General features: G+C 33.1%; 4 protein-coding genes and 1 long non-coding RNA gene across 14 annotated transcripts; 2 read left to right on the forward strand and 3 right to left on the reverse strand.

Moving 5' to 3' along the window:
• Nucleotides 1–5,298: 5,298 nt before the first annotated feature.
• Nucleotides 5,299–34,538, forward strand: LOC101258186 (protein HUA2-LIKE 2). The gene is made up of 19 exons (XM_026033072.2): nt 5,299–5,790; nt 12,327–12,403; nt 13,392–15,449; nt 15,560–16,016; nt 16,954–17,062; nt 17,167–17,279; nt 17,379–17,566; nt 17,687–18,179; nt 18,307–18,751; nt 18,835–19,008; nt 19,579–19,586; nt 19,645–19,704; nt 19,791–19,874; nt 22,059–22,199; nt 22,304–22,380; nt 23,056–23,117; nt 23,306–23,424; nt 32,738–32,905; nt 34,219–34,538. The coding sequence occupies exons 1-19, from the start codon at nt 5,668–5,670 to the stop codon at nt 34,249–34,251; spliced, it is 4,989 nt and encodes a 1,662-aa protein (XP_025888857.1). The 5' UTR covers nt 5,299–5,667; the 3' UTR covers nt 34,252–34,538.
• Nucleotides 34,539–35,864: 1,326 nt separating this feature from the next.
• On the reverse strand, nt 35,865–37,236 carry LOC138338186 (uncharacterized). The gene is made up of 2 exons (XR_011211609.1): nt 37,120–37,236; nt 35,865–36,132 (listed from the first exon to the last, which is right to left on the reverse strand). It is a non-coding gene; the product is annotated as an uncharacterized lncRNA (long non-coding RNA).
• An 11,326-nt stretch (nt 37,237–48,562) lies between these two features.
• On the forward strand, nt 48,563–49,044 carry LOC109121105 (small polypeptide DEVIL 14). The gene has a single exon (XM_019215608.3). The coding sequence runs from the start codon at nt 48,675–48,677 to the stop codon at nt 48,819–48,821; it is 147 nt and encodes a 48-aa protein (XP_019071153.1). The 5' UTR covers nt 48,563–48,674; the 3' UTR covers nt 48,822–49,044.
• A 989-nt stretch (nt 49,045–50,033) lies between these two features.
• LOC101251219 (putative WEB family protein At1g65010, chloroplastic) lies at nt 50,034–57,381 on the reverse strand. Of its 3 annotated transcripts, XM_004247100.5 has the most exons (10): nt 57,145–57,345; nt 56,617–56,687; nt 55,777–55,930; nt 55,328–55,630; nt 54,750–55,252; nt 53,582–53,755; nt 53,367–53,483; nt 52,403–52,582; nt 52,264–52,310; nt 50,034–50,566 (listed from the first exon to the last, which is right to left on the reverse strand). In XM_004247100.5, exons 2-10 carry the CDS (start codon nt 56,662–56,664, stop codon nt 50,251–50,253), a joined length of 1,842 nt encoding a protein of 613 aa, XP_004247148.1. In that variant the 5' UTR covers nt 56,665–56,687; nt 57,145–57,345; the 3' UTR covers nt 50,034–50,250. The 3 variants fall into 3 exon arrangements, with proteins under 3 accessions (XP_004247148.1, XP_004247147.1, XP_069145017.1); XM_004247099.5 differs by having other exon boundaries at nt 54,750–55,630; nt 57,145–57,381; XM_069288916.1 differs by lacking the exon at nt 52,264–52,310 and having other exon boundaries at nt 50,034–50,586; nt 52,364–52,582.
• A 2,305-nt stretch (nt 57,382–59,686) lies between these two features.
• LOC101251719 (DUF21 domain-containing protein At4g14240) lies at nt 59,687–71,085 on the reverse strand. 8 transcript variants are annotated; one of them, XM_069288917.1, is made up of 14 exons: nt 70,636–71,085; nt 70,176–70,474; nt 69,992–70,068; nt 69,489–69,572; nt 69,289–69,402; nt 68,684–68,767; nt 68,442–68,513; nt 64,528–64,595; nt 62,468–62,555; nt 62,312–62,385; nt 61,863–62,241; nt 61,563–61,609; nt 61,354–61,426; nt 59,687–60,083 (listed from the first exon to the last, which is right to left on the reverse strand). In XM_069288917.1, the coding sequence occupies exons 2-14, from the start codon at nt 70,423–70,425 to the stop codon at nt 60,024–60,026; spliced, it is 1,470 nt and encodes a 489-aa protein (XP_069145018.1). In that variant the 5' UTR covers nt 70,426–70,474; nt 70,636–71,085; the 3' UTR covers nt 59,687–60,023. The 8 variants fall into 8 exon arrangements, with proteins under 8 accessions (XP_069145018.1, XP_069145019.1, XP_069145020.1 ...); XM_069288918.1 differs by having other exon boundaries at nt 70,176–70,427; nt 70,636–70,949; XM_069288919.1 differs by having other exon boundaries at nt 70,641–70,895.
• Nucleotides 71,086–72,089: the final 1,004 nt, after the last annotated feature.

Genomic DNA, 72,089 nt, shown 5'->3' on the forward strand with positions numbered 1-72,089 from the left:
GTACCAAGAGTGAACTTTGAAAATTAGTTTTAGCTGATAAAATTTCAGTGACAAGATTCCCCTTTCGTATACTCTGTATAACTTGCAAAAGGAATACACTGTCCAAATATGCACCACCTTTGCTATACATATCAATTAAACAAATAACAAGGATCATTATAAATGTATGTGTATGGGCAGAAGCTCAATAATCAATAAATATCAAAGTAATCTTTCATGTATGTAAGCATGAAATTAATGCATTACCAACTAAAGACTTTTCAAGCTATCTAAGAAAAAATATGATATGATTATACTCATCTCCCATCAACAAAACATTGAACTAAAGTAAATATAATGTTTCTTTGATTGTAACACGATCAAAAGTTAACTATGTTTCACATCTCCTGCATAATGATGTTGGTACTTATCCCCCTTGTTGTCTATTAACATAATAACGATTTGCAGATCAAAGTAATTGAGAAATTGATCACACCAAACTTAACAGATCATATAAATCAAAATATTGATCACATCAAAAGTCATAAACCGCATCACACATGTTTAACGTTTTTTAAGTTAATATTTACAAAGTTTAAGATTACAACATGATAGAAATTTCTATTTCCCTTCCTATTTCATCACCCAGAATGCTACAAAACACCACCATAACATAGCTATTACAATCCACATTTTATAAAATATTTTCTTAGACTTATCGACAACAACATCTTCTTTATCGACAACAACCTCCTCATTCTTGGGAATAGTAATTTCGTAGACGTTCACAATTTTCTTCAATTTCAAATGTTAAATACTTTTCAAGACCAACCATCCTCGTCTACAAATCTTTCTTTTCACGATGAAGATTATTATTTTCCTTCTTTAAATTGTGGATGAGATTTGCAACTCTAGGAGGGAGCTAATCATCAACTCATTTTCAATAATCATATTTATAATCATGCATAATTATGAACTTGAAATCAATACTCGTCAAAAATATAAAAATTAATGAAATTGTATGATAAATTTACATTAGGTTTAGAACACTTATAAAAGTGTCTTCCAGCATTAGTTGGAGTGAAATCTGTGAAAATCTTCGTTGCCACATTGACATTTTACAGTCGACAAACTTGAAACACTTGAGTCTTAACTCATTTTAAAAAAAACTTGAATGGTGGAAGATGACCGGAGATGACTAGAACACTCTTTTATTCTCATGCGAGCTTCAATGAATGAAATCGATAGGGGTAATAAGGGCTCTCAAAAACCCTAGCTTTGAAAAGAAATCGTGCTATTTTGATGGCAATGAAGAAGGACTATTTTGCGATGGAAATGAAATCATGCTATTTTCAATGAAAATGAAGAAGTTAACAACAAATTAGATTTTTGATAATGGGTTAAAAGAGACGTGTTTTGCGTCGGATAAGATATAGAAGAAGGGATTTGACAACGGGCTGGATAGGTTATTTAAAAGAGAGGTGATTTATAGGTCGAATAGGTGTTTTAAAAGTGGGTCGGATAGTTTAGGGACATATTTGATCCATTCCATTTTCAAATTAAATGCCACGTGGTAATGTAAAATGACATGACAATTCCATTTGACATGAAAAATGAGTTGTATATGTCCACTAAACCGACTAACGCCCATAAAGGCATATCTAGACGAAAAGTTGCACAACGAAAACATGAGTAAGCCAAACTTTAAACGAGTGATATATCTAGACCTTTTTAAATAGTTTAGGGATATATTTGATCATTTCCCTTAAGTAATATAAATTTTCTTAGGGAAAATTATATATAATAACAAACTAATAACTTAAAATAAATGAAGTAGCTAGGGTTTGATTTAATTGTGCTCCATAGCAAACGTTTGCAAAAAATTATCAGGCGCCTCTCTCCCAAATATCTCGCTCGCCACTCTCCTCCAATCTCTCGCCCGCTTCCTCACTTTTTATACAAACATAAGTGTATAAAAATTGTTTCTAATTGTATAAAGCAGAGAAAATTGTATAAATACATATATTTTTGTTCCCCTCTCTCCCCTCTTCCAGATCTCGCTCGCCACCCTCGCTTTTCTCACTTATACAAACAGAAGCGAAATGTATAAATTACGTTTCCGTTTATATAAAGCGTGAGAAAATTGTATATATACATGCAAGTACATATATTTTCGTCCTATACGCTTATAATTATACAATAAAAATACTCTCCTGCCCAATTTCTTTTGCCTTTCTCTCTTTCTCGTTTTATACAATTTTAAAATTGTATCTAATTTCTCTCTTTCTCGTTTTATACAATTCGATTCAATTGTACATTCATTGTCAAGTCTCTTTTGTCTTTCTCTCTTTCTCATTTTATACAAATTAAAATTGTATATAATCGTTCTATACAATTATAATAATACAATTTATTTTATACACTTCATTTTGATACAGTTCCCTGCGCAAGTGTCTTTTTCTTTCTGTTTTATACACTTCATTTTATACAATTTGCTTCAACTGTATATATATATAGCGAATTATACAGTTTCTATGTTTGCTATGGAATGCAATTATGCAAACTTTGCTATAGCATACAAATATGAATTTTTTATTGGGAAAATTTCACATATGGCAAACTTATTTGATTAAATAACATTATATGGGTATAGTTTACCTAATTACATTCTATGGGTATAGTTTAGTTGTTTTAGGTATCTTTAATTTTGTATATAAGGTTTCTTTTGTTTTTTTATTTATATAATTTTATTTTAAAAAGTGGTTTGTAACTGAAGCGTTAAATATGCTAACAATAAATATAGATAATGCCATAATTTAAGTAAACGTCCCTTTTTTAAGGTAAACATTCAAATTCATATTTTTTTACAAAAAAAATAAGAATTATACAGCAATTGAAACAAAAGATAAACTTGTTTTTGCTGTTTATGAAACAACAGTTCATCAAATTTTTTTTAAATTTTTTTTTTGTAATCGAATTCAGGTAAGTGTTCATTGGATGAAAATTCATGTTTATTATTGCAATAATTATACAATGTTCTATTGAATTTACAAATTTTGATTTATGTGCGTTCGTTATTGTGGTGTCGTAAATTTTGTTTTTTTTGAAAACTGGTTTCAAAATATGATTATTTTAAGCAGAAATTTCGTACTATACAATTATATACTTTTTGTTGATGTAGTATTTGTATATTATAAAGAAGATCAGTGTAAGCGAACACAAGTAATCGTTGGTGATACTTGTATATAGCCATAGAGTAAGTGTTTTGCTTTTGATACAATTATATATATTTTTTGATGTAGTATTTGTATATTAAAAAGAATATCAGTGTAAAATCAATTCAGTAATTTGATTATATAATAGTGTTTATTAATTATATATATGATCTCTTTGAATGATTTGAAATATATATTTTTTTATAATTGTACAGATAATGACTTCATTGGCTATTTTGGTTATGCATTCTAGTTAATATGTGTACATGAATATAATAGTTAAACATGACAATATATACAACTGTCTAAATGACTTTATATATACTCCAATAATATATAAACTTAATATATACTAACTTAATAATTTGTATATAACTACTATAATATACAAATTACAATCATATGTGAAATTTTTCCATCTGTATAACTAAATTCAATTACTTTGTGTATATATGTATATAAAAAACAAAAATAATAATGAGCTTTTAATATACAATCCGCTACAACCACTATTAAAACTTAGTATATATGTATACAAAAACAATCATGAACAGATCAATTTTATATGTATATAAACTTAATATATACTAACTTCAATAATTTGTATATAACTAATAAAATATATAAATTATATATATTATTTTTAATTTTTCCATATGTATAACTAAGTCCAATTACTTTTTTTATATATATACAAAAACAAAAATAATAATGAGCCTTTAATATACAATCTGCTACTACCACTATTAAGACTTAGTATATTATTCATTATACATAACTTAAAGTATGTATAAAGTAATCAAATCCACAGACACATATACAAATATATAACTAAAACATGTGTGTACTAAATATGCAATGTATTATATACAATTACGTGATTATAAAATTTACTTAAGCAATAATTTTTTGTATATTGACATCTAAGTAACAAAAAATTGTATCTAAATTTGTGTTTTAAGTCACTACCTCATAATTATGATGTTCTTCAGATCCGTCAACTTCACATGCATTTTCCTCTGAATCAATGTTTACTGCTTTCCTCTTTCTTCCTCCTTGTACAATTTTAATGCCTCTAGCTTTAGCATTGTTAATAACTTCTTGAACTGCCGTAGGGTCATATTTTTTCTTTGATCTCAATTCTTCCATTGTTTGTTCATGTTGAACTTGTTTTGATTTTACCATAGACCCTACATCAACCCCAAAATCTTGAGTTAAACCCATTGAAAACGATGGTAAATTGTCAACAAAATTGACATGCAATGGAATACCTCTGATAATTCTCATAGATGAAGATGATTCATTCATTCTATGACTAATTTGAGATCTAATAAGAACAAACAATCGATTATTTCATCAAAAAAACATGAAAAAACATAAGAAATACAATACATATACAATTGTTGAATAAGAAAAAAAAAAGGAAAACGACTAAAATTTAGGAGTACCTACGAAAATTGAATTCAACTTCGCGAGGGAGTAATTAAATTTTGGGCAATTTGAAATTCAAATCGGATAGAGTATTAATTGTAGGAGAAAAAGGTGGAATATGAATAGGAGACATAATATTATTTTGTGTAAAATTATATACAAAATTAAAAAAAAAGATTTTTATACTATAGGTTATATAATAGGTGATGGACCCCATTAATTATAGCAAAAAAAATAAACTATAATTATAGAAAGTAAATAAATTAAACTATACCCCTATTAGATAATTACTTAGGAATGTATGCCATTTCATATAATTTTTTCTTTTTTAGGTTGCTACATGTGAAAGTTGCCCATTTTCTTAACCACATAATTTTCTCCTTTTCCTCTTTTATCATTGCATATACTCATGAAAAGGTGTTCAATTGTAGCCCATTTATATGGGCCTTAAGCCCATTTATAGGTTTTATTGAGCATCTGCCACATCCAGCCCAGGTGTCAATAACAAGTTTGTTGAGTCACGTGCTTTCACACGTATAAAACAAACCAAAGTCCTTAATATCCGCACTACGTGCACGATAGCCTACATACGTTTCAAAATTCTTACCTATACCCACCTCTTCAGTGCAATTTAGCAACCCACCCACCCCCACCAACACCCCATAGTACTCACCACGTTCATATCTGTTTCTTTTTTACTTTTTTTTTTCCTCTCAATTTGTGAACGGCCTTTCGCCATAAAACTCTCTACCCCTTTCTTTTCTCTGTTAACATTTTAGGGTTAGGGTTTTAAAACACACCGCTATTTTTACTCTTTTTTTCTTCTTTGAATTGGGTTTTGGGTTTTGGGTTTTGTTCAATTTGTGATTTTTGTGGGTTTTTTTTGGGTGTGTTGACCTATCAATGCCTCAGAATCAACATATCAAATTGTGTGGACAAGTGAGAGGTTTTGGTTTCTTTACGTTTAGGAATCCTTTGAAAGTTTGTTCCTTTGTGCTATTTGTAGAGCGTGCATAGCTGCTTTGATTAGTTCTAAGCTTCTATGGCGCCCAGTCGAAGAAAAGGTACAAGTAAAGCGGCGGCGGCTGCTGCAGCTTGTCGTCAGTGGAAAGTCGGTGATCTTGTGCTTGCTAAGGTTAAAGGGTTTCCAGCTTGGCCTGCAACGGTATGTGGGTGCTTTCTATTTCTCTATTTTTTTACTCTTAGTTCTGGTATTTGTGGGTTTTTATTGTTTTTATGTGGTCAGTTCTTTCTTTTGTTACTATTGGAGTTGTGGATCTGATGTTTTTGCGAATAAACCCACTTTTTTAGAGTATGGTAGGGCGTTATAGTTCTTGAAAACGCTAAAAGACTGTAGTTTAGAGTGTAAAAGATGACACCCTTTTGTCCCCAGAGTCTCCAATTTCGGAACAACTGATTTCTTGTTTTTCAATAGTGTGTTAGAGATGAGAAAAACAAGGAAGAGATTGGGGTTTGCATGAGCATTAACGTCTGACCCCTGAATTATTATCTAGGTATTGTTTATAATGCAAGTAACTAGTTTACCTGATTTTGGAATCTGAACTACATAAGACATTAGTGTAGATAATTACTCTTGCTATGTCAACATTTGTTATCTAACAAAAAGGAAGTAGTAGAACTGTCGGGGCACTCCTATGTTGTTGATTTGGAGACTACAATTTGGGTTGACTGCAGAAGTTGAAGGGTGCTACTGAGAATGCTGCTCTGTCGTTGGTCAGATAATAGGGTATATGGAGAGGTTTGGGGTGATTTGTATAAAGTTTCTGTATCTGGCTGTTTAATAATTTTATCAGGTTGATTTTCTTTGAACTAGATGTTGAATATCCCATAATCTTGGTTCTAATTTCTTTTTGAATCTGATTATTCACTTTCCTGACAGAATATTACTTTGGGAAGTGACTATGATATTAATTTGTAAGTCATATTCAGTAGAAGGTATCCGTTAGCAAGATTTTTTTTTGGTATATATATATATATGTTCTTTTTTTTTGTTTTGGGTAAGTTCTGTGGAGAGGTTTTCTTGAAAATTATATGCAAGCGAGATCGTTCCGCATTAAATGTATTTGCAGAATTATCTTATTGTGCTCAGTTCTAGTAGGGCAACAGGGCTAGATATTACATTTTTTATTCCATTTTGTGTCCTAGCTGGACTGGTGGAGACAGTTTAAGAATGTAAAAGAATTCTGTAACCAAAAAATAAAAAGAACGTAAATGAATTTTGAATCTTGTGGTCTTAAACCCCAAAAGTTTGTGTAGTCTTAAATAGGATGCCATTCATTTAAGGGAACGTCACTATGGGTAAAATGGGAGTATTAGAATAAGAACTTACTCAATTCAGAAAGGTGGCATTTTATGAAAGTAAGACACATAAATAGGAACAGAACGAGTTTCTTTTTGTTCCTCTGTTTTTTTTCATTTTTATGAAAGTAAGACCACCGATAAAGAGGAACAGATGAGTTCTTCTTTTGTTCCTCTGTTTACTTCATATTTCTGCAATTTGAATGAAAGATTAATGATCCATGAGCAGAAAAAGGATCAAGAAACAGGTAGCTAGTTTGCCAGGTTTTTATGTTTATACCGACACACTAAAATAAGTTATTGTCTCATCTAATACTAATATCTAAACCTCTAATTAATCTTAACAATTCAAAATATCAAGTCTTTTTAATCAAAGTGAGTTTCCATGGAAAATTAGTTAGATTCACAATCTTTTATGAGATTTAGACAGTTACACCAAATTGAACTTTTAGTCATTATAGAATATCTTGTCCTTCTGATAATCAAGGCCTAGATCGAGTGGCAAAAGGTGGAGTATTTGTCCTTAGGTTGCAGGTTCAAGCCCCACACCATGCAAAGCAAAGCCTGGTATTTAAGTGGAGAAGGGTAGAGGGGCGGGTCCATTATCCACCGAATTTAGAAGGCTGTGATGGGCGGGCCACATACGGATTTCTCGGTTATCAAAAAAAAAATCTTGTCCTTTGATCTCAGGAGTGATTATATTCCTTTGGATATAAAGATATACGTAACTTAAGATCTATCAGTCTTGTCTCTATTCTTCATTGGCTGATGCACACGAGAAACTCTTGCAAAATAACGTCGGGCATGCTGTATTAATATCAATGGAGGATGGAACTTAAACTTGAAGGCTTCCTAAACTTACCATCTGTCACTCCTACGTCTTGTTGTAGTCACGACTGCTTTGACTACGTTCTGGTTCCTTCCAAGTGAGTTTGAATTGGAGTGTTATCTATAGAAAGTTTGCAGCTAATTTACTGGTGTGTCTAATATGCATGTCTTGCCGGTCAGTTTGATGTTTAACAATAACACCAACAACGTATCCCGTTTGATACTTGTGTAGCATAAGTTGGATTTTCTTTCATTTTTTGATCTCAAGTTATGTCTTAACGTGTTTCCAATTGAATGGGTTTTTCTTTAGCCTTCATGAGTAAGAATATGTTTCTGTTGATTGAGTTGTGTTGATTTCTTGTCCGTCTTCCTTTCTCCTTATGCATCTTGTTTGTTTCCCTCTCTCTATACTCTTATATTGTACTATCACTGCTTCACATGCGCCTGTCTTGTAAGTTTTTCCTTACCACTGTCTTCTTAATTGGGCTGCTAAATTCTGCCTATCTGCCTATTTGTACCAATTTAAATTTAAACACACTAGCTGAAGGTCTACTTGAATAAAACCCGTGTCATCTAGATTTAACTTTCTCTGGAGCTTTGACAATTTGTCATTATGATGTGGTGGTGTGCCAAATCTGGTTTAAGGAGGACGGATTCATTGATTACCAAGGAGAGATATCTTAGAAAATGAGATGTAGTACAGGTGGGAGGTTTCAAGTAGCTTTATCACGGTTTAGTGCTGGCACAGAGGCAATGGCATGTGCTCATTGTCTATGAGATCTATATTGGAGATGCTAAACAGTAAGTGTTAGTATGGAATGTATTTCTAATTATCGGGTAAAACAGTCTAATGAACTTGTTCGTTAAATACGTAACAATTGATCTGTTACAACTACTAGTAGGAACTTCAAAACTCATCATATAGAAGTTGGTCATAGAGCTTGATTTCGAAATTGTCATATTTGCACTTGAATTAGAAATTTAAGTTGACAATAGCATACATTTCTTCTAATCCTTTCTTTTCCTATTGATTTGTTGATTTAATTGTCATTTGTTCTCAATAGTTATGTTTTCTTGCACTGCGTTACTTACATATACATTTGTTTTTTCCCTTATTCGCACACTTCTTCACTGAAGCTGTACGTTAGTTATAAGTGTAGCTAGAGAAGTCTGTACTAATTGTTAACTAGGCAGTGTAAATATATCAAGTATCACCAGTAGTGATAGATTATTTGAAATTCAGTACAGGAAAGCTAGTCGCGCAACTTGAGTTTTAAACTCAAAACTGCATAACTGAATTTGAATCAGGACTTCAGATTCACTTTTTAATCAAAATTTTGCTGAATCAGCTGGTTCTTATGAGATTAATGGATTGTAAAATGGATGTCTAGGGGATGTAGCCAAAAAAGATACAAGATAGTTGCTCTCGGTTTCATGCTATTTGACTTAAATAAATATGTCCTTATATTGCATTGGTGCAAATCTAAGGGCCTCTGAAATGGTTTTTATATTCGGTGATGTGGCTAATGAAGAATTCAGTTGGTTGTGCAAACCAAGATTTCTGTTTAGGTTTTAGAGGTTAAGGAGTGGAATTTTGTTTGGTTTTAGTGCAAAAGCGGGCAATCTTTTATGGTGCAATAGTCGTCCAAATCTGTCTCAATGGCCACCCATTATGATTCTGCTCCAATGAACTAGATGTAATGATAAACGTGAAGCAATTATTTTCAGCAATGATTCCTTTGTTCTATGGAATCCAGAACTACCTGCCAGACTCCTCTCCTTGATCACTGAAATTGCCAAGTAGTTGCTCATGAATTGCCCTTACCGATTCCCGATCATTGCAGTTCCTCTTGTATCTTCTTGTCATAAGAAAATCTAATATTTCGTTCTTTTCCTAATGATCCATCATACGGTTGCTGCAGTAAGACGAGATCTGCCCATGTCTCTCTTTTGCCAAGCATTTAGAAGACCCATAGTTGAACTTGAACATGACATACACCATTTTTTTTATTTTTATAAAATTGAGAACCACATTCGAGAGCAAGGATGCAATTTTGCAATGAAGGTAAAGATGGTTAACACCTTCTGCTTCTTCCTTGCAAATAATGTATTTATTGCAAAGTTGAATGCCTCTTCTTTGTAGGTTATCCCAAGTTAGACATCTGCCATCAGCCAGGGTTGAAATGAAACACTTCACCGTTAGAGGAGCTTTACTTTTCCAAATAGTTGTCGTGGGCCAAAGACTAGAAGAGGGAGATCTAGAGAGAAAACATAATGTCATTAGCATATGAAGTGCTCCGATCTTTGTAAGGAAAAGAGGAGTATTGTACAACATCTGAAGCATTGTTAATACCCTTCTATATCCCAATCGTTTAGGTTTGTACGGATGCACCAATCTTGAGCTTGCCTGAGATTTGCAAGGGAAGTTACCTGATGAGTGATGCTACGGAAATCTTCCTTCCATTTCGTACTTGCATGGATATGTGCTCCCAAAAGAAGTCCCATAGACCTATGTTATTCGAAATGCTAATACCAACAGGAGAGGGTGAGGCTTTAGAAATCCAGTGACTTAGCATTCCATTTTCTTCTAACACTGATGCCCTTTCTCCAAAGTGCATTATCTTCTTCATTGAACCTCCATGACCATTTTGCATTTGCATAAAAATAATCTGAATTAGTTTCAAGCCTGGTTGACATAATTTTTGCTTAATATGTGTTCTGCAACTCTTGGTCCACTAAGTTGGTTGAATTTATGTTGTTGAAATAGAGCAGGTATTTCATGGAGGTGCGTGTTGCAAGTTTGTCTGAACGCCACCGTTGTTACAAATAAATGATTGTTGTCCATTTGTTGTTTACCTTTTATGTTGTATTACAAATCATTCTTCATTTATGCCTTCTCCACTAAACAATGCTTTTCAAATTTTAGTTTATAGATCTTGTTTGTATGACAAAATGACTATGTCGCGGAACATGTTAGACTACTTTTAGAGGTTACCCAGATGTACAAGGGTAGTCTTCTAAAATAGTATGTAGGTTGTGTACATAGTCATCTTGAGAAAGGAAGTGCGTCCTGTGACAACAAAAGATATATCACCTTGGAGCTAATTTGTAAACAGTGGAATTTTAATTTGTGTTGGTACATTTTGTTTGTACGACAACATAACTATGCCATAGAACACTGTTCGACTACTTTTAGAGGTTGCTCAGATGTACATGGCTAGCTTTCTAAAGTGGGTTCTATGCAGTCATCTTGAGAAAGAAAGTTCGTTCTGTCACCAAAAAAAAATATATCTCGTGACAACTAGTTTCCCATATTTGTTTGTTCGGTTCTGAAAATGAATCTGAATTTAAGTTTACTTAAGAGTACTGCTATCCATCAACTTTTAGAAGTATCTAATATTATTTACTTTCTTAGGAAAAAGTATTTAGTATTAATAAGAGGTGTGTTGGAAGCACTAGTTTTTGGGCGTGTGTTTTTAACAACTATGCTTGTACGCTGGTACGGACACTTCTACCTAGTGTACATCATCATAATACCAGGAGAAAAGAAAATACTTTGCTGCCACAAGATTCTTATATAGCAGTGGTACCCGGGCAGCTTGCAAACATTTAGATTCCATCTGTACCAACTACCTTTGACCAATACAGGTGTCCGGTAAGTCTCTGCATGAAGGGTTAGGTGGATAGGAAGAAATCACCTACTGTTTTTATTATGTTCTGTTGGGATTGGAACCTATATTTTAAGGTTTGCACTTGCACCCAATTGGTTGACAACCAGGCCACACAATTAGTGTTACCGGCCTTCTTTTTATTTTAAAGAATTGTTCTGAAAATCTTGCAACTTAGACTCTTAGAAACATTTCATAGGCAGATGACTAGATAAGCAAGAGGTTACCTTGGATACAGGCAGCATCTGTTGATACTTACCTTCTACCAATAACTGAGATTTTCTTCTAATTTAAGCAGGAATCAGTATCCTATAGGTACAATGCACTGATTAAGCTCAATTTACGAGTTCTTTTATAATTCCATAAAGCATATGCAACCAATAATTGTGTCTATACTTTTTTTTGACATTGCAAATGGACTAAATCATTTTCTTAAGAAGTTCATGGTTCTGAACCCTGCCATCGAATGTTTAAGTTGAGAGAAGGGTAGAGGATTGGTCCCATTGTATAATGTTTCGGACCTTGTGCCACTGTCCTTTGGGATTTTTTCGGTTTTATAGAAGTTCTATTTAGTAAGTTATTACTCTTATGCCTTGTCGTAAAATATGTTTATATTAGCTTTCATACCAGATTCATTTATTTTTGTGTATTCTCACATGATGGCCAGAAACGTCTAAGCCGCTTTCTTCGTCAATTTCCTTTACTCATTTGACTAAGTTATTACTTATCCTACAAAAATTTTCATTAGATTCAGATTTATGTATTCTCACATGATGGCCAGAATCTCCTAGTCTCTTTCTTTGTCTATTTCCTTCACCTCTCATTTGACCAAGAGATGTAAGCTCTGCAAGGAGAAGGCTGAGCATGACTTTGTTGCTTATGACAGGTGAGCGAGCCAGAGAAGTGGGGTTATTCCAGAGACCGGAAGAAAGTGTTAGTTTACTTTTTTGGGACCCAACAAATGTGAGTACTTTATTTATTAATCACGACTTGTTATATCTTTTCTTCTAAACCTTGGTAACTTCTGTGTGGTTGAACCTCTTTCAATATCTGCTAACTTGATTGAATGAAGTTATCTCCTTGCTTAGATTTCTTAGATGCAATCAATGTACCTTTAGTAAGATTATGATCATCAATAGATGCTTTTCAATTTCAAAGTACACTTTATAATTAATAAGTATCACCTTAAGATTAAGACAACCAATGTTTTGAGGATGTATACCGAATGTCAGGAATTCAAGGTTGTTACAGCGTATCTTGTAGGTCATCTTTAGCAAGTTCATTGACTGGTTTTTTGTATATTGGGAGCTTCATAAGTTGCACCTTTAGTGAGTTCATTGACCGATTTTTTTGTATATTGGGAGCTTCATATGTTAGGAGTTGATAGTTTTAACTGACAAAATAGTCCCAAGTCAATTTTTGGCCGAAGAGGTAAAATAAGGCTGAGGTTTTTTGCCACATCTAATTGCTACCCCATGTTTTAAAAATCGTATGTAAGCGCATCAACAACAATAACATACCCAGTATAATTCCACAAGTGGGGTCTGGAGAGAGTAGTGTGTATGCAGACCTTATCACTACCTAGTCTACTTAGTGGAGTAGAGAGGCTGGTCCTGATATACCCCTGGCTCAAGTAAAAACAGTTTTAAACTATGTTGCTCGGGCTCTTCAAAATGATGCTGCACCAGTGTCGTATTCTTCAAAAATACACTAATTCTGGAGAATCTGACACGCACCCTTCGACATTTTTGAACAGTCCGAGCAACGTAGGTTTTAAAAAGGAAAAGAATGGGAGTTTAATCATATGAAAGTAATTTCTTAATATTCCCTTGCTGTTAGAGTGGTGTAGTCTACTAATTCTGCTGCCTTCTTACTTTGTGTGTATGGTATCTTTTATTTCTGTTCTCCCATTCCATTACTTCGATATTTTACTAATTTTTCCTTAATTCAGAGCCTTCTGCAATCCTGTGGATGTCGAAGCATTTACTGAGGATAAGAAACAGTCTCTTTTTGTTAAGCGTCGTGGAAAAGGTGCTGATTTTATTCGTGCTGTGCATGAAATTATTGATTGCTTTGAGAAGTTGAAAACGGAGCAACCAGTCAATGGTAGTTCTACCGATGAAGTTAGTGTTAGGAGTGACAATGTGGCTGTTGAATTGACTAGAACACATTTGGAGGGTGAAGCTCTCAACACACTTGAATCTTCATCAAAAGTGAACCAGGGAGGTGAAAGTGAACCAGACTTTGAAAATGAGGCTGGTGCAGTTGCTGCAAAAGACGACATGTCCCATGATGGGGAAATGCTGTCAGTTGATCCTACAGGTGTGGAGGTTATGGACGGGCCAGCTACAAAGACTTATTCTACCCGAAGGAAAATTGTAGGTGGAAGGTCAAGAAATGGTGCTGTGGATAGAACGGTTCCATCTGCACGCAGGTTGAGAAGTTCATTGAGAGCCGATCCGGAAGTACTTCAAAAACGTTTGTTTCCCTCTGGCCCTCTCACCATGAATGCCGGATATGGTGCTAATACTGTAAGGGATCGATATGTGAGAAGGAATAAAATGGATGGTAAACTATCAGATAGTTTAGATAGGAACAATATGGAACAATCTGATTTTGTCTCTAATGGCAGCACAGAAGAGAGTGATTCCGAAATTGCTACTGTTGACTCCTGCAGTGTTAGCTTAAATGAAGGAAGCAGTGTGGAATCTGGGTGTAAACCTGTATATAAGTGTGCTGTTCAAGGTGTATCGGAGGTTGAGTTGAGCCATAGGCTCGAGTTCCAAAGTAGTGCAGTAATACTCAAGAAGAAACGGAAGCCAAATAGAAAGAGGCTGCAGATTGATTTATCCGAGTCCTCTGCTGGGTTAGACAAAGATGCAGCTCCGGAGATACTGACTGCTAGAACTACAGATGTTTTGCCAGGCGACCCTGTAAAATCTGATGAAAATAATTCCAAGGAATTGAAGGAAGATGGTGATGAGCACTTACCACTGGTCAAGAGAGCCAGGGTGCGTATGGGTAGATCAGCACCTGAAGGGGAGGTGCTAGATAATGAGGTTCTGAATGATGCAAAATCACCAGGAGCTTCTGACAAGTCTTTGGAACAGGTACCCGAGGGAGATGGATCTTGCCTTCAGAACTCTACTTGTATTAAAAGTGACGCATATGACTCATCTCCATCAAAGAAATGTTCTTCCAAAAGACCCTCTTTTTGGGAAATCCGCAAACAGTTTGGTGGTTCACTGGATGGTGAATCTGCTTTACCTCCATCCAAACGGCTTCATCGTGCCTTGGAGGCTATGTCAGCTTATGCTGCAGATGATGACAAACAAGATGTGGATGGGCTTTGTAAAATGAAGACATCTATCAACGGGTATTGCTCAAGCTCCAAGGAGGTTTGCTCTGAACTGTCTGGAGGTATTAAAGTTGAGAAAAACTCTGATGCGGATAGAATGAGAAGTCCAGCTAATTCTGTGCAGGAAGATGCTGCTATTGTGGCCAGTGCTAAAGCGTTAGTAGCTCAGGAAGGCTTGCAACATTTATCAGATGTGCCAGCTCTTACTACACCTTTAGCTTGTGATGATAGCTCAGCAAAGGTGTCCTATGAAGATAAATGTGATGTTTCCGATGCTGTTATTCAGACCCCTCAAAAAGTAGAGTCTTCAAATGACTGCCCTTCTAGCACTTTTGTTGCACATTCTGCTAATGCCGAGTCTGATGATGGTGAGTTGCAGGGTACCTTCAAATGTAAATGTCCCTCACCAGAGCTAATCATGACATCTGATGAAAATTGTGAAAATGAAGCTGCAGAGTCCGCAAAACATTTTGAAGATCCAATTTCTGAAGTTTCTGGGAGATCTGCTGACTGTGGATCTAATGATGAGATAGTTATGAGTTCACCAGAAAAAAGTGATATGATGAGGTTGGCTAGTGCAGAGGCTGAATGTGGTAAAAATAACAACCTGTGCCAGGTGTCATTAGATGTGAGCATTCAAGACAAAGACAAGTAAGTTATTTTTCGTTTTTTCCTGTCACAACTTTCTAGTCTCCATCTTATCGGCTGTGGTTCCTAATTATACCTGATGTATTTATACTTCCTTGTATGCCTTATCTTAGGTCACTTAAATTGAAAGAAGCTGGATTAGAATCAAAGAATATAAGTGTGACTTCATCTTCAAGCCCTGAAAAAGTTGTGGATGCGTCACTCAAGGAGTTGCATGTGTCTGGTTTGAGCTCTGTATCTGATGATCAGTTTGGCGATAAAGCTGTCTCAACCACCCTTTCATCATCCTCTCACGACTCCTTTGTTAGGATATCTACACCAAATACTTTAACTTGCAACATGTCTACTGTAGATAGTAGCATGCATGTAAGTATTGGAAGCTCTAGTCCTTTGCCTCATCAGCTACATGACAAACAAAAGACCAGTGGGAAACTGAGCAGCAGAGGAGAAGCTAATGGTGCTTTGGGTTCCTTTGAGGCCGCTCTTGGCATTCTGACAAGGACAAAAGAAAGTATTGGGCGGGCCACACGTGTTGCGTTAGACTGTGCTAAACTCGGTGTTGCTTCCGAGGTAAAGTTACATGCTTGTCGTCAGAATAATTTTCTTTTGAATAGTTTATTATAGTGTGTTAACTTGTCTGCTGAATCTTCTTGATTTGTTTTCCTCCTTTCCCCTTTACTACTTTCTACTGTCAATAGCCTGTCTGCAGCTCAAATGAATAGTGTTAGTCTTCCTTGAGCCCTTCTCTTCTTTCTGAAGCTTGGTTAGGATTTCTTGTTTCCTCCCTGCTTTTTGGGCAGTTTACAAGTTGTCAGCTTGTTTTGGTGTCTATTTTGGCTTTCTGCCTAATCCACCAGGTTGGGGGGATAAGTTGTCTGATGACATAGAAAGTTTGTTGCTTGATTGTTTATCTTCTGCTGGAAAGAGCTTTTTTTAAAAATTTTTTATCCAAGCTCTAATGCTGTCTATTTATCATTTTAGTTATGAGCTTTCAGGTCATCTCAGATTGCTGAACAAGTAATCTGTTTCTATTTGTCCTGAATGGACTCCTGAAGTGTGTTAATTCCCTACAGGGAAGGACATGTCTTTATCAGTTAAAGATAATTTTGTGGTATTTATTTGGGAACCCATTTGCGTCTTCGTTTCGTTGGCTGCAGTTTGATTAATATAGAGATGTCTAAGGTGATTCAAGAGTAATACATGATATATTGTATGGATGGAATTAGAGAAATGGAATTAATAGTTTCAAATCTGTCCTCATTGAGAAAAATAAACTGAGTACAGATACAATAAGGTGAGGTTACCTGGTTGACGTTTGTATCCTGCATTTCCCTGCAAATATTGTACCAATTCGCTTTCCTAGATGCACATTTGTATCTCTTTTCCTAGTTTGAAATTTGAAGTTTTGAATTTCTAGTGACAATGACTGGGAATTTTGAAATTTGTATCTTTTATTTCCCAACATGCACGCTAGTCCTGTTTCCTGATATTGAATGATGAAACACAGGTTGTGGAGATCATTGCTCAGAAGTTGGAAAACGAGTCGAGCTTACGTAGAAGGGTGGATCTTTTTTTTCTTGTTGATTCTATTGCACAGTTCTCTAGAGGACTGAAAGGTAACTTGTATGAGTATTTTCTACTTTGTGGCATTGCACACTTGTATGCTTCTTTTGTATCTTCTTGATACGATGGTATTCCCTGGTTGTATTTGTAATTGTAGGTCACATTGGCGGCATATATCCTTCTGCAATTCAGGGAGTATTGCCTCGTCTCATATCAGCAGCTGCTCCTCCTGGCAGTAGTTCTCAGGAAAATCGAAGGCAATGTTTGAAAGTATGTTGAACATTCAATTTTTCTGTTCCTTCCATTGCATTTTAAATTTAATGTTGGATCAAACCCTGGATCTCATATTCTTTCTTCGTTTCTTGATAGGTTTTGAGGGTTTGGCAGGAAAGGAAGATTATTCCCGAGTCTGCTATTCGACCCTACATACGAGAACTTGAGTCCTTTTGTGGTTCATCATTAGGTCGTGGATTCTCTCGACGTCCCATGAGGACCGAAAGAGCTTTTGATGATCCAATAAGAGAAATGGAGGGCATGCTGGTTGATGAATATGGAAGGTAACTTATGTAGTACCCTTATAGATTATAGATGATATTGTGAAAGGTAAAAAATAAACTTTATGATTCGACTCTTTCCCTTGAGATGTCTTGATTGTAAGTCTTGTTGTTCTTATTCAGCAATTCGAGTTTTCAACTTCCTGGCTTTCGTATGCCTGCAATGCTCAAGGATGAAGAAGTAAGTGATTCTGATGGTGAGAGTTTTGAGGCTGTCACTCCCGAACACCCTGCTGGGAAGCCCAATGGAGAAGAGGCTATCCTGGTTATTGAGAAGCACAAACGTATCCTGGAAGATGTTGATGGTGAACTTGAAATGGAAGATGTGTCCCCCGTGTGTGAAGGTGAAAATGCTTCCATCAGTCACAGCATTGGAACAGATTCTGGTCTAATTTCACGTCCTAATGGTGGGAACAGTTTTGGAGCCTCCTTCCATCCCCCACTTCCGAAGGATGGCCCCCCTTCATCTCCTCCTTTGCCATCATCCCCCCCTCCCCCTCCCCCTCCACCACCTCTGCCCTCAGTCATGCCGGCGCCATCTTCTTTTCCACCTCCATCTTCTATATTGAATCTCGCCCCCAGTATAGTTCAGTCAAAGTGTTCAATGGGTTCCCAGGTACAGTTGTTTTTCTTCTTTCTTGGGCTATGTGTAATTTTTTTCTTGTGAATTTTTATTGGCAAGATCAGTTATTGCTTGGTAGAACTATTTTAACATGTGCAATCTGAATGTTCATGTTTTGCAGAATATCAAAGACAACTTGCAGGAAACCATTTTTCAGCGGTGTTCAGTTGCACATGTCCATCTGGCAGTCTCAGATGCTATTCATTGTCAGACCTCTGACAGCAGAGAGATTCATGGTGAGGGACCATTGAAGGTGCTGGATTCTTCTAGTTCACGTCCTTCCGGTACTGGAGCTGTGTCTCATCCACCATTTGGCTTGTCTAATGTGGTGCACCCACCTGATGGGGCTTCTGCCAAGGGCTTCCATTTGCGGCCACCTCACCCCGCTCCTTCAAATCAGTTCTCTTATGTTCACGCTGATCAGCGGAGGGATATATCAACTCCTTATTCCAATGTACTCCATATGCAGAATGGAGATAATAGAAGTTTTTCCAGAGATCTTAATGGAATTAAGTCAGCGCGACATGAAATTGGAGAGAGCTGGATGACACAATCGCATTATTCTGGTAAGGCCTTTGCCATTCTGTAATGCCGGAGTATTTCAACCGTCTATATTTCCTTCGGATTAACTGTTGCTTGTCTCTGGCAGGTCCATGCTTTCCAGATGGCTCTAGAGGTCACTTTGCTGGTGGATCATATCCTGTTCCACATGAACCACCTTTACCAAGCCACAAGTGGGGTTTCCCTCCTCGGGGTATGAATAGGAGGGAAATCTTTACTCACAGACCACCGCCTGAACACTCAATTCCAGTGACATCTAGAGGTGAGATCTTTTATTGATCTGGAAACCACATGTCCAATGTGCTTCTGTTTTTTAAGTACTGTTCGTGTTTTAAGTGCTCTACATTAATCAACAAAATATTTTTTATGTTGAACCTTTAATTGGTATATGGTGTCATGTGATGCATAACTTGCGGACTGCATAAAGTTTCTCTTAGAAGCTTTAGCAAAATCTTGACCAGAGGTTTTGATATTTTAGCCACTGTCCACTGATGTGCAATTGTAGATTGCAGGCCTTGATTTTACACTTCTGATGTGCTTCCTCTATTACTCTGTTGTTTTGTTTAAAGCTTTGCTGTTAAATAGCCAAACAAATTCATCTACATTATAGCCTACTGAAATTGTAGATAGGATGAAGTTGATGGTGGAAAACAAAACAGTTAAGCATTTAAGTGGCCAGAAATATCATATGACCTTTCAATGTGAAATTGAACAATAAATAAGTGAAGATTCCAAGTAATAAAGAGAGAAGTAGAAGTAGGGTGTCAGCTTATTACTTTTGTGGGTTGCCTTGCTCTTTCTATTTTCTTAGAAAATTTTATCAATGCGACAGAGGGGAAGGTATTTTTTCCCAAGGACTTTGTACACAATACTTAGAATAGTGGCTTCTGCTGTGCAGGTCCTGGCTTTTGGAGACCAAGATAAGATGACGACGCAAGAGTGGAAGCTACAGCTGCTGGTACTGCTACTTTGTTAAGAAATGAACAGTTTCAGACAGTGGTTAAATGTTCTTCGATTGTTCTTATACCTGACCTATTTTTGCAGGTAGTGCGGCTTGTTTATACTAATCTGAGAGTAATTTGTGGGCAGAGGTGTGCACTGAAGGAGAGAACAGCGACGCAGTTCATGGTTGTATATATGTATCTTAGCGTTCCTTTGCAATTGTAGAGGGGGATAATCCATCATCTAGAGAGCTCTGTAGCATATTCCTAGGCAGCTGAGTTTTGTATATTTAATTTATATTGTTTTTTTTTTCTTCCTTTAGTTATTCTGTTTATGGTCTCTGCTCTCCTAGTAGTTACTATAAGAGGTGAGGTCCGTCAACAACATTTTGGCAATAGTTAGGGCATTTCAGGTTATTACTGTCATCATGTGCACTCATTGTTATAGAAGTCTCACATGATACCTGTACATTCTGGAGGAACTCACCTCATTCAGTGTAACCAGAATTGTGAAGCTGAAATCATAAGGTGATAAATTAAAATTGTGTTTGCTCTTGGTAGCAAAATATACTATGCTTGGTTTGAGACTGGTGTACATTATTGTTTCAAGTATTCTTAGCCTGTTATTACATGCTAGAACCAGCCATCACTGCCGGTGTCTATTTCTGTAAGAAGCTATCGTTCCACTGACTTCACCACCTACATTGGAGGAACAAAAACGATGGATGGATAGTGTTGAGATAGAGGTTAGTGTAGTGAATATGTTATTCTTCTGTTTTTCTGAAAGAAAAAAAGCTGTTTTTGAAAGTAAAAAGAACAGTCCTACAAGCAGAATAAATAAAGACACAACATAACTTTGAAAACTTGTAGTAAAATATGGATTTATAATACCTTTGGCAGATTTAGACCAGCTTCCTGGTCACAATTTATTTTTAAAATATGAAGTAGACTAACAAGATATGAATTGACTTTAATTATCGTCGTAACACGTTAAAAGTAGATAAAAGTCTTGCTTTAGAAGAATACTCTATTGTTAGCACTGTCAATTTTTTCCTTCTTTTAAAGCATTTCAGTTCGGTATCTATGTTTGAGTATTACAATTAAATTCGTATTGAAAAGTCTCACGTCTCATATGTGACATAATATATGTAAGTCAGTGTGTAGGAATTAGGATGTCACGTAACACACATGTTCAATCTTAAACAAGTTATATTCAAAGTTGGTTGACATATATATAAAATGAGGTGAAGTTAAAAGATATATTTATGTATTATACCATTGCATTATATTGAATTGTTAATTTAAATACAAGGGAAAAGGTTATTATATTTATTTGTGAAATTATTGAATTTAAGGTTGCTATATTTATTTATGAATTTTGACGTAAATTTTTTTTTTATTTTGTTTTCATATTTCCCCCCTTTTATTAATAAATTACTCATTTTCAGGATTTGTCGGAAAAAATAAAAATTTTTAAAAAATTGTAGAATGAAATGTTACAATATTTATTTGTGAATTTTTGGCGTTGATTTATATTTTTTTCATACTTTTCGTATTCTTTTATTAATCAAATTATTCATTTTCGCGATTTATCCAAAAAATAAAAAATTTTTAAAAAAAATATGAAAATGTTAGATTTAAGGTTACTATATTTATTTGTGAATTTTTGGCGTTAATTTTATATTTTTATTAATCAATTACTCATTTTCAAGATTTATCGAAAAAATAAAATTAAATAAAATTGTTAAAAATGGATCGGATAGTAAATTTAAAAGAAGTTGATTTAAGGGTCGAATTAGGTGTTTATGAGTACGAATATCTTTTCATTTTCATATAAATGTCATGTGATAACGTCAAAATGACATGACAATTCCATGTGACATTTCAAGAAATAAAAAGATAAGTTGGATCTGTCCAACATGACAACGAACGTCCATAAGGACATATTCGGACTAAAAGTTGGACGATGAGGGCATGAGTGAACCAAATTTTAAACGGAGGATATATCTAGACCTTTTCAAATAGTTTAAGGGCATATTTGACCTTTTTCTCCTAATATAATAATGTGTTATATTATCTAAGTTCATCATTAAATACCAACAAAAAATTACATTTTATAATAATGACATATTTGATGTGATAGTATTACTATTTTAATATATTTTTTTTCACATGCTTACTTTTTCATAATAGTTCTATCTATATTTTTGCCGTATCATTTATGAATATATGACATTATGTAAAGTCGTAGAAAAAATCATAATAATTGGGACCACCCACCTTAGAGCATAAATTGGTAATGATTTATACAAAATGACAACATGGGAAAAATTAGGTCCTAACTGTATTCACATTCAAGAAATTCAGATAACCAAAAGCTGTTACCTTTGGAATCCCTCTCCCTTGTCTTGTTAAACCCAATTCTGAGGTAGACTTTTATATTGGTCTTAATACAAAAATGGGAGCTTCCAAATCAGTTCCACAGAAATCAATCTATGAATTTACTGTAAAGGTGATTCCTTTACACCCCTTTATGCACCTGCTTCCTTTTTTCTTTGTTGATGGTTGTTTATTTGTTATCTAATTCTTGTTTTTTTTCTCTCTTCTTGTTTCCAGGACAGCAAAGGGAAAAATGTAGACCTAAGCATCTATAAGGGAAAAGTGCTTCTTGTTGTTAATGTTGCCTCTAAATGGTTCTTCTCTCTTCATTTCTTGATTATTTTGTTTTTTTGTTCTTTTTCAATTCAAGAATCCAACTTTAACTATATTTCTACTGGTTTTTTCTTGTTCCTTTTTCATGTCAATTCAAGAATCCAACTTTAAAGCTATATTTTTACTGGTTTTCTGTTTTTTTTGTCATGTCAATTAAGAATCCAAAACTTCAAGCATTTTGTTAGGGTTTTTGACATGAATTTCTTACCATATTTTAAGTTTTACTTTTTTTTTCAAAAAGAAAGTGAAAATATTACCATATAGGCTTAACTTTTGCTATAAGAAAATATAATCCTTTTCCATTTTTGGTTATTCTTTCCTTAGATGAAACATTTGAAATTCTATAAATTGAAGATCCTTCTTCTGGTATCATCCACAATGTAATCGTTAAAGAGTTTTGTTTAGGGGAGATTTCTCTCAACAATTTTAATCTTTTTCTTTTATATTAGTTTTCATACATAGGCCAATTGGTCAAACCATATAATAATTTTATGTTTTTAGTATAACTTTTTGTCATCTAATTTATCTTCGTCTTGATTTGCATTTATAAGCTTCTGCGACGTCCTAATCACTTTCAAATCCGACATATTTACTATTTTTCTGTTCTTTGACTCCTTCTGCATTTGGTGATAATGTTTTTATGTTGGCTGAAACAGTGGGTTCACAAGCACAAATTATACCCAATTGACTCAACTCTACAACGAATACAAGGATAAAGGTGGGTGCTATGTTAACTATCTTGTAAGTACTCTTTCCCCCCCGACCCCACTTGTGGGATTTCATTGGGTATGATGTTGTAGTCTTTCAATATTTTATTTCTCTGAAAGTTTGTTCACTCTTGATAGAAGTTTATTGGTGCCTCTAAAGAAACCCTTATACATATATATTTTTGTATTGAGTTATCAGATTTTGAAGTCTTGGCCTTCCCCTGCAACCAATTTTTGAAGCAAGAACCTGGTACAAGTGAGCAAGCTCAAGAATTTGCTTGCACAAGATTTAGCGCAGAATATCCCATTTTCCAAAAGGTAAGCAAATAGAATGATAGCAAGCATTATCTGAATATCAACGGTCATTTCACTCTATTGTCATGACTCACATTGTTTTTTGTTACACTTTTATAATCCTCCTATAGGTACCTTGGCTTACACAAGTTATAATCACATGTTTAGGATCTTTGAATCCTCGTTATCTATTTCACTTAACTTCAATCCCAAGCTAGTTGGGATATGCAATATCAATCCTCACCATTTGTTCCACTTAATTTTTGATATGCTTAATTCCAATACTTAATAATTTAGATTTTTTTTACACTAGAAGTGCACTCCTACCTATGTGTATATCTTGGACAAGATTAAAAAGGCTTCTTGAAAATGTTGGACATAATGTAAACAAACAAGATGGGTAAATCATAATCCCAACTAGGTGCTATTGTCTACATAGAATCTTTTTCTTACACTGTATTCTACTTTTTGGCTAAGTCTACATAGCTTTCAAAATTTCATAGATTTTTCGAGATAACTTCTTTCCACACGATTTAGCTCCATCTCCTCTCTCTTAACACTTCCAATTATCTTGGTTTCACACCCAAGGACCAGTTTATCTGGAAGTGTATGTAGGACATGGCAAAACTATCTCAAACAACCTTTTAATTATGCAAAAAGTGATTATGTTAGCTCCAATACTCTCTAACAACCTTCTCTTATTTTATGCTCTTACAGTGTAGATTTGTGCCTTTTTTCTGAAACTTTGTGTAAATTTGTGCCTTTTACACACGTCTTTTCTAGATTTATCTGATCTTGTATTGTCATACATCTATGACACTAATCTTGTGGATATGCTAGACCTTAAAGGCCTAACATTCACTCCGGTGATACATTGTTGTTTGCCACTGTTCAATAGAACTTGTCTTTCACTTTAATAGGTATTCTTCTATCGCATACTACTCTAGTAAGACTTCTCTATTTCACCGTCCTATTTCAATTATGTGTTACATCTTCATCTATCTAACTATTCTCCTAGATATCGAGTCTAGATATCTGAATTGTCTACGTTTATGCACAACAAACTCGTGTAGTCTCACTTCAAATTCACTTTTCTTATGATGGCTATATTTACCATGCATATATTCTGTCTTCCATTTACTGTTAAAACACTTACTTTTTAGGGCGCTTTTAGTGCAAACTTCTGGTTAACACCCTCACTAGTTTTGTCAAATGCAAACAGTTTGTACATGAAAGAAGGACAAATGAAGTAGAAAGTACGGAAGGCAAAGGCATTTGACTGTCTAATGAGGGGCTCTAATTCAAATCGAAAGAATGAGTACAGCTGCAAAATTTGCAAAGTGAGAAAAAAATTGAATGAATTTTGAAAGAGAGAAAAAGGTTCAAAGAAGAAAGATGCTGCTTAGGTTCAGGCAGTTGTGACGATCTCAACCTCACTCACACCGAAATCAGTAGTAAGAATTTTTCGATGACAACAACATACCCAGTAATCTCACAAGTGGGGTCTTGGGGGGCAGGGGAGGGGTGGGGGTGGGGGTAGGGGAATGGGTTAGGATGTACGCAGACCTTACCTACCATTCTGGGGGGCAGAGAGGCTGTTTGCGATCAGGGTAATATGATAAATAATATGTGACCTTAGAGGCCAGGACTAAACTGAAATTTTGTTAAGTTGAACCCTGGAAATACAGTTGTAACGGCCAAATGTGCACTTACTTTTCAAGCTTAAAGTATTATATGTTCCTGTCTCCTTCAGAAAGAACTTGTCCTTGAGGTTTAAAATCTGGAAATTGAGAGCAAAGAAAAATATGATATTCATCTGGGCTTTTTGGTAATAGATTCACCTACTGAACTATAACCTGTTTAGTTGTGTTCAAGTATTGCAATTGCATTGATCAAGGGTGGTCCATTGGGGGTGCAAACTGGTAAGTCAGTTGAAAGGAGTTGAGTTCTATCCAATCCTCTTTTTCAGCTGTTAGACATGAAACATTTGAGGAATCTTTAATTATACTAGCAGTTGCAAATCATAGGTGGCAATCCTTAGCCAAATCCTGTTTTCTGAAAACAATTGCTGCTTCTGCTTCCAATCTCACCCAAAATATTCAGAGGAAACGTCGAGTTCTTCCTGACAGGCATTAAGGATTGCCTAGTGGTTTGTAACTTTGTATAAACCTAGTCACTGATTTCAAAACCCCTTCAGCATCTCATTATTAACCTGCATTTTTATCCTGCCTAGTGCTCTTTTTAAATTGTTCTTCTTCACCTTATCCATAGGTTATAGAGGAGTGGTAGGAGGATCTGTTTGAAAGATGTAATGGAATTGAAGATCTCAAGAAGAAGAAAAAGTTTCTTTGTATTTCTTGATGAATACCCATGAGAATGGGTGCTTATAAAATGAGTCCTAAAACTAAATAAGGAAAGAATATCACATAATCAATTAAAATCAATACAATATTGTTCTACTCCTATATTAAGCTATTAGTTTTTGGACACATACGTTGCACGTGTATACCAAACTATTTAGTACAAGATTGTGCATAATCAAGATTGTTGAGATATAGATTTTGCATAATCACACAAGATTATTGAAATGTTTTTGAGTAACAAAAGACAAATTAATAGGGTAAAGGTTTCATGAATGCAATACTTTGTTAGTAACTTGTAAATTGAGCTAAAAAATAAGAACTATAAATCTGACGAATAAAAAGGCAAAGTAGCTATCTATTATCATTTTAGCACCCATTGATTATACACTATCCAAAAGAAAAAAAATTAAAAAGGCAACAAAGATTAATTGAAAGTGAATTATATACAAAGTTATAATATGTACTCTAGATTTACTGTCACATTTTTTTTCATCTTATCGGCAAAGTAGTTACCTATTAAAATTTAGAAGCATATAATTCCTTTGAGATGCGTCACGAATTATTTTGAACACACAACAACTATGGTAAAACTCATACTGGATTTTTTTTGAAATAATGAGGATGACACGAATTTTGTTAGAAACTTGAAGAAATTTGACCCTCCTAAGCAAAAGCTTCGCCAGTTACATGTCCTGGTAAATGGTAAGTTATAATCAATTTCTTGTACAATTGTTGCTGCACTTGTAATCTACAGAATTAAAAGTTGAAGCTAAATACTTTTAAAAATTATACTGTAACATGATGAGGAATCAAATTTTATCATAGCCTCTTAATTCCTAGATCTCTTAGTAGGAAGAGAAGTGTATCAACTTGGAAGCATAATGTAAAGGTTGAAGAAATAGAGAATTTAAAAAAGATCACCGTCAGTGTGTGAGAATTTCACGGCCTAGTGATAGATTTATAGTTCATAAAATTTAACAGAAACAAATAGACATAAAACATGCAATTTTTTTAATGAGACAATATCCTAAGCATGTGGAAGAAATAGAAATGGGTAATTAAAGGTGAAGCGTAAAAACTTCAAAAATATGATTCACTTGTGTTCATGTGAGAGGAGAATGTGGATGACAATGCTCAGCCTGTTATCCGACTTCGTCAATTCTCTGAAATAGATATTGAATAATATTCACAATTATCTAGATATATTTTATACATTATCTTGTGAGAAGCATATTAATACCTCCATTACTGCACAATCACTTAGCAACCAATATGACTGTTGGGGTCTCTAATAGAAGACAACTTGAAGCTAGGTACATGTAACTGAATAAGCTAAAAGTTAATTTAGTTGAAGCGGAATAAAAAGAAACTATACCAATTAAGTGTAACCATTAGCTTGATATTTAATTATAGGGAAGAATTTTCATTAGCTGACATTTCTGATTTATTCATAGTTTAGTAGATTTTCATGATATAAGAAAGACAAGGACAAAGCAAAATTGAGAAAGGCACATGTAACTGAGTAAGCTAAAAGTTAATTTGTTGATGTTTAGAATTCCAAAAGAAATTTAACGTAACAAATGTAAAGAGCACTCACTCGTTATAAATAGGGAAAAAGGACAAATATACCCCCGAACTATCATTAATGGTATTATAATACCCTCCATCATGCTTTTGTGACATAGGTGCCCCTGTCATCCAAAAACTAGAGCATATATACCCTTTATACTAACGGATATACACGTGTCATAATCTTATCCACCGACCCGACATCGGACCAATGATGTGTTCACATTTGTTTAGTAATCACTAACGGACATACCACTCATAACTTTTTCTTTGATGATGTGTTGATCAATTTCAATATGCTTTGTTCGGTCATGTTGGACTGGATTTTCAGCCATACTGATTCCAACCTTCTTGTTACAATACAAGGAAAGTTCCTTTTTTCATACAATCTCAATTCCTGTAGAAGCTTTTATAACCACAAAAGTTCACAAACACCCTGCGCAATAGCTCTATATTCTACCTCCGCACTTGATTTAGCAACTGCAGTTTGCTTTTTGCTTCTCCAATTAACTAGGTTTCCTCCTACAATTGTACAATAATCAGATGTAGATCTTTTGTTATCTGGAGATCCAGCCCTATCCGCATCTGTTAAGTCTTCTATTTGGTGGGGACCGTGTCTGGAGAGAGTAGACCTTCCACTGGAGACAAATTCAGATACCGCAAAATGTGAAAGACAGCTTGCATATTAGAATCTTGGGGGGGGGGGGGGGAGGGGGGATCGTGCATGGACTGACTCACCAGTCTAATTGAATAGCCTATATCTGGTCTAGTGTGATAGAGACAAATGGGTCTTCCAACCAACCTCTGATATCTCTTTATCAACGGACTCTCCAACTCTGCTCTGTAATTTGTGATTGCTTTCATTAGGAGACTCTGCTGGTTTGCAACCTCTCATGCCAGTTTCTTTCAAGGGGTCAAAAACATACTTCCTTTGAGAAATAATGATTCTTCTGTTTGATCTAGCAACCTCAAATCCTAAGAAGTATTGCAGTTCTCCAATATCCTTGATCTTGAATTCCTATGCCAACAACAGCTTCTTCAATCGGATTATCTCCACTTTGTCATCTCCTGTCTTTACTATGTCATCAACATAAACTATGAGAAGAGTTAGTTCACCCTTTTGATGTTTAATGAAGAGAGTGTGATCAACATTGCTTTGTTGGTAGCTGAAGGATATCATTGCTTTGCAGAATCTATCAAACCAAGCTCTAGGAGATTGCTTCATTCAGTACAAGGCTTTCTGAAAGTATTTAAACAACGTTTAGTACAAGATTTCTGTACCTTTGATTGTTGTAGCAGAATGAAAATTCACGAACCGAATGATTTGCTCCAAATCCTTCTTTGAATCACTAGGAAACAAAGATAGTTTCACAAACTAAATGTTTTATTATGTCTTTAATCTAAATTTTAGAGTTTTTGTTGTTCTTTTTGTTTGTTTTACTTTCTGAAGCGTTGAAGAAAAGGAAAGAAAATAATTAATTTAAAAAGGTGTGATTGTTAACATTGGAACAGTTACATAGTAACTGTTCTATGTAACTGTTCCCACCCCTTTTTTTAAAATTATACTTATCTTTTTCTCCCTTTTTTTAATCCAGAAAAGAAATTCTTGGGTTTGTTCGGGTCGGGTCGATCCACAAGGGCGACCCAAACCCAAAACTTACACTTTCTTCAGTCTGCATCTATGTTGCTCGGACTCTTCAATAATGTCAAGGGGTGCGTTTCGGATTCGCCAAAAGTAGTGTATTTTTTGGAGAATCCGACACGGGTGCGGCATCGAAAGTGAAGAGTCCGCGCACCTCGACTTTGTTCAGTAGCAATATCCTTGTACACCTCCTCTTCTAACTCTCCATGAAGAAATGCATTCTTCACATCAAACTGTTGCAAGTCCCAATCAAGATTAGCTGCACAAGACAAGAATTCTACTCCAACAGGGGAAAATGTCTCGTGATAATCTATTCCATAAGTCTGAGTGAACCCCTTAACCACCAATCTTGCTTTGAATCTAACAATGGAACCATTAGCTTTATGTTTTACAGTAAAACCTATTTACAACCAACTTCTTGTCCGCTGGTGATGCCACAAGTTACCACATCTCATTCTTTGATAAGGCCTTCATTTCTTCAATCATAGCTTGCTTCCGTTTAGAATGTATAAAAGCTTCCCTCCAATTCTAGGGAGTATACACAAAAGAAATAGGCAAGGCAGAGGGGCTCTATAGGAAAGGAGACAAATAATTATAGGAAACAAAGTTATATAATGGGTGTTTGATGCAAAATCTTACTCCTCTCCTGTGAGCAACATGCTAATCTAACTCATTAGGAAATGTTGATAATTCATGAGAAGAACAAGATTCGGTTCGGCAGATTGCATGATAACTTCTTCTGCTCTATTTCTCACCGATCAAGTTATCAGCCTCCCCCTGAATTCTTTCTCCATTTTCACTTTCAACAATAGAACTAAGAAAACCATCTCTAATGCTGAAATAAGGCTCAAATTCTCAAAAGGTAACACCCATGTTGACAAAGAATTTCCTAGAAGGAGGGTGATAGCATTTGTACCTTTTATGTGTTAGGGAATACCCTATAAAGACACATTTAAGAGCTAGATCGAGTTTCCCGGAGTTTGTGGTGTAAAAAAACGAAAACCCTCAATACCGTGGAGGAACATCAACGTCATTCTTACCCTTTAAAGCTTCCAAGACACTTTGAATTGATTGTAATTGGTTATGTAATATTATCTTTCCTTGTTTAGTCTTAGGGCTCACTGCATAAGTACCCATTATCATAGGTTGCTTATTCATCAAAAAATACAAAGAAACTTTTTCTTCTTCTTGAAATCTTCAGTTAGATGTTTCTAGCTTCCCAGAACTTTTGTAGTTGTTGATTATAAAGGCTTGAAGCTGAATTCAAGCTCCTTTGTTCCTTGATCGACACCCTTAAGCTTCAAATCAGTCACCATTAGTGCAGTTCATTAGCTCTAGGAAGTGATGCTTTGATTCCGAGTTGTAACTAGAGTGCCAATTCAAATCAAAGGAACCCAAAGTAGTTCAGAAGTTGCAAAGAAAAAGAGAGAGAAATGACGGGAAAAAACTGAAGAACAGTAAAAGTTCAGATGGAGAGATTCTTAATTCATTCCAATCCTCCTGCCAATTTATGATACCGAAGCATCAAAATATAGGGTTAGGCAATTACAGAGATCCCAAGATCATGTTGACGTAAACTAGTGACAAGTTGCAAGGTAGGCTAAAATGTAAAATAGAGTTTGAACTAGGAGCAACTGTAATGTGAAAACTTTGAAATGCTGTTATAACTTACAACTGCCAAATGTTGTGTTGCACTTAATGTACTATTTTTTTCTTATAATTTTTTTTTTTTTGGGTTGATAATGTTGAGATTACACTTTATATAATCATGAGTGGAAGAGGAATTAAAGTAATTGTAGAAGTTCAAGAATCAACTGATCTGTGGCTAAAGATGAGTTGGAGTAATTGTCGAAGTTTATGGATCATTTTATCTGTGTTGTGGTTTAGCCATATGGATCCTCTTCTCCCATTTTTATTGTCCTCGAGAGTATTTTGCAAGATTGCTAGCATGTCCTTTTTCTGTAGTTAGCTAATTATTGCCTTCAAGTATGCCATGAACAATCAGAACTCCTCTCTGTTTTTACTACTGAATTCATATTGTCGTTTCTTTTTTTTAAAATATTGGCTATACATATCCCTCATTCTTTCTCTTTGAACTTGTTCCTATTTTTTCACCTTAGTATTCAGTTTCGAGTTATGTTCATATTTTATTTAATTTTCTGTTCTGCAAAAAGATGCACATAGTAATTGGATCTTGGTGTTATACTACTGCATCGTTTAAAAAAAGAGAGCAAAAAATAGTCTGTAAAATGTCTGTGAAAAGTGTAGTGGAAAAAAGTTTGGCTATATACTTCATAAAAAAGAAGACAGTTGGCTATATTGTTAATATCCATTAAGCTGATAAATATACGTTCGAAAATGGAAGCAGTGGTTGCAATTGATTGAATACTTTTAAGGGGTTCATTTGGTACAAAGATCAATGATGTAGGGATTGGTAATGCAGGAATTATTTTTATCAAGTGTTTGGTTCATTGTTTCTTACCTAATTTTGTGTATTGTTTAAAAGTTTATGAATTTCTTTTTTCAATTATACCCTAGAGTTATTATGAGATTTTCTATTTCATGTAATTGAGTCAAGATAGATAATTCACGAAGAATATTATTGTTTATAACATTTTTAACTTGCTAGGAGAATAGAAATTTTATTGTCATGTTCACTATTTTCACTTAAATTATTTGAGAATAAATAATTGTCATCTTAATAAATTGGAGTTAATATCTCAAAAGCTCACACTACTATAATGATCTATAGAGAAAATTTATTGAACTTTGTTTTGTATAAATAAGTTTTTAAAAAAAAGACTCTTTATCATAAAATTAAAAAAAAAATAAACATAGCAAAATAATTTAAACTATATATATATATATATATATATATATATATATATATATATATAATACACACACACACACTTGTTTTATACTACTTGTGTAATTTAATGGACTTTCATTAAGAGACAATATTTTATTTATGAAGTGTTCTTAAATACATACATCTAACATTAGCATATTAGTTGGATTATAATATTTTATATTAATAATTAATAGATTCAATAACTCATATTTTAGAAAAAAAAATTGTATCTAAATAATAAAATCTATAAGCTAATTTATTTAAATAAATTTATTAGTACAAATATAAAATATAAAATCAAAAAAATAAACAAAATGATTAAAAGGGTTGGAGGGGGTATTTTTGTCTTTATCTAGATTAGTCCCGTGGTATTTAGAGCTAATACCACCAAATGGAAGGTATTAGTTATACATTCTCTAATACCATGTGGGGTGTATAACTAATCCATGAATTGACCCAAAACTTCTATAAAATATAGTATTAAATAATACAACATATAATACTTGGACTATTTCTCCTAATACTCCGATTAAGAGTTATCACCACCACTCTGCTATCGCTTGATATGGACTACCAAAGTTATTTTGGCTCTACTTAAATCTATGATATAATAAGGGGGAAGAATGTGATAATAATTACTTTGCCTTCTGGATATTGGGTACCCTACTTATTATGTCATTTATCCTTGAGTAACCCCCCCCCCCCCTAAAGAAATGCTGCTTAATAAATTATTCCCCGATTGAGATACTTAAAGTATTGGTGTGTTTATGAACTATGTGTATCTTCCCTGTGCAAGGACGGTCTTAATAAGATTTTGAACCAAAATATATGAATAAAGCTTATATTGTTGTTTGATTGCAACATAGAGGACTTAGTAACACACTTTAATCACAAAAATTTGATTCTCAGGTGCGAGTTAATGGTCCAAATGAGGCACCAGTCTACACATTCCTTAAAGCAAGCAAAGGTGGTTTTCTCAGTAGAAGTATCAAATGGAATTTCACCAAGTTTTTGGTTGATAAGGAAGGGAAAGTTATCCGGCGCTATGGCTCAACCACTCCACCTTTATCAATCAAGGTCTCTCTCTCTCTCTCATGTACTCACACACATACACTCAACACAGCACAAAACAATGCAACATAATAGCCACACTAATGTTGAAGTTCGTGTGGTTATCCTTCCCTTGCTTATAATCATAAGTTCTCTTAATGTATCACTTCTGCGGTGGTTTTGAGTAAATGCACCTTGTCAATTCTCCTCTAGAACATTGATAAACCACACTTTGATTATCCTATATATAGTTGTTCTCTAATGAAGCCAAATGTTGATTGTTCCCTCGGTCACCATCCCTTTTAGTCCATGACTATCGTGGATATTTTTTTTTTTGGTATAAAATGGTCATGGTTGATAGCATAGCACAGAAAGATTTGACAAAATCATACACAAGCATCTTTTCAAGTTCTTTGGTCCTTATCACTCTCCATCCCATGCTAGGATTATTTTGTCCTTTTGTAACAATACCTATATAGCCCTTCACTCCATGACATAATAGTTTGGTCTTCTCGTGCCTCGGTAACACAAATTAGAGTTTTATACTGCTAGATGGAGGAAAGTTGTAAGAATGGCAAAAAAAATAAAAAAACGAAGAGAACTGTTTGTGAAATGATAGTAGTGTTTGTTCAGAAGAATTCCGCTGAACTTGAGAATATGCTTTAATTGATAACACAACTGAACACGTTTTTTAGTACAAAAAACCAAGGAAGGAGCAATAGAGAATTTAATAGACTTTCCGTGTAGACCAGAAATGTAAAGCATTTGTTATATCGCTTGTTTGCATTCATTATTTCTTGCAAAGATTATGATATATAGACATACTACTAGGCGTTCTTATCGCCACCTTGTTAGCCTCTTAGTATAGGGAAATAGAGTACTACACAAACATTACTGCCAATTGGGTTAGAGGAAATCTTCTAATTGTTACATTTTAGATATCTCAAGCCAGCAATTTCTTATAAGTCAGTCTTGGCTTGCCCTTCTACTTGTAGTTCAAGTGGCTGAACGCCCATTTCCTCTTATTATTTAGATAGGTTTGGAACCCTATACAAGAGGCTGCTGCTGCTCGCCGCTCGCCTAGAGATTGTGGGCTAGTCATATCTTTTACATTTATTCAAATACTTGAAATTTGCATGTTAAGAAAAAATCGGGTGTTCCTTGTCCTCACTGATGGAACCAGGTCGGATTCAACCTCTATTATATATATGTACATAAAAATTGATGTTGAGCTCGGATGAACCCCTTGCGCGCCCCTAGCTCCTGCCTGCTTGTCCTTGGACACTCTTTAAATGGTTTTAACAACTAAAGTAACAAATCTTGCTTGGATTTTGTTGCAGGGAGATATCGAGAAGGCATTGGGGGAGAATTGAGAAGATTGTATCTTAGTAAAGAGGACAGTAGAAGAAGCTTTATGACAAAATTGTATTTGCTAATAGCTGGTGTGCTCTTTAAGTTTAAATTCATTCCTCTTTGTGACTTTGTTTGTATGTGCTAATATTATATTGTATATTCTGTATTTTAGCGGTGTCAAAAATAAATCGAACTATACCATCCGTCCAAAATTTTAAGGATTTGGTTCAAGATAATGTAAATTAAGTTTAATTTCAACTTATTCGAGCCTTAATCTATTTTAAGAATATTTTCAATTGAGCCCAATGTAATTTTTTAATTTTAATTCGTTTTATACTCTTTATTTACATTGATGTAATGTATGTTTCTATAATAAAGATATGAATTACTATCTATTTTATATCTTTTAGAATTTATCTATCCTTTTGTAACTTTTTCTTTTTTAAATTTTATCTTAAATTGAAATTCAAATTGTGGATTCAAACTTAAATAGTAATAATATATTAGAATTATTGAGATTAAACGGGTGAAGATCTAACTCATTTTAAGTCCATTTGAATTTAAAGTAAATTTGGCTGGGTTTCGATCCAATCCAATTTTTCTTTTAGTTTATTTTAATATTTTCAATTTTAATTCAATCTGTCTATTTAACACGCCGTGTTCACCATTTTTAACAAGTTTTATATACTAGTAATAATTCAACCTGGTAATTTTGGTTCTCTTTACCTTTTGATTCGTTTCTCTCTCTCCTTTTAGTATGATTATAAGTTGATTCCTAAATAAATAAATTATTAGAGTAATTATCTAGCAAGTAAATTGATGTAATTAACATTTATATCCCAAAAAAATATGTACCCTATAAGGGCATTTTTGGAAATACAAGAGCACTCAATTAAATAGTGTTACTCCATTCGTCTCAATTGGTGTAACATTTTTTAAATTTCGAAATATAAACAAGTTTATTTTTTACCTTAACTTTTTCATATTAATCTTTAATTATTTTGAAATATCAATTATTGTGACTTATATTATTTTTATGTGGTTAACATATATAAATTTATTTTTAAAAATGACGATTTTACGTGCAAATTAACAGTCAAATTTAAATTGTTTGACTCTTAAAAAATGAAAAATACCACATGATTTTCTAAGGGTTTTGGTATTAAAAATAGTAGTATTTCGATGTCAACGTTTTGAGTTAATGTTCATTCATAGTTTCTTTTGTCTCTTTTAGAACTGTACACAGGGTCAGACACACGTGGGTTTTTAGGGGGCTTTTCTCAGTAAAAAGTTATATCGTATGTTATGATAAATTTTTCGTATGTATATAGATATATTAATTTTGAACTCCCTCATAAACAAGAAGTAAGTTGTAACGTATTGATAAATCTATGAAAAAACGTTCTAAAAGAGTAGATTTAAACCTAAAATAATTCAAACGTGAAAGAAAATCCAAATGTGCTAAAAGGTTTGTTGCAACGGAACTAACTTTTTGTACCTATAAACAAACTATATACTTCTTTGGAATTGTATTTTGTTGGTTTATTCACATATTATATATAGATATACATATATATATATATATATATTACTTCATTAAATAACTTAACTACTGTTACGATCCAAGATCAAATTCACCCTCAATAAAAAATTTCATTATAACAAGCGAAAAATGAATAAAACACAATCCAACACTATATGCAATTATGGAATTACTATTAATTGGATTTATGACTAAAGGTTACAAAAGTACACACTAACATTCTCCAAGGAACTAGTCTAAACAAGTATAAGAGTTATAATTTATAAAAAAAAATAAGATACAACTCCTACCATAAGGAAAGAGGAGTGGAATCTAGTGGAGATTACCACCTTCCTCACCAATGAAACATCACCAAAACCTACAAACAAACAATGACAAATTTCATATCAAGAGTAGTATTAGTACATATATAATACGTATTGATAGACATCATCAAGTCGATTCAAATCGATCACATACTAAAAAAGTAGACATTCAGAAATATGAAAGCTACACCAACATGCTTTTACCATCCTAGGTACAACACCCATAAACTAATACATTTTGATCTCAGCCTCCTACCTTATACATTTCATTGCCAACTCTACCATTAAAAATTCGACCATCTTTCTACTCTAAGCTTCACAAATCTACTTTTTATTTTACTCTAAGACTACCTTTTTATGTAATTCTAAGGCTTCATAAGTGTACCTGTTATGCCAGTACCCTAAGAGTTCCCAAGTATATCTGTTATATCACTCTAAGGCTTCTTAAGCCTACTTGTTATGTCACCCTAAGACTTCCCAAGCCTACCTATTGTGTCACTCTCATATCAAATCATAATACAAGACCATCACTAATTTTGTTCACCAACCTACTATTCTCTCTCAAGTTCTCATGCTAACACCCGACCCCTTTTGGATCAGTACCTGAAACTCTCGCCTTACACCAACTTGGCCATCCTGACTCAAATATATCTCATCATATATGTTCTAAACACTGAAAATCATAGAAAGTCTCAACACCAAAACTATGTACCAGCCTTACCTAGTAATCATAATTTGACAAAACAATTAGTATACAATATAATAATAAAAAAAATATAGCATAGTTTGGACTTTCATGCTGAACTTTGTGTAAATATGCATAATAAACATGAACAATCTTAGCACGACAAGCTATGTCTGATTCATTAGACCTTTCAAGTAATTCATCCACAATATTTAACATATATAAGATGGTCTACACAAGTACCACCCTGATATTTAAACACAAATCTCATACACTGATGGACTAAAATGCGATAATCACATAAACTATGAATCAGAAAATTTGAAATTTTTTTCTTCATAAAATTTTAATCTACCTTGTCATAGAGATTCTCATCCCCTACACGTGCCTGCTATATATAGCGGATTTGTGTATCAGTCCATATGGTACATAAACACCTAGCTACCTTTCAGGTCATGATTATATGGATAAATATTAAGTCCCTTTAGCATGTGTGTGTATATATATTAGAGTGAGTCATATAATTATGGAGGGAGTGTTGGAGGGTTCTTGAAGTACTCGATATTAATGTAAATATATCATTTAATGATAAACCGATTTTACTCATCAATGTATTGCTACTTAAAATCAAAATATGAGCAAATACTCAAAAGCAGTAACGTAAATTAAAATGTTTCTACAGTATAAGAAAGAGTTCAGAAAATTCGTTGTTTTGGAAAGAGGAACTCCCTCTGTTTATAGACAACACGGGTCTGTAAATCAATACTTATTGTGCCTTATCAGAAAGTTTCTTTGAAAAAGTCACACTTTTTTAAAAAAAGTACAATCCTTTAAATGTCACAATTTTTCAAAAAAATTACAAATTTTCAAAAAAAATTCTAATTTTTTATTTTTCATTCAGACCTTTGAAAACCCAACGAATATAGTTCGTTGATAGGTGTGGATAGTTATGACAAATTGGTCAGATGTAAGTTATGTTGAATTTTGAAAAAGGTGTGAATGGAAAATGAAGAGTTGCGACTTTTATGAAGAGTTGTGACTTTTATGAAAAATGACTTTTATGGAAAGTTGTGATTTTTATGAAACGTGATGACCTTTCTGAAAGATTGTGACTTTTCCAAAGGTTTGTGACCTTTCAGGTAAGGCACAATAAGAACATTTTCGCACTATCCTTTGTTTTCTATTAAATTGAGGGATTTCCTCTCATTTTAAATAGAATTTATGGACTTCTTCTTCAACTACTAAATCTAGTATTCTAAGTGTATTTTAATGCCGTTGAGTGGTTCGCTGACATCGGAGTTTTGAGTCTCTATACTCTGGTGATTGAGATCATTTTACCCTGGGAGGTCATATTCCAAATCAAACCTCGGATACTAGAGGGGAATAATTTTCTTAAGGGGACACTGTGAATTCAGTGGACTTGATCTTTTTCCTATTAAATTTTTTTCAGATTCTGGTACGTGTACAAACTTTAGATTTGTGAACTAATTTCAGTTCTTCTATTCTTTTGTTCTTCACTGGTTCATTAAACTTGGTAACTTCGTGTTTCTGCAAAGTTTGTTGGAATCAGTAATATTCTTTAGATACATATTAACAACATTTCTTCTTTAAGAAAAATATTTCGTATATTTTTTTAAAAAATCTGTTTCTGATTCTAGTTTCGCTACTAGTTTTAATTTTCTAGTTGTGAAAATGTTCTTAAACTTTGTTTTCTTACAAAGATGTTCAAAGTTTTGTTCTAAGTATGTTTGGAATACAAGATGAACAACAATCTTAAGGAAATTATTATACTGTTAGTATTTTTGTATTCTACTGATTAAGAGAATCTGATGATGGGAGTAGAAGATAAATGCATTACTTCTTCATAATTCGTTGCTTTGTTTAGCAACGTTGAAATGAGAATGTAAACAGAAAATTTTTATGGTATTCCGTTTAAAGATTACCAGGTAACCTTCTTATTAAATTATCTATGGAGGAAAATAGTTTCTAAGAGTTATCATCTTTGATTATTTTTTTTAAATATGTGTATCTTTGAAAAAGATCTGCAAACCATATGTTGTGGAATGAATTTTACTTTGCAAATATTGTTGCCTTTAAAATTCTTTAGTTTGCAAAAATGAGAGATGCATATTTTTGTTTGATAAAATAGTATGTCAAAATGTTATAGTTGGAAGACTATTTGATAAGAAAAACATTTCTATGTGATAAAAAATATGTGTTATTCTGTTTGAAAAAAAAAAGACTTTTGTAGTTTTGTACTCCATGAGAAATGTTAGTGTGTCTGATTTAAATTGGACTCTGCAATTGGTTTGAAGAATATGAAAACTTCACATAATAAGTCAGTGTTGTACTTTTTATTTTCTATAAACTTCAATGTAACATAGAAATAAATTGTACAATTTTGTTTTGTCCTTATTGTTAATATTTAAAATACTAAGTGGCAAGTCTATTTATGATAGAGAAAAATACTAGTGACTTAGAATTTGTAATTTTGTGTCTCTATGGAATGAACTTTGACATTGTGTATACATTGTCAAAGAGAATCACAGCACCATAATTCTTTCGTAGAATAATGTTTCCAACATTAAAATATGTGGAAAAATTATTTTCAAATACTTGAAAAATATTTTTGAGATCACATTTGAAATGTGGGGGTTATTTGCTTATGATTAGACTTGGTGTCTAATTTAACTTTGGTACAAAAGTTATGAAATTCAATGATACTTTTGTATTATGTTATACCCACAAAATTCTTGGAGTATATTTGGTATTGTGGTTGTTGAGTTTCTCTATTACTAGTATATAGTGTGACTAGTATGAAACATCCAAATTATATATATACTTGTTCAAAATAATTGTGTTCTTTTATGGAAAAAAAATCACTTAAAATGTTGTGATTTTTCATGAAAAGACATGTCTATTATAATAAAAGTATTTGCATAGACATGAATAATATTGGTGAATAGTCATTTGTTATGTTTTTGTAAAAATAACAGTTGGACTATATTGTCTTTATTGAACCCGATGAAACTTTGTTAGGTAGTTCTATAACAATCACATTGAAAGTTATGGAAATGTCCTTCTGAAAAGGATATTTGACAATCTAAACATTGTTTGTATCACACAAAATTGTAAGAAATAGGAACAATATATTAGTGAGGAAAAAGCTACCTCGCGAAGAGCTTTTCAAACTCAATGTTTTTATTTGTTCTTACTTGTTTGAGTCAATATTTGTGACATGAACACTTGGGGCATGTCAATTACAAAACCTTGTAAGAAAAACTGATCAACTTAGAAGTTTTGCCTAACTTTGAGTGCAATAAATAAAAATGTCAAGTTTTTTTTGGAATATGTTGAGCATTCTTATAAATTTGTTGAAAAGAATTTTAATCCCTTAGAATTGATTTACACTGACATTTATAATGTGAAGTTAACACCATCTCATGGTGGGAAAAAGTATTTGTTACTTTTATTGAGAATTGCATTAGAAATGACTGTCTATTTGCTAAATGGTAAGGATGAAGCAATAGAAATGTCTAGACAATGTAATATCGAAGTTGAAAATCAGTGTGGAAAAAATATATAAGAAGTGATTAGATTGGAGAGTATAAATCTCATTGTGCAGAAATATGTTTGGAAAGTGAAATATCAAACTACTGTCATATTCACCTCAATCTAATGAAAAACCGAACGTTGAAAGAAATGATGGATGCATTATTTATAAGTTCGGGTTTACACAAAACTTGTGTGGAGGAACTATCCTTACTGCAAAAGGGATCAACAAAAAATTGTCCTTTTAGAAAGAAAGCGATTTTGTTTGATCAGAATACAATCTTTTTCATATGAAAAATGGAAAGAAAGGAAATCCAACTTGAAATATTTCAAAGTGTGGGGGTATCTAGTCAAAGTCCAAGATCCTATTCCTGAAAGAATTAAAATAGGACCTATGATTGTGGACTGTAAAATGAGACTTGAGTAGTCTAGAGAAGGGTCTAAAAGGCCTAGGAAATGAAAAGAATAATGTACTTAATAAAAAAGATTATGATTTTGTAACATTTTTTGTGTCTTCTGTAGACTCATCCTTTGAAAAGATGGTGTCAATAAACAATATTGAAAGTTAATTGATCTTCTTCAAGAAAATAAACCTTTGGGTTCAAAATTTATCTTTAGAAGGAAAAATAACAGTTGATGGAACTGTTCAAAAATATAAAGCAAGACTTTGTGTCAAAGGCTTTAGAAAAAAAAAGATTTTGATCTTGTCGATATATATATACTCATTAGTAATTAGACTTACATCCATTCAGATGCAAAAATTATTACTGTGGTATATGACCTCCAAATTCATCAAATGAATGTGAAAAGAACTTCTTAAATGTAGAATTGGAGGAAGAAATTTACATGGTATAACCCGAGAGTTTTGTGGTACCTGGTAAATAAAAGAAAGTATGTGAACTTGTTAAGTCACATTATGGAAGCACCAAAACAATGACATAATTCAATCAAACCATGTCGACAAATGGATTGAAGAATGATGGAAGTGATAAATGTGTTCACATTAAAATCATAAGGTCATTGTTTGTTTGTATATTGGTGATATGTTGATAAAGCAAGTGGAATGAAAATTATTGGAGTTGCTAATGCGATCTTAGATATAAGAATTCGTAGAACTCCATAATGTTAAGCATTTTCACGGTCTCATTGCATGGAAAAGGTACTTAACTAGTTCAAATATTTGAATGTCAATATTGTCAAGTGTCCAATAAATGTGAGCTTTGCATTTCAACAGAGTGAAAACAAAAGTGACTCACAATTGGATTGTGCTAGATTTTTGGGAAGCATGACGTATATCATATAGTGTGTGCGATCAATATAGCATTTGTTATTTTAAACTGAGTCGGTTCACAAGTGATCCCAAATAAATTCATTAGATGACAATAAATAGAGTTTTGAAGTATTTAAAATAATACTTAAAACTATGTCTTGCATTATAACAATATCCAACAATATTGAAAGATATAGTGATGCAAATTGAATCATCGGAAGGATGAAGTAAAATTCACGAGTGGATATGTATTTACTATTGGTAGAGGAGCAGTCTCTTAGAAATATTTCAAAAGAGACATGTATCGCTAGCTCTACAATGATCTTTGAGCTAGGTGCTCAAGATAAGGTCGGTGAATAAGTTAAAAGACTCCGAAATTTCTTGATAGATATTCTATTTTGGCCCAAACCATTGGCATTAGTATGCATAAACTTTCACAGTCAAGATGCAATAGGTAGGTCATGGAGCATGACGTATAACGGAAAGTCTCGTCATATATGACATAGACATGATACTGTTAGAAAACTACTCTCTAGTGGAATTATCATAATTGACTATGTAAAGTCAAAGGATAATGTGTCGGATCCACTTACAAAAAGGCCTAACTAGAGAGAAAGTTAAAAGATCATCTAAGGGAATGAATTTACGGCTTAGGACAAGTCATCATGACGGTAACTCTATCTAGCAGACTGGAGATCCCAAGAGCTAGATTCAAGGAGAAAAACAAAGTTGTGAATGACGATTCGGCATTGTCAATAAACTCAATCCATTCTCATGATGAAGACAATGCTCAGGGACAAGGATACAACATTAAGGCTTGTTAATGAGTTAATAAAGCTTAATGGTTTTAATGATTTGCTAAGTTTGGCAGAATTGACCAAATAGTGTATCTACACGATAACACGGTTAGAAATCACCTATGTGAGTGTGAAGTGTAAGCCGCTTCAAAGAAGATGATTGTCAAAAGCCCATCTCTCTATACACTCATGAAACCAGGAGGTGTTCATGGCTAAAACGAACAAAACCGTAAGAATCATAAATGGTAAAGGGTTAATTGTGTGACATATGGTTGTCTAGGTATACACCAAAGTTCGACGGTTCAAAGATATCACATCTACCGATTGACCGAGTATATCCGACATATGTTCACTATGGAAAGTCCAAGGGGAAACCTACTTATCCAGATGCAATTAATTCTTGCTTGTAAAGTACACATACTTGTCCATTTCTTTGTCTTCGAGTCATTCCCCATTCATGCGGGGGATTGTTGGATTTTAAAAAAGGTGTGAATGGAAAATGAAGAATTGCGACTTTTATGAAGAGTTGTGACTTTTATGAAATGTTGCGACTTTTATGAAAAGTTGTGACTTTTATGAAAAGTTGTGACTTTTATGGAAAGTTGTGATTTTTATGAAAGGTGACGACCTTTCTGTGTGACTTTTCCAAAGGTTTGTGACCTTTCCGGTAAGGCACAATAAGAACCTTTTCGCACTATCCTTTGTTTTCTATAAATTGAGGGATTTCCTCTCATTTTAAATAGAATTCATGGACTTCTTCTTCAACTACTAAATCTAGTATTCTAAGTGTACTTTACTGCCGTTGAGTGGTTCGCTGACACCGGAGTTTTTGGTATCTATACTCTGGTGATTGAGATCATTTTACCCTGGGAGGTCATATTCCAAATCAAACCTCGGATACTAGAGGGGAATAATTTCCTTAAGGGGACACTGTGAATTCAGTGGACTTGATCTTTTTCCTATTAAAATTTTTCCAGATTCTGGTACGTGTTTTACAAACTTTAGATTTGTGAATTAATTTCAGTTCTTCTATTCTTTTGTTCTTCACTGGTTCATTAAACTTGGTAACTTCGTGTTTCTGCAAAGTTTGTTGGAATCAATAATATTCTTTAGACACATATTAACAACATTTCTTCTTTAAGAAAAATATTTCATATATTTTTAAAAAAAAACTGTTTCTGATTCTAGTTTCGCTACTAGTTTTAATTTTCTAGTTATGAAAATGTTCTTAAACTTTATTTTGTTACAAAGATGTTCAAAGTTTTATTTTAAGTATGTTTGAAATACAATTTATTTTGTACTACTAATAGTCATAAAATTATGTATGTTTGAATGGTTGAGGTTAATAGTGGAAAATATGTTGTGATAGTCCTTCCGTTCTTTTAAGTTACGTTGTCATGTATATTAAAAATATTTATTCTAAAATAATTGTTAATTTAAATAATTAAGAGAGAATTAATTATATTTTTTCAATTTTGCTCTTGATATTAATTATTTAGTTTAACAGGCATATATATAGATAAATATCAAAGAATTAGGGATATATTTGTCTAACAACACTTCTTATTAATTTTTGCTTAACAGTTGTGCTAAATCTTATCATGACAATTAAATAGGAACCAAGGCCGAAAATAAATAAATAAAAACAGTTAACTATACTAACGAAAAGATCTATTATCTTTACCTAATTTATTTTTGGGTGTTCAAAACCTAATCGTAACCAATACGTCAACCTGGCTTATTGTATTGTGATATCTAATAAATAGTTGATGAATGAATTAGATTTTATAATTAACGACTTATTAATATGGGATGGATTATTCAATTTTCTTAATTAACAGTTGCTGAACAAATTATAATTTTATAATTAACGACTTATTGATATGGGGTGAATTATTTAGTTTTCTTTATCAGATAAATTGTTAACCTATTAAGAGTTAGCATGATTAGCATCATTCAATATTTTCCATGATATATAATTATATATTATTAGTCGTAATAAGGCCATAAAGCAAAAAATTTGAAGACCTATTTACTTTTATGCTATTACTACTAATTTATATTTTTTGTAACATAGAAGAATTTTATAATTTAACTGCATTTAAAATAGGAAAAAGTAGTCATTTTTTAAATTGCATTTATGAAAAAAAAAAAAGAAGATTGATATTTACCTGATAAATACTAATTTGTTATCGAAACAATCCATATCTTTCAAGTTGACTAGCGAATTTAGTAAATTTTAAAATCAATATTTGTTAAACCAAACCGTTAAACGAAATTATGCGTCCGATCCATAGGGTTCAGCCAATAAGTATCAACAACAAATCAGTTAGATAACCATTTGGGGACTCTTTAAACTTTAATATTCATAAAATTCAAATTGGCCTAACAAATTAAGCAATGTCACATCTAAAACATCAATATGAAAAGAAAAAAAAGTTAATCATAGCATTGAGATAAGGTTTGGAGTTTTCTTATGTATGCTTGTCTTTAAGTGAACATTCAACAAAGGGAGAAGTATGTAATATATACATACCTCGTGGGCATGTTGGAATAATATACTTTAGGAATTATTTTCTTCTTTTAATTATATAACAAAATAAAAATAGATGTCACTACCACAAAACAAACCCAATTTATTATCTTTAGAATTAGTTGGCCAATATTTGTCTTTATGATAAGTCACATGCCATGTGAAAGTTATTTTCTATGTTCCCTCTTTGTTTTGTTTTGTTTTCATTTATAAGCCCCATCTAGTATGGAAGTTCAGTATTTTTCATTATTATTGGGATGCAATTATTCAATTTTTTATTTTAGTTTTAGTTTTAGTTTTAGTTTTGTGAATAATAAATCTATTTTTTTTTATTTGGAAGGGGGTGAGTCATGACAAGGAGAGATAAGTTTTATTTTTTATTTTTTGAATAAGGTATGGAGTGTACATTTATTTTTGATTGTTTTCTATTTATTGTTTGATATCTCAAAAATTTATTTTAACATAATTTTATTTTTAAAGATTTGAATATAATTTTCATTTAAGTAGTGAGGACCTAATAATTTGAATCATTGTTACACTACTATTGTGTAAAATCTATATGGTGTAATTGTAATTATTGGACTATAATAATAATCTTGATAACTTTTCTGAAATGATTAGTCAAATTAAAGTATTTGGCCATGATTTTGCCTTTTTATTAGCAAGAAATCTTTTACATAAAAATTCTTGTGTTGATATACTATTTAATAATTTTCTCCAATTTTTTTGGTTTATAGGTGGTGGAAAATTAATGAGATGTATTAAACAAATGCATTTGGAGATAGACGAACTAATTGTATGTTGATTTTCTAGCAAATGAAAAGCATAAATTGACATAATTTAAATAATTAGACGACGTGGAGATTCAAACATTAAAATCAATTTTATTAAGTAGTAATTTATTTTTAATATAAATCTATTCGATATATGTTAAATTCATAGAATCTCAATATAAATATAATAAAATCCAAGAGTCAACTAGTTGGGTGAAAGAAAATAGAAATTTATAGTCAAATCTAGTTGTAAATGTTTGTCTTGATATTTTATATTATTTAATTATAATGAAATATCGAGAAATATAATATAATATTATATAAAAATCATTTTCCAGTGAAATATTATTATAAAATACTAGATGATTATTTAAAGAAATGATTAGAGGTGCGTAAAAATCAAATCAATTAATAAATCGAATCGAAAAAAATGATATTAGGTTATTACTACTTGATAAATTAACTTTTAAAGGTTTTACAAAAGAAAAATTATAGAACTATTGATTCGATATTAACTTTTTAACATTAAATTATTGAATAAATCAATATATAACATAATAAAATAGTCATAATTTGCTACTCTACTCCTTATAATATGAAATATTATAATTAGTTTATTGATAATTTACTAGTCTACTCATTATAATATTAGATATTAATATTTTAATTTATAAAATCAAACTGAACCTACTAATACATCATAAATTTGACTCTATACTCTAAATAATTTAATTGAAGATATATATATATAAGTGTTAGATTGAAAAGACATTGAACTGGTTTGCCTCTCGGGCGGCAATGATCACAAGTGGCCGGCAAACTCATATATCCTTTTTATGTTGTTTTTGTCACGTGAAATATAATTTGTTGTCTGATATATATATTGGAGTTTGATTATATTATATAGTTTCATTCGAAGGAATAACACTTATTTATACTAAAAAGATTTTCATATTGAGAAATCGAATCAGAAATATCAAATTAAGTGAGAAAAAATAATTTTATCTACTGCACTACATCCATTGATGATACACATAACTACTATTACCTAAAGAGACAGAGTGCACGTGAGATCCCACATATTTTTGAATTTGAACTAATTAATGTACTTGAGAGGAGTATCTTATCTTTGACCTGGCCCCTCTTCATTAAGTCTTTGATATATAATTAAATATGCACTTGGAAAACACTAGAATCTTATGGTTGGTATTATGTCAAACATTCGTCTACTTCATGATATCTACTACAAAATATAATTAGTCTCAAGATAGAGTTAAATGTATACAAAGATAGAGTTGTATATAATATAGTTTTAGTTGGTTGGTTGTGTCTCATATTCTTAATATTATTCACATTTTTTACCAAGAAAATGTTAGTATGTATTTTAGGTACATAACCAAGCAAGTACTAGTATTGTGTATGTGCACGTATGTGATTTTGATGTCGTAGGTTATGAAGACAATAATTTTGTATATTAACGTGGCACCACCACACAATTGTATAGTAGAAGTAATTAGTGGAAAAATAATAAGACAATTAAGGAGCTTCTTAGAAAATTATTCACTTTTTTTTAATATTTCTTTTTCAAAATCAGTGTTGGGTCATAAATTTTGTAATTTCAGATTTGAAAAAGTACTTTAAACATGTCTCTTCTATTATTTTGCAAAAAAAAAAAATTATAATCAAACACAACGATTCATATTTATAAATACCTTTTTTTTTTCTAAAAAATTGAAATTTATAACCAAACGTCTAGCGAGTAAAGAAATAATGGAAGTTATAAAGATGTTATTAATGATCTTTACGCTAGTGAGCTTTCAAAAAATAGTATTGCTACAAAAAGTATAGAAAAACAATTTAGCTGAGAAACTTAGGACCTAGGTACGTAAACTTGCTAGTCGAAAAGAGATCTTCGCCTTTAGATATTCGTAAGGTAAAGTGCCGCGATTCTCTCCATCCGATATATATATATATATATATTTCTACCTTAATGACTCGAATAATTATTGAGTTCAGTAACATATTGAATCCACAAAATTCATGTAACATATTAGAACTACAAAAATGATAGGTCATGAAGTTGAGGAAAATGAACTATGACTCATTGTTTTAATCGAAAAGGGTTACTATTAATGCTCAAGACGTATTTATAAATAATTTTAAAATATAATGTTTACTTTTAACCTATTAGATTAAAAATGTCTTCAATGTTTTTTATAGATCTAATAATGTCCTTTTGTTAACATCACAATGGCATGACAACAGATGGATCATTTAATGAAATAAGTGGTTTCATCTTATTAGTCTCAAATAACACCTTATTAGACCTAAAAAAAAAGTTGAAGACAGTTTTAATCTAATAGGCGAAAGGAGAGCGATCTTATAATTATTTATAATACGTTAAAGAATATTTTTACCCTTTATCGTTGTTTAATTAGCACAACGTTGACTAAGCCATGCTAAGTTTTACCACCACATATAAATCTCCAAAACTATTGGTATCTTTTAAATTAAATAAAAAAAAATTTTTGAAGCCATGCAATGTTGTCATTAATTTTGTCCTCTGGTCTCTTATTGCTCTGTCTATTTTCACATTAAATACAGCTTGTACAAGTATATATACTATTTATTTTGTAACATCATGAGCAATAGTTGATGGGGCTACAAGAAAATGATTTCACATTTTATATAATTTAGTGATACAGCAAACCTTTATGATAGATATGTTAATGTAGGGTACACCATACAATACAAAGACAAGACATAAATGGCCCCCAACTTATTCCAATTTATCCATTGACACAAATTTCATAACATGTCCCTTTTATGTACTACCCTCTTAAAACCTTTATTCACCACATATTTTCCTTTCACATATCTCTAACTCTTTATATATATATATGTTCCTAAGTCTTTTTAAACATTATTTCATAAACAAACACTATAATTTCTTCAAAATATATATATATATTGAGTTTTCTATACATGGCTACTCTTGCAAGTTCAATGTCATCGTTAAGGAGTTCGAAAATGAGGAAATGGCAAGGATGTTCAAAGCAAGTTAGACAACAAAGGGCGAGACTTTATATTATTTGGAGATGTACAGTCTTGCTTCTATGTTGGCACGATTAATTATTATAATTATCGTTGTCATAGGCTTAATTTCTAGTTATGTTTTTGTGATGAACGATGATGAATCGATTGTATAGGTTTTTTTCTTTCTTTTCTGAAGGGTTGTGATCTTATAGACTTTAACTTTTGGGTAGGAGTAGTGTTAAATTACATGTAGAATGTAAAAATGTATACAAAGAGTTTATGATTGAATAGTACTCAAGGATACTTTTCTTATTACTAATTCACAAGGTGTTTTATTTTATGTGGAAACAGCCCATAATTATGGACCATTATTCTTCTTTTTGCAATTTGATTTAAGAAAATAAATATCAGTAACTAGGGATGACATGGTTTAAATATATCTTTTTTCAAAATTTACTGGGTACGTTGCGGATTAGGGATAAAGAATCTTTTAATTCGATTTTCAGACAAATTCTGTATCAGTTTTGCATAGGTTTGGGTACCACTCACTAGTCATATGATGAGTTTTAAGTAAAAAATTGAAACTGATTTATGAAAAAAAAATCTAGAAAGAAGAAAAATTATGTCACTATTTGAATTATTTTTTTAAAAAAAATTATTTTTGAAATGTAAGTAATTCAAAGCTATCAAAAATAATTTTTTTGACTTGTTTTAAAAAAAAAGAGTTCTATAAAATTGCACTTCAATACTAGGCTAATATGTTAATTTAGTGCATAATAGTTACGAAAATTAAAAAAAAATCAAGTTAAAAACATATGCACCTATAATTTGAAATGTACTTGTACAAATTATGTGGGATGGGATGGGTTAAAAGGTTGAAATCACAGCCGGTTAGCCCCGCAACTGTTCCCCCTGTTGCCAACCCTACTCATATTCCTTCTTTCTCTGTTTAGACCAAATTACAAAAGCAAATAAACAACAAATCTAGAGAAACACAAAAGGGTAATGAAGAGTGACCATTTGATCAAGTGACGGAAAAGAAAAATAGGAGAGGAAGCACCGTAACAATGAAAGGAGGAGAACCAAAGGGTTTGAGAGCAAATGAGGGTAATTGTTTTGTGTTCGGTAGAATCAAATGGAAAAGATATTAAGATACCTTTTTTAGGTTTTGAGTAATCATGTGTTTGCATTTACTTGATATTTTCTTTATCAAGTAAATAGTAATGCAAAGAAAGAAATTAAGTTCATAAGGGGGGAGGGGGAAGGGGGTTATAAGTATAATTTAGGATTGCACTTCTCTACACATACTAGAGATAATAATAAGCTGCTATTTATATACTTGTTCTGTACAAAAATACTTGATAGGATACTACTACTTTGAAATAGCGCTCTCAATTATCATCGCAAAATGAGCATAACAAACTGGGGGAATTCTAAAGATGCTTGTTTCTTCTACCAAGAAACTTATTAAAAGATGAGACATATCTTGGAACTAAAGCAACCAGTCAATCATTTTTCTCCACAATCACACATATAGCTCGCGGTTGTCAAAGATTTCCCATCCATCATCCACAAGATCCGTGTTATGGATCACTGACTTAACATCTTCACATACCTTGTGCTCCTCCTCATGACAAGACACTCTATCCACCTTTTCTGGAGCATGCAACAAATCTGCAGGCTCAGCAACCTCATCTGATATCATACTCTTCAAAGATGAACTTGATGACGCTAAGATACAACTGGTCTGCCCGGAACATAAAGATTTGCAAAGAGGAACACGATCATCAAATTTCTCTTTCAACAACCTCACATCTTGGCATATGACAGAGATTTCGCCTCTGCAGAAGGGTGCAACAATCTATTGAGTAATTTAAATTGACTAACAAGTAGAGTCAAAATAGTGGCACAAGGATCTGGGTGGAGGGGAACAAGGGAAAACAACTGCAAGCATCATTAGGAAAGTAATACACACCTTTATCAATTTGTGTTCTTTAACTTAGTCTTGTCTGACAATACTAATTGCAGAAAGCCCATGCTCTCAAAATTATTAAGTAATAACTTTGATCAAAGAAGAACAATGCCATGTTCTATTTTAAACACTGCTTGTATATAATGGTGGCATGTTAACAGTATATCATTAAATAAGAGGCCTTTGTGATTAATAAAGTTTTTTGTATATTTTTTAGAAAAAAATAATTTTAATGTAGCAAGTCTTACAAAGAATAAGCAGGTAGCAAAATATTTATAAAGCATGTTTGGCAGAGGATATTCATTTTCCAAAGGGACACAACGATACGAGTTTCTTTAAACTACAGAGGTATTGAAGTATAAAATATATTCAAATTGGTTATAACCCCACTTGTACTTTTCATATATGAGAACAGATTATGGCTCTTATGATATGCTAGTAAGATTTGGTGATATAAGAAAAGTTAAAATTCAAGGAACCCCTAAATTCATTGATTCTTCGTAGACAACCTAAATGCTATTTTTATTTTTTACCCAAAATATGCTAATACATAAATATTCTCAATACATATGATCACTCTATGTTGATGTATACCAGAACCCATTGTACTAACATCTTTCATAATAAATATAAGATTTAATGCAAATTCTAAAAGGAAAAAAATGAAAATAGGGCATGGACAGATGCACTAAAGTCACTTTATAGTTAACTGAACTCATTCAAGATTTCAAGGAAATATCTCTTTTCACCTCTATTAGCAAAGGTTCATGTTTTTCTCCTCAATGATCAACTAATTAACCTAATAAATTTCTCCATATCCTCAATCTTTCAATATCTATCAAGTCATTTTGGACAAATAAATCCATTAGTTTTACAAGAACATCATTAAAGTATAAAGATCATAAAAACAAGCCTCAAAATTATTAAGGCTTTTTTTAAGCACACATGAGCTCAACAGAGAAAGTGATTTATCAAGGTCCCAAAAAAGGAGAGAATATGGAGAGCAGCATGTAGGACGAACTAGACACAACATATCATAAGAACTAATAAGTTATGGTAAGAGGGGATAGAAAGCACGAGCCTTCAAAGTTGTAAAGATATACTAAAACTACAGGGGAAATAAAATGTAAAAGTGACTTACTGAGGCGCAAAAAAGAAGCTTTCAAAAGAGACGACAGCTATCAACTACATGGGCCCCTCTGGTCTTAAATAACAGTTGAGGGAGAAACAAGAAATATGCAGGGAAAGAACAGATGCAACAGCCATAGACACAGAAGCATCTACAACAACATACCCAGTGTAATCCCACAAGTGGGGCCTGGAGGGAAGGATGTATACTTATCTTCCCTCTCCCTACCTTTGGCAGAGAAGTATCTGGGAGTCAAAAAAATAAAAATTGTGGTTCTACCTCCACCTCTGATTAATAGTAGTAAAGTACAATGGTTTTACTCAAAGTAATTTTAAACCAAAGGAAGGAAAGTATGAGGATATAGTATGATAGACAGGGCAGACCTGCGAAAACAGATCATAACACAAAAATACACTGAATAAGGACATTATACTTACTGCAACGTATCAACAACACGCCCCCGATCCACCAGGAAATCCCTCAACTGTACAACAGAAGAACAAGAAGATGAAATCATAAGACTACAATTACATTTACTATGCATATATAATCCATTTAAATAGAGAGGGCCATTACCTTAGCATTTTCTTCTGCCTCTTGCTTCAGAACATTTGCCTCTTGCACAACTTTTTCCATAATAATTTCCTGATCAGCAAGCGCTTTACGTGCAACCTCTTTCTTTTCTAGTCTTTCTTGCTCAGCAGCTTTTATTTCTTTCACAGCAGCAGCCATTCGCACCTCAAGTGTCTGACGCATCTACACAAAGGGAACTTCAGATAATCAGGTAAAAGAAGAATATCATACTTACTATTTTACATCCACTTTTTTCTTCTATTTGTATAGAACCACAAGTACAAGCAAAGCATCTGTGATTTAAAAGCTAGATATCCACGTGAAAGCTGCAGTCCTTAAACCAGCAATACGAAAAAAAGAAAAATTTCAAGAAGCACAATAAAGAAATAAGGAACTCTGCCTGCCTCACTAATGAAGGCAGAATACCCTTTCAAAGGTGCCATATCATGCTGCACGCACTTGTTTGACAATGAAGGTTTTCCTTTATTATTCCTCTTTAGAGGTACAAAGCAGATGTTCACATTAGTTAAGCTCTTCTTTCTAAATTTTTCCCCATGTTCAACTTGTGTCTTCTCACCTTCTCACAAACAATTCGATAGGTGATCTTTTTCAGACAGTCTCCATGTTTGAGAATAATTCAGCATGTCAGAGACTTCTAGTAAGCCGTCATATTGAGGGAAAGCGACAGTTAATGAAAAGCAGACAATGTGACAGTCTCTTTACATGCAATCTTTGCATGACACAAGTAATGCTCATTAGCTCTTTGACAATTCCGGGTATTAATCAAAATACAGGAACAAAATTGTGTTAGGGATAGAAAATGAACAGAAAGAATATAAAACTCTGGAACACACACACGCACAAGTAAATTGAAAAAATATGTCACAGGTTAAAAAAACTCGCATACAGCAATTTCTGTCTCATACCGCTCCTCACTTACATAAACAAGATTACAACATCCCCTCACCTCATCAAGAACTGCGAGAGATTTGTCCCTTTCATCTGCCAATCCAAGCAGGCGAGATTGAAGTTCTTTAACTTCAGTAGCTAAGATGGACTTCTCACCATAAACTTCACCAGCATGCTGCAAAATGATTGTGTAGCATTGCTGTTAGGCCACAAGTGATGAAATAACTAAATAATAGTGGAAAAGAGAAACACACAGTTGAAGAGAAAGGCAACCATATCATTTGCTTCCTTAGCATGTTGTAACATTTCTTTCAGATCCTCCACCCTCTCAAGCATATCCAGTCCCCCCTTAGCAGCTTCAAGCTTTGCCTGCTCTGCAGCTTCCTCTTGGAGTTCAACGTCTCTCATCAAGCAGATAATAGACTCCACAGCCAAAAACAGTGTTTTCTGCACCAAGATTCAATTAGAGTTCCAGGAGTTCATGAAGCAAATTGCTAACCTCCCTTGATCGATTTCAACTGATAATTCAGGGAAATAGGTCCTCCCCTATTCTCGGTACCCATCTTAAATGAATTAAAGATAAGTTTGGCATGTGTTAGGGCTAGAATAAAGTAAATACGGGGAAGACTCTAACATAAAGAACATATATGCAACCCTGACCTATCCCTTGTAGAAATATAGAAGTCCAAGCTTATGCATACACAAATGTATTTAAAAGCTAAAGAAGAGTCACAAATGATGAAGGGTAGTGGAAGTGCTTGTACACACTATTTGCATCACAAAGAGATTATAATATCAGAAATAACTAAGCAATTGATCAAGAATATTATGGACATCTGTGTTCAAACCCACAAAATTCTCAACCACCCTGCATGACATTTTTTCTATTTTAACCCACTACCCCTTTTGAAGTTATTACTGCCATCCTTAGTTCCACGGCTAACTTATTGTTAACAGTGGATTAATCCCCAATTTTCTACTTAAAATTAGAAATAAAAATAAGCCAATATCAAAGATATGCTAGAAGAATAAACTAAAATCAAAGATATGCAAGAAGAAAAAACTAAAACCAAAGAACTGCAGATTGTCGAAGTTCATTTACTGCAACCTAGCTGTTACCTAGAATTATTAACTGAAACTATCAAAGAGTGGCATTACTAGTGAAGAAAATGCATATACACCATAGTAAACCCTAATCGATGAACATTTGGCATAGATAAGCAGCAATGTATAAACCATAACAGATACCACTAAAAGCAAATCCTACATGTGCAACCGAACTAGCCTAAGAGCGCCTGTTGACTTCCACTTCAAAGCATCTAATGCTACCAACTTTGCACAACTATACTGGCTAGGTAATCAGAGGGATACTAACATATTTAGCACAATTTCTGTTAGTCGTTCACATCCTACTTAGTTTGGACAAATTTATAAAGTGTACCTTGTTACTTTTGGCTTCTGTCATCATATCCTCGAGAAGGTCAATACTACAAATTTGACCTGATGCAGTGACCACTGAATTTGGCATAGACTCTTCTTTAGTTACAAGAATTACACCCGCCAAATCTTCACTAGATGTAGCATCGACTGAATCACTGAGTTCTGTTTTTTCTTTTTGATGAAGACTGATTTCTGTTTTTTCTAGCTCAAAGTTGTGCACATCTGGTGCAACCACAAACTCTATACTATCTTCAGAACCACATAAAGTTTGAGCACTCAAGGGCACAACCTGACCCTCAGGATCTTTCATGCCCCGATTGTCCTGTGAAGAAACTTCTTCATGTATCCTTTTGTGCACAAGTGCAGTAGAATCATCAGAAGATGAGTTCTCAGTCCCTTCAAAGGTATCATGCAGAACAACACATTCCGTGGGCAGACAGAGCTTATTGTCAGCAACTTCAGCTCCATTCTTTTTGTTTGCTGTGAAAGAAGTTGCTTCAGGATCTGCAGAGTGTCCACATCTCTCATTTTCAATTAGTAAAGGTGCACACTTCTCATAAACATCAGCAATATCCTCACCTTCAGCATTTGACATGGCATTCATGACTAGGCAGGGTTCGTAGGCAGTAACTTTTTCTTTACTTTTGTCACACTTCTCCACGGAGACCGGTGTCCCACCTCCATCAACTTCAAGCGGTACGTGATTTCCACCAACAGCATCATGATAATTCTGAAGAGATTCACCATCAGTATCTTCAATTGTTTGATGATGTCCACAACCAGCATCATAGAATGATGAGCCATTTTGTAGTTCATCTGAGTCTTTTGTATTGTGAAGAAGAAAAGCATCAGGCTGTGGAGGCCCATTAGCATCTACTGCAGCTGAGGCAGGCAGCATATGTAAAAAAGTGTTTCAGTCTGATTTATCCATTAACAAAGAATATGGAGAGCTTCCAAATTCAATAACTCAGGTAATGTTCAAATTTAACCAGAGAAAAGATGGCAGTTTCTCAAAAATTAGGCCTCACCTGCAGATGATATGCCAGTAACCCCACTATGCTCAGCAGAAGTTGAGGGAAGCTTAGTCAAGCAGGGGATAACTTCATTAAGGACCACCTCGACAGCCGTGTCACCATCCTTACAATGCTCAATAGCAACAGCTCTAAGAATTCGAGAATCAACCTGACCAATTAAGAAAACACGGAGCTCAAACTTTATCTTTTCTTGGTACATGTTTACAGCAAATCTCAAAATAACTTCACATGGTAATTCAGAACAACACTTTCATAAGATAACGATGGAAAATCATTTTTATTTACTATCATCAAGATCAATTCTAAAAAACTTGAAGCCACAAGACTTCAAACATCCCAAGGAGTAAAAGCATCAAATATGTACTCTGACACATTTTAAACAAACCAATTAGGAAAAAGTAGAAGATACTAAGTAGAGATAGAAGAAAATAAAAAAAAATAAAAATTGAAAACTTCATATGTAGGAGGAAACATCATATAAAATATTATTGGTTCAACAAATTTAAATTCTAGAAACTTGTAAAAGTTGTATAGAATAATATTATTAGTAGAACACTATGAGATGATTATCATATAAGTTGGAGCTAAAAGAGGACAAAGGGAGTATTATTATTAGAATTGCATGATTATGTTAACATAATTTCATAGGGGAACCGACATTGTGACTTTCACCAAATTAATAACAGAGTTCATTCGATGAACTCGACTGTGAAATGAAATTCTACATTGCTTCAAAAATATATGCTCCGCAGATGCTAAAATTATGCCACAGTAAGCTCAAAAGAAAACTTGGCATGTTTCAGGATCTTAAACTGATCTAAAATATCATCATACCTCAGGAAAAATCTCCTGCAATGCCTTATAAACTTTCTTAAATCCCATCTCCGACAGCTCTGAATGCAATTCTGCTCAGAAAGAACAGGAAACTTAAGCATCAGTACTACTAAACGAGATCACAAAAACTCAGATTGATAACAAAATGTAATAACACAAATAACTGAAGTAATAATAAAACGCAGAGAATCAAATCAATGAACTACACCTCAATCACAAACTAAACTAATTGAATTCTATATAATCATTTCCACGAATAAAACCCTAACACTCCATCAAATCATCAAAAAACGAAATTAGAGATATCAAACGTCGAGAATTCCGTATCCAAAACAGAGTCAGAGGAAGGAATTGAAAAAAAACACCGACTTAACAATTCCGGCTGCTTTCTTATTCACAAGCGAGAAAAGTAAATCAATCAACAGGTCACAATCTCAGATTCCATATTACACGTAGAATAAAAAGGTAAAACCCTAACCAATCATCAAATTCATCAGAATTTTGAAACTGAAGAAGTCAATCTCTTACCTTGTGTTTTGGAATGCACAGCGGAGAAGGAGGAACGGCACGGCGGTGAGTCGGTAACCGGCGGGAAGCAAAATCATGCGTTATGGAACGAAGCGGAGAGTTGAGAGAGTGAAAGAAGGTGAAACAGCGAGTCCGTATTTGTAGTTGTATAATACAAAGAGACCTACGCCGCTAAGGAACCACAAAAAGGATAATAATGTCAATTAGAAATTTATGTGAGGATAGTTTTGTAAATTCACATGCGCGACTCTAGACTTTCGGGTATTTAATATACGGGGTTGATAAAGACTCATTGTAATGCATTTTTGGGCCCCACTTATCCGTTACGTGGGCCCTAACTAAACCTATTTGACTCCTAAAAGTTGAACAAAAATAATCAAATTAGTCCATAAGGTATACAAGTTGATCTATTTTGATTGTCAATTTATACTTTTTGACAGAAATAGTCCCTGATATAAATATAAGTGTTCCATATTGATTTTAATAAATAAACATTTTTAACGCATGTGCAATTCACGTGACTTAGGAAAAAAATATAGAATCAAAATTTATAGAATAGATCGATCGAACAAATAATAACTTGTTAATAAATTTAAATATTTCTGTAACTAAAGTTAACTTTTCCGTCTATTTAGATAATTAATTAACACTCAATTTACCCTCATATAAAATTGAAACATGCAAGAATGAAAATGTATGCATGAAACAGACAATATGAAGCACATCAATTGTTGCTTATAATATATATAAAATGTGAAATATTAATGCCAATCTTTTTCAATAAGATACTCATCTACTTTTTGAAATAGTTGATGCGGTTACATTTTATCTTTATCATTACAAAAATGAGTTAGATGTCATAAATCTTATAATATATGAATCTATTTTATAAGGTTAAATAGTTAAATTTGTCTTTAAATTGTCAAAATGATTCTAAAATCGTATAAATATACTCCAAAACTTTACTAAATAATTTAAATTTGACTATCATTTTCTCTGAGCAAATTTTAGTTATTATATATATATATATGTGATGGACTATTTCAATTAAGAAAAACATATCAAAGATCAAAATAATTCAATATGTATACAAAAGGACTATTTTGATCATTTTCTTCTTAAAAGAGGGTGGAAACTACCAAGAAAGCAGCCATTCAATCATCACGGCTGTTTTTCTCTCTCTTTAGTACACTAATGTTGCTATCCCAAAAATGTAACATTAGCTAATAGCTACTGGTCAAATACTTTGTTTTCCGGCGTAATATATATGTTGAATCTAAATTTGACTTTAAATTTTAATTTTAATCTTTAACTTTTATAATGTACAAACAGACATTTTAACTGTCCAACTTTTTAATAAATAAACACAGAAGTTCTACATGGCAAAATACATGTAGAACACCATGTAGGACATGTGTTTCTATTTATTCAACTTTATACAAATTTAAATGTCTACTTATGCACACCCAAAGTTGAAGAGTATATATGTAATTCAAAAACGAAGTTAAAGGGTATATTTATGTATTATGTCTTTTCTTTTGTGTCGTATTACTTATACTCCCTTTGTCCCTATTTAGTTGTCCACTTTAGAAGTGACACACATATTAAGACATCAATTATTATCATTGGTTAATTATAATTTTATCCTTTAACTTAAAAGATTATGCAACTCCGTAAGTATAATAATGTATTTTCTGATGCATTACAACTTAGTATTACTAGAAATTTTCTAGAATTAAATAAGGGCATATTAGGAAAAAAAATTATTGTTTTTTCTTGATTTGTTAAAATGGACAAGTAAATAGAGACAGATATAAAAGAAAATATGGACAAATAAATAGGGACAGAGGAAGTATTTGATTTCCGTTCGATCATAAAATTTGAATTTAAAATTTAAGTCAATCGATACTTATGATCTCCCCCTTCATGTCTTACAATAATGATTCCTATACAATATTAACTTTAAATTTTTGATACTGGCTTTTAAAACCTGAAGCTGCGTTTGGACATATATTTTATTTTAGAAAAAATTGAAGCTCTATTAGTGAAGTGTGAAATTTCTATCAAAAATTAAAAATGCTTAAAGATCAAATTATCAAAACCTAATCAAATTTCATGGTCAAACGTGAAGAGTAATAAAAGGTGCACTAGTGTACTCCGACATAAACACCGAAGGTTGATTTCATTACTCGGACTTATAATCTATAGATCACATAGAGAAAGATTTATCCTTGCTCTCGAACTTAATTCAGGATACGCTAAAGTTCAAGATTATGGATAAAAACTATTTTGTAAGAATACCATGTTAAGTCAAATGTGTCGGAGCTAAGTCATGCAAGTGCTAGAAAGATATATATATATATATATATATATATATAAAATTAAAAATCTATATATACAATGTAATTTTCTGACGAAGGGGTGTTAAGTTGCTCTAGGGTAGCTCCGTCCCTGCTCACCAACAAAGTGAAAGTTCAGATAGCCAACCAACTAAGCTACTAAAAATGAATTTCACCAGCAATCAAGAAATGAAATGTCTTAGTATGTTGCAATAACCTTTTACTCAGTTGCATTCTTTCTGTATTGAAGATGTCATTTTACACAAACTGGGCATAAAGAGAAGTGTAGGGGGGTAGTTATCTCTAGGGGGAAAAAAGAATGATGCTGTTATTACAGTCTATCTAAGTCACTATACTCGAGCTTGATACAAGTGATCGTATATACCAAGAGTCACATGCATATTACAATCGAAACTGCAAAAATTTACATTGCCTGGTTAAATGAAAACGACTACAAAATTTTTATACAGACTGAACCTGAATGGTACATTTACTCTTAATAAGCCGCACATCGGTGCCAAAGAAAGGTCAATCTCCACATTATCTACTGCAATCATTGCTCAACTGACTTCTTCTGAGTCCGTCCTTGCTTCCCTTGCCCTACATGACAAGTTGGATAAATTTATGATGTTAGCTCCAGCAAATAATCAGACACAACGGACCATTACTGCTGTACTGCGATGAAGTCGGGTGTTCAAACAAGGAGATTCAAATAAACCTAGCAACTTAAAACAACTATTTAGCCACCTTTGCTACTAAATTAGATTCTTCCCTAATGTCAAGGAAATTAAACAATTTGTATACAAATATAGTACTAATTGTTTTGCTCTGTTTTCACAGTATAATTTTCCAACAAAGGTGATTCAATTTGAACCCCCTTCCAGACCATGTAACTCCTCCCCTGTTATCAAAGAATTTCTAAGTCATGCACTTCTATTCAAGGAGAATCCAAAATTGCATCACCCTTCCGAATATGGCACCCAGCATTTGGCTACACTAGTTGAAAGTGTATATCACTAATACAATGATCTGTGTCACGTCTACTACCTATTCCTATTTTTGTCATTGGATTTTTTCTATAAAACAAAGCAACATATTCTGAAGACATATAATTCAAACACAGAATGTGCTGAATCAGAAATATTTCCCTTTTCACTAGGTTAACATCAAAATCTTACAGCCTAACATCCTTAAAATTTCACTATCTGACAAAATACCCTGTCTCTATCAGCTTCTATCAACATACAGAATGACAATCAATTTAGTCATAAAATGCAAAAAAATATATTTGATATTCATTATGCTCAAGCACAAATGAAAACAACGAACAAAATACCTCTTAAATGATGTGTGGATAAAAAATTGCCCTTCAAAGAAAGAACGGAACAAAGATTTGTGACAATTACATCATGCACATGCAATAGCATGAAGTCACCTATGCACTACTTGATGTTAGCAAAACAGAGTCATAATTGGCTCACTGGTCAAAGCTCCAGAAAAAGTTTGTAGGCCTCAAATAGTGAAAGAACGACATTTATGTACCAAGCAAATTGGCTCCTAAGCTACCAGGATGATTGGGTGACAAATTTTGTTTCACCCCATCATTACTTACAAAAGCATGAATATTATGCAGCAGCAACCAGCTTAGTCTGACGAAATAGAAATAAATACACTCAATTAAAAAAATTCCTGTGTTAATATCAAATTATGAAACATTAAGAATAAGACTTACGACATCACAGCAGTATAGTATTATCTTAGATCTTGCTAATTAAACCACGCAACAAGCACGAGTATGATAGAGATCTCAACATGCAAAAGCACTTCATTTCTACATAGGAAATATCAGAAGAAATAGTTTGAGACTCACTGAAGCCCTTTGACCTGTCAATTTCCTAGCAGAAGGTGCTCGAGCAACTGATGAAGCAGCAGCTACACGTATTCTGTAGTACAGATAGTACGAGGATGAAAGTCAACAACTTAGAATCTTACCACAATGCCACTAGGAATAATTGTAACAGCGAGCCATGATTATCAACAAAAAACAGACAACTTAGAAGTAAAGTCGGTTCTTACGACCTTTTATGAACGTCTACATATACGTCAGTCTCGTCCACAATTTCCTCCTGCATTCATGATGAATCCAATCATGAGTAGAATGTGGTTTCAGTTATTGAGAATGATAAAAGCTGAAGAAAAAGGCATTCAGTAAAAGGAAGATATAAGTCTAATTGGATAATGAATTTGAATTAATTTTGGAAGTTAGTCAACAGGATGTTCAAAATCCCCACTTCGAAACTTGCAAGCACCAAGATAAAAACCCATACGAACTGATACATAAGGTAACACATCGTTAAAGACAGTGAAGAAACAGATTACCTGCAGGAGTTCCTCAAAAACATCTTCCAGAGTAATGATGCCAATGACTTCCCCCTCTTCAATATCTTCTGCTAAATATGTTGAGTTATTTATCGTAACACCCTTTTGATGCAACGACGGTAATTTCATTTCTTGATTCTGCAATGAGACCTTATCAATATTTATAGTAACAATGTCTGATTTTTCATCATTCTTGCACAGGAATGGCGTAGTTAACTGTGAGTCCCCATTACAAAATTTGCTTTCTCCACCTTTGACACCAGCTCGATCAGAAACAAGGTTGCAGTCTTTCTTGCTTACTTTCTCTACAGCTGCCATGTGACTGCTTCCCTTTTGAAATTCATTGAGAATATCATACAAAGGCATATCCTCTGGTACCCTGAAACACTATGTATGAGAAATTATGTTTTCTTTGTGTAGTCTACGTCAAAAATTAATACATAATGTACCTAGGCATTCTCCTGATGGAAACAGCACTAACAGGGGTCTCTGTTTCGGCTCGTACTGTAAGAAGACTCTTCACCTGTAAGGGAAGCTGATGCTTCATTAAATCACCAAGGGAAACATACACAGCGAAATATTTTGAGATCAAATTTCGCACAAACCAGTAGAAGTCCGATAATATTCTTTGGATGTTCAGAATAAACAGGAACACGGCTATGACCTCGTGCCAGGATTTTCCCAATTGCTTCCCTGAATAGATGAGTTTATTAAATAAAGAAATCTGTACATCTCTTGGGGTTGTCAAGGACCAAACCGTGAAACTTTAGTCACTCACTCTCCAGAAGATTAAAACTTCTTAAATTAATTAAGCACTCTCAATATTTTAAAGCAATAAGACGAATAGCCCATGAAAAATGCAGAACTTAGCAACAAAGGAGGTAGAACAGAATTCTTCTATTCCTTCTCAATGTACCATTCAAATACGGAAAAGAAAAATCACGAAGGAGGAGAGACATAAGTATCAGAAACACAACTCATTTGAACAAAGAATAATGGGCGGCCCAGTGGCCAGTGCACAAGGCATCCCCTGTTGGCAGGGTTCCAGGAAGGGTGTACAAAGAGTCAGATCAACAGTCATTTCATACATGAAATTAATTCTCACCCCAATATGATTAGTTTGTAACTGCCTTCTTTTAATTATTGCATGAGAACAGAAGCAAGATCACTCTGGCTGGCCTTCGATGGGGAGACTTTAAGGCTTAAAAATCAACAGGAATGGATACTTTGTAAATCCCAGCGTGCATTTGGTGGACATTGTGGAAGGAAAGAAATGAACGATCACAGGATGGGAAACTTAACAGCACTCAGAAAATCAAGATGAATAGCTTGAGCCTACTGTATTTTTGGTGTAAACAGGATTTGGTGGGGGAGGTAGATATAAGTGGATTTTATAGTTCAATTCTAAAGTTTTTTGCCCAGTTGTCTTTTGAAATTACCTCCTGGGGACTGTAAATCCCACCTCATCAGGCTCTGCTGATGAGTTTTGATGTGAATATAAAGTTACCTTCATAAAAAAAAAAGGAACGGGTTCTTTGTATCATTCAATCTAGATGCGTATCCAGGCCAATTTAAAAAAGAAAATGGACCAGTCTATCATAATCACAGTTATATATATGGAGTTCATGCAACAGCGAAATTTCAGTCACTCGCTCTCTAGAAGATTAAAACTGCTTAGATTTTCTTAGCACTCTCAATATTTTAAAGCAATAAGACGAATAGCTTATGAAAAATGCAGAACTGCCATTAAAATACGGAAAAAGAAATTTTACGAAGGGGGAGAGACATAAGCATATCACAAATGAAACTCGTCCGAACAAAGAGTAAAGGGCAGCCCAATGCACGAAGCATCCATGTTGGCAGGTTCCAGAAGGGTGCACAAAGCGTCAGAACAAGAGTCATTTCATATACGAAACTCATTCTCACCCCAATATGATTAGTTTGTAATTGCCTTCTTTTGATTGTTGCATGAGAATAGAAGCAAGATCACTCTGGCTGGCCTTCGTTGGGGAGACTTTAAAAGCTTAAAAATCAACAGGAATGGGTTCTTGTGTCATGCAATCTAGATGGGTATCCAGGCCAATTTAAAAAAAAATGGACCACTCAATCACAGTTATATATTTGGAGTTCATGCAACAGTAAAAATTTCAGTTACTCAAGAAGATTAAAACCGCTTAGATTTTCTTAGCACTTTCTATATTTTAAAGCAGTAAGACGAATAGCCCATGAAAAATGCAGGACTTAGCAACAAAGGAGTTAGAACAAAATTCTTCTATTCCTTCTCAATGTACCATTCAAATACGGAAAAGAAATTTTACGAAGGAGAGGCATACACGTATCACAAATGGAACTCGTATGAACAAAGGGTAAAGGGCAGCGAAGTGCACAAAGCATCCCGTGTTGGCAGGATCACGGGAAGGGTGCACAAAGCATCAGAACAAGAGTCAATTCATATTCGAAATTCATTCTCATCCCAATATGATTAATTTGTAATTTCTTTCTTTTAATTTTGCTGAGAATAGAAGCAAGATCGCTCTGGCTGGCCTTAGTTGGGGAGACTTTAAGTCATAAAAATCAACTGTAATGGGTTCTTTGCATCATTCAATCTAGATGGGTATCCAGGCCAATTTAAAAAAGAAAATGGACCAGTTTATCATAATCTCACCAGTCCAACTTTGAATTGACATCCAGGGAAAAGGTTGATTCAATAGGCGTCATGGCCACTGCTGCAGTCTGCACAAATCTGAGAAAACTTAGACCATTGTTCTTAGAAGTTGTGAAAACATGTCTGAATGAAGATACTAACAGACAGAAGAAACATTAGTTTGGTCGGTAACATGATCAGCAGCCTATGCGAGAACTTGCTGACCATTTATTTATTACTCCCTCTAGATCATTTTATTTGATGTGTCTTAATTTGACCAAGCATCGAGTTTAAGAAAGAAACGAATATTTTTGAATTTTGTGGTCTTAAAAATAAGATGTGTATCTAACTATCTTCTTTGATCTATCTATCTATCTATTTATAATCTATATCTATAATTATATAATATAATACCTTACAAGCATGAACTCCCTAATTTGAATGTTAAATTACGATAATATCCCCAACTAGAAAGTCAAATGCATGTTCATACTACCCTTTGTTTTTGTTTTTTTTTACAAGGGAAACCCGCAGCTGCTACCCTTTTGGGTGTGCACAGGGTAAAACCCCCACTCCTATGCAATAACTCGCAAATCACATAGGGGAGGTAACCCGCTTCTCGACCCAGAAGGCAAACCCCTTGCTTTCGCTGACGAGGGGTTTCGAATTCGAGACCTCCAACATGAAAGTCACAAGCTCAAACCATTTGGCCACCCCGAAGTGTTCATACTACCCTTTGTTTGCTATAAAATAGAGAGATTTCCTCTCATTTTTAAACTAAAAAATTTCTAAATCACATGTTCATACTACCCTTTATTCGCTATAAATAGAGTGATTTTCTCTCATTTTTAAACTGAATTTCTAAGTTTTTTCTACACTTATCTTTCTTTTAAAAACTTTAAGTGTGATTTGCAGTTGGTGAGTGAGTTCGAAGTTCAACAGGAATTTGAGGTACTTCTATTCTTGTGATACAAAATTGTATATCATCAAATAAATTTTCCTAGGTAAGAGAAAGAATAGGTATATCTAATCATAACATTGATGCAACACACATTGTGTGTGTGTATATATATATATATGTATTTGAGGTTGTTACCATCTATCTTTAATACTTATAGATGGTAAATTTTATAAACCATAAATGGTTGCTAATTAAAGAATTAGCAAGGAAAGTAGAACTTGAATTTGTCACTTTCTTTAAATCATTGCTTTGACACGGCCACCTTTTTCCATGTACTGTTAAGTCAAACATAATTTAATATACACGGGTAATGCACGTATCGAGAAACCAATCTATATTACACTAAAAACATGAACACCTAACTTGAATGTTTAATTACTATAATGTCCCTAATTTAGGTTGTGACTTTTTCTGTGAGCTGTGACTTTTCCAAAGAGTTGTGTCTTTCCCAAAGAGTTGTGACTTTTGAAAGAGTTATGACTTCTCATAAAGGTCATGACTTTCCAGATATGCATTTAACTAATAAAATTTTCCATTGACCATCTTCATAGGTTCGTGTGAATAAGAGATATATATGACGATCCACATAGAACATTCACAAAAAAATCTACAATATTACTTTGTGCAAACTTATTATTCAAATTTTCGCTTAAATTTTCTAAATTGATAATCACGTGTCGAAAAACTAGTTATAAAAAGTATGAAGGTCCATAAGAATGTTCAAAAATTATATGGAGAATTGATGTTGGTAGGCTTTTTTTTCTTGTGTACGTAAAAAAAGAAGTCCTAAAATATATGGTAAAAGAAAAAGAGGAAAATATATGATAAGAGATAAACTGGAAAATATCGGTAGTTTTTTTCCTTCAAAATTAGCATTGGTAGGTTTTTTGTGAAAAAAATCTTAATTTTATATTCCTTTGATAAATCAAAGTATACTCATTATGAAAAAAATCCATGAATCGAATTTATGGATCAAGGATGCTTTTAGATGAAGTATCAACATGTTTTTTTATGAAAAGGTTGCTTCATTATGAAAGATAATCATGATTTAGATGTTTTATATAAGTGTATTTATGAATATATTATGAAAGGGCTATTCCCTTCTCAGAAAAAGGGGCTATTCTATGATATGCATGCCCTGTTCTTGCCTTCAAAATTTAAGGCATTGGTTGGGGGCCTCAAATTTTTACAAATAAAAAAATATGTATCTTAATCCCATCAAATAGAAGAAATCAAGGAAACATTGTTTTGAATTCTCACATTTTCTTCGCTAACACTCACATTATTTATCCTTTTTAACTCCTTTTGAATTTTATTTCTTCAAGTCTTTGATAGTTAGAGTAATATACACACTCAAAAATATGAATCAGTAGTCGAAAAGTGTTGAACAAAGTGCATTACAAATTTTTTTAATTCCTTTCTTAATTTTCATATTAAAGTAGGTATACCAAGTTATCAACTTTTTGAGTCGGATTCTATGATTCTAAACTCTTATCTTTAAAGTTTATTAAATTATTACTTATAGAATTATGTTAATAACTCATGTAATAATTGTCTCAATAAAATGATGTTTTCAGTATTAAATTGATAAAATCCTACTCAAAAATAATAATTAAAAAAAGCATTTGAAAAAAATCATTTATATAAAAGATATTAAGTCGTAATTTACATCTAGAAATTTAGAAAATTAAATAAAGAAAGATAAAATTTATTTATATTTTAGGCCTCTAACAAAAATTTCGCTTTAGGCCTCAAATTATGTTGAGCTGCCCCTGATGATATGAACTTTATGATTGGGTTGGTATTACTAGATTCTTACCATTCCAACTATTATGATTATATACATTCAGGTTGGGAGTTTACTTAGCACCGAGTAGACTTGGGATGGAGGCTCACCCGTTAGTAGAGGCAGAGTTCATTAGTAGCAAACCCTTGTCCCATAAATACTTGCCCCTGTAGGACTTTGACTTAGAAAGACATTAGCTTGTGGATCCACCAAAGCCTAAGAATATTGTTCTTACCTTGTCAAATAGGACACTTTCTTTTCGATGTGGAAGTATTACACAGAACTTCATGTTATAGCTCACATGGCTTATGTCGGTTGACGGTATACATGCCACACAAGAATTTGGTTTTCTCAAACAATTTATGACTTCCTCAAAAGACTATGATTTAAGCTTATGTTATAATTCTCAAATATTGCATTGACCTTGTTCTATGATTTATGATTTAACTTATCTAGATTTGGCATGGTTTACTTGGTCATGCATTATCACATTTCAAACTTGAATGCTTCATGTTTTTACTTATGCATTTTTCCCATAAGTACATTCCGAGTACTGACGCATATGCCTCTTGTGCCTATATTGTCTCATAATATAGGTCAAAATATAGGTTTTGACATTCCTCCATCCGGTTGTGGCTAGTAAATGATCAGTGTTTGAGTCCTCACGGTTCGAGGGCATGGTCACTTAATCAATTTTGTGTTCATTCAGTCATCTTTGTTTTTAGACTATTTCGTGAGCTAGGGCTTGTCCCAGCCATATCTATCATTAGTAGAGACTTGTTGTCAGACATAGTATGTTTTCCGCCTATGAAGTTGTCGTACTCTATTTGGTATTGTCAAGATTCGATATTTTGGACTTCACTTTTTCCATTTTTATGCTTCATTTGGGTTATGTTGTTACCTTAGTGTCATGCTTCTATCAAGTGGCTTGTTTAGGGTCTTTCGGGGTCCTATCATCGTGTCACGTCTAGTGGGTAGTTTGGGTGATGACAGAAATATTAATTGAAACAAAGGGAGTAGCATTTTGAAGCAAAACTACTCTAAGAAAGAGCAGAAGGTTATATCATCTTTTGCTAAGTCTTCTTGTGACAGAAGAAGATACTTTATCAAAAGATATGCCAGATCAAAAAGAAAAAAGGAAAACAAGGAAAAAAACTGACAAGCAAAGTGGAGAATACTGTTGCATACCTTTGTTGCCAAATCCAGTGCTCCGCGAATAATAGTAGTTTCATCATGTGTGAGCTCACCACCTTTACCAGCCTACACTAAGAAAAATAGAGTGTTATTATAACAATGCTAAGTCACTTATAATGGTATACTAGAGAAAACTGCCGCCTAATAGTGGTAGCTTTTAGGAGACACTTTGGTCATGATCAGCAGCTAAATCAACTTCAGTCTTCTGAAAATGAACATTAATTCAGAGGGATTACCTCTATACCATGGATAGAAACAAGGGCTTTCAACTGAGCTCGTCTGAACAAAGCATTATGATGTCCCAGTACAGCATCAAGAACCTAAGCCATGTCAATTTGAATATTTAAATGTCACGACTTCACAAAGAAATCTTTAAATTGTAAAGAACAGTGTGACTGCATGAACTCCTTGAATTAGAGACCATATATCAAGTGTAATGAAAACCTTGATCTGTTTTCTAGCCACAGTAATATAAGATTTCAAGTCTGCCCTGTTCAGATTAGTCCAAAGTAAAAAACCAGTACACTACTGCCTATGAAGAAGGAGATCTACATCCAGTTTGCTTTTCTTCTATTTGGATAGATATCCACATGCAATACTAATAAAACTCAGTTGTAAAGGATAGAAATATCATTTGTTCTGACGTGCAGAACAAACAAACTCTTGATACCCAAAACAAAAGTATTACATTTCCTATACAGTACTTTCAACTTTGACCACTATGACCATAGATGGTCCCATCCGAATACTGTCCAAAATAAGTTGCAGCAAGATCAAATAGGAATAGAGGGATAGACGACACACCAAGTGCTAGTAGAGACCCGAGAGAAACAAAAATTACCTTTCCAATCGGGTAAGAAATGGGATAGCAAATGATCATAAGAACACGAACAAGCCAGACAAAGTTTGCACCTACAGCAAGCCCATATCGGGAGCATATCGCTTGTGGAATAATCTGAATTAGCAAGCAAAAGCAATGACATTGTCGCAGTTCCCAGTTCAAGAATACATGTAGTTATAAAGTGGATGGAAGTATATTACCTCACCAAAAGCTAAAACAAAAGTCACAGAGAGAACGACAGCAACAACAGGATGGAAAATTTTGTCTAAGTATATTGGAAGAGCCTGCAAAGTCCATGATCATAACAGAAACTGTATCACTTATAAATGTTACCACTACACATTGCAGGTAACAGCCAAAAATAAATATTTTGTATTATATGTGGTTCATATAAGTGATATCTACATGTCGCATTGATTTTGGACCAATTGCAATTTTTAATATTGTTATTACAACTACTATTTATATATAAAATTACTTTTTACTTTCATTTTTACTGGTATCACGGTGAATGGAGTATTCACATACCCGATCACAGCTTGTTTGGGACTATGACAGAGTTGTTAGTGTACTTCATTATACTACTACTTTTGGAAACATTTATACAGTAAGTAATAGTGAACTTGATAAAGAAAGCTGATCAAATTATGAGAAACCCGTGCATGTCCTTGTTATGATTAAGACTTTACCCCCAACTACTCACCTCCATTGCAGCCGCATTACATAAAAGCAAAGTTACAAGAAGCTGATGCTGCTTTTGAACAACAGGTAAAATAGTAGCTGAATTAAACAGAAAAACAAAAGAAACAAACATCAATTTCTCGAATCAATAACCCCACATGAAAAAAATTCAAGATTTCATTCAAAATCAAAATCAATTGACAAACCTGCTTGTTTCTTCTCAGTAATAGTACCACTCCTTTGAAGAATTTCAAGCTCAACAAGTCCCATTGACATCAACCCCAACGTAAGCCCGGACATAATTCCAGCAAACAGCACGAGAAAACAAGACACACCCGCATAAACAAACCACCATGGATTTCCAAATTCAATATCCTGATCATCCACACCAAAGGGTCTCTTCGTTTTGTGCCCAGCAGCTAGGGCTATTGCTACCACATTCATCACTAAACCCATCACTGTAAATTTTCAGGAGAAAACAAAAATCGGTGGTGGAGTTGTTGCTCTGTAGAAGTGACAGCAAAAATTATATAATAATAATATATATATATATATATATACACACACAAAAAGAGGAGAAACTGAGCTGGTGACAAACGGCAAGAAAATGACAGAAATATGAAAATGAAAATATAATAATGTCAATTTTAAACTAATTAGTCTTACGTTACTTGAATTGGTTTTTGATTTTCATTACTGCATTAAGTAACGGCGGAAGGTGATCTAGGACCACCGTAGACGGCGGAAGGTGAACTGAGGGCCACCGTAGACGGCGGTCGGATTTGGTGAGAATCCCAAGGAGAACAGAGATAATCAGTGAAAAGGGAACACGGCAAAATCAGTTTCGGTTTGCAGGGGATATACAAACAAAGGGTATCTATGGGAAAGGGACTAAGAAAATATTCAGTGTGGGGACCAAATAAGACATTTTGCTTCGACTCGAGAGTTGATTTGAAGGTGAGTTATCGACTATTTGAAGTATCGAGCTGGTGATAAATTATTTCTTTTATATCATCTTTTTACTCTAGAGCTTTTATTTTTGCTTTTTAATACTCTAAGCAACTCCCTCTTATCGTGGTGGGTGATTTGAAGGTGAGTTATTAGGGATTGATTGGTGGTTTGAATGTGAATTATGAATGCATAATATCATATTGGATATTCTCTCTGTTTAAAAAAGAATGATGTATTTTTTTTTAATTTGTTTAAAAATAAGTAGGTTTTTTTCATTTTTAGTAATATTTTAATTTCAGTTTTTCATTTTAATAGTTTTAGATCATAAAATTAAATAACAATTTTATACATTTAATATAATTTTCTCAAATTATGTGTCTGTTTTTTTTTCAAACAAAAGGAATTATAGATTAAAAGATAAGTTATTAGAATTGATATAATATTTGATTTATAATTTAAAAATCTATATAACTAAATACTAGTATATGTATACTTATGTATAAAATAAATGTGCTATTATATTATATTATTATGTACAATAAAATGTTAATAACTAAATTATGTATTTAATTTAATTTTTAACATGTCTCAACATATTCTTTTATTTAAAAAAATATTAGTATAAATGATTCCTTTTAGATTATATAAACTCAATAACTCATAGTTGAAGTTATTTCAAATTCAAATATAATATTTAAGAAATCATTAAATTACTTTATATGTTTAATCTTTATCTACAAAATCGAGATTACTTTACTCAAAATTTATATGAAAAAATACATATTTTTTGTATTCAATTATTTACAACCACATATCTATAATGTGTTTATTACGGTAGCAATTTGTGGTGCAAGATCACGGCATTAGAGACTTCAACTTATAACACTCGTACTAAAATCTTTGTAATCACACTAAAACGTTTGACTTGGTATATTTATTGGTTAATTTTGTAATTATTTTACTCAATCTAGTAATATATTATAGTGATTTTCTCCATCGTATTAGATGACTTTACATTTAAAAAAAAATTATAATCACAAAATTTAGTATAATATGTCAAAAACACTCTCTCACCTATCGATCTCAATCCAAATCATGACAACAAATCTTGAATAATATTGTTGATTTAAGCAAAGCATGTTTAGTAACACAAACATTAAAAAAAAATG

This window comes from Solanum lycopersicum, chromosome 9 (assembly GCF_036512215.1).
Source record: "Solanum lycopersicum chromosome 9, SLM_r2.1".
NCBI lineage: Eukaryota > Viridiplantae > Streptophyta > Magnoliopsida > Solanales > Solanaceae > Solanum > Solanum lycopersicum.

What these genes read in the sequence shown, in the direction of transcription:
- LOC101251219 (XM_004247099.5), bottom strand. Translation starts at nt 56,664, where the DNA reads ATGGGATTTAAGAAAGTTTATAAGGCATTGCAGGAGATTTTTCCTGAG. An exon ending in TGCAGGAGATTTTTCCTGAG is followed by an intron (nt 55,931 to 56,616) that starts GTATGATGATAT and finishes TTAATTGGTCAG; the next exon opens with GTTGATTCTCGAATTCTTAG. An exon ending in CTCTCGCAGTTCTTGATGAG is followed by an intron (nt 52,583 to 53,366) that starts GTGAGGGGATGT and finishes CCCTTTGTGTAG; the next exon opens with ATGCGTCAGACACTTGAGGT.
- LOC101251719 (XM_026032854.2), bottom strand. An exon ending in TACTGAGAAGAAACAAGCAG is followed by an intron (nt 70,069 to 70,175) that starts GTTTGTCAATTG and finishes TGTTTAATTCAG; the next exon opens with CTACTATTTTACCTGTTGTT. An exon ending in ATATTATCGGACTTCTACTG is followed by an intron (nt 62,398 to 62,467) that starts GTTTGTGCGAAA and finishes ATGAAGCATCAG; the next exon opens with CTTCCCTTACAGGTGAAGAG.
- LOC101258186 (XM_026033072.2), top strand. Translation starts at nt 5,668, where the DNA reads ATGGCGCCCAGTCGAAGAAAAGGTACAAGTAAAGCGGCGGCGGCTGCT. An exon ending in GAACAGCGACGCAGTTCATG is followed by an intron (nt 19,875 to 22,058) that starts GTTGTATATATG and finishes AAATTCAGATAA; the next exon opens with CCAAAAGCTGTTACCTTTGG. An exon ending in CAACGAATACAAGGATAAAG is followed by an intron (nt 23,118 to 23,305) that starts GTGGGTGCTATG and finishes TTGAGTTATCAG; the next exon opens with ATTTTGAAGTCTTGGCCTTC.
- LOC109121105 (XM_019215608.3), top strand. Translation starts at nt 48,675, where the DNA reads ATGGCTACTCTTGCAAGTTCAATGTCATCGTTAAGGAGTTCGAAAATG.